The 72,089-nt window shown below is 39.4% G+C and overlaps 2 pseudogenes; both read left to right on the top strand.

Moving 5' to 3' along the window:
* Window positions 1-45,688: 45,688 nt before the first annotated feature.
* On the top strand, window positions 45,689-46,210 carry LOC132226745 (large ribosomal subunit protein uL22-like; annotated as a pseudogene).
* Window positions 46,211-69,404: 23,194 nt separating this feature from the next.
* On the top strand, window positions 69,405-69,673 carry LOC132226744 (small nuclear ribonucleoprotein F-like; annotated as a pseudogene).
* The last annotated feature ends 2,416 nt before the right edge of the window (window positions 69,674-72,089 follow it).

Below are 72,089 nucleotides of genomic sequence, written 5' to 3'. Positions count from 1 at the left end.
GTCAGGTGGGAACCGGGTGGAGGGGATCTATGGGGGGAAAAAAGAGGAACAATTGTAATAATCTAACCAATAAAGATTTAATTAAAAAAAAAATCTTCAGTGTCTCTCCATCACCAAGAGTTGCAGAACAACCCCATAGAATTCAGGGCCCCTCAAGATTGATTGGTATCTTCCTTTAGAGCAGTGGTTCTCAACCTTCCTAATGACGCGACCCTTTAATACAGTTCCTCATGTTGTGGTGACCCCCAATTTCATTGTTACAAATTGAACATAATTAAAGCATAGTGATTAATCATAAAACAATATGTAATTATATATGTGTTTTCGGGTGGTCTTAGGCGACCCCTGTGAAAGGGTCGTTTGACCCCCAAAGGGGTCGCGACCCACAGGTTGAGAACCACTGCTTTAGAACCTCATCTTCCATTGTTCCTCCATTAACTACATATTCCAGCTATAATGAGCTGCTACTCTTACCTCATCACTCTATACTACCTTTGTACATACCATTCCCTTCATTTTGACTACCTTCTCCCCACTCTGACTTTTCTAAATGGCAAAACCAGCATTAAAAATGTAGTTCAACTTATAATACCCCTTCTCATTGAGGAGCTTTCACTGAATAGGGATCTCTCTCTCTCTCTTCTCTGGGTTCCCATGAATCTTTGTACATATCTCAATTATTACATTTATTTAACTTAATGTTAACTGTTGACTTCTCTGTTCCCCTTCACTGTCATCACTACCACTAGAGGGTGATCTTCTGGCCCTTGAGATTTCTCCGTTCTCCTATCCACATTTTCATGGCCTGGTAGAGTGCCAGGCATAGACTACACCCCTGATTATTGTTTGTTGAATGAATTTAAGCTTCAAACATGAGTGGTTTCTTTTTTTCTAAAAGGAATTTTTTCTTACAAGCTGCTATTAGAACTCTGGACAATTTTAAAGATACTTTGAATTTCACTAACCATTGGGATACCTATGGTAATAGAAATGATGAAACAATAACAATACATTTATTTTACAAAACTTGAAAAATTATTTGTGTAATAACAGGCATGTTTAAAACAATTACTATTGCTCAAATGAAAATTAGTAAAACTTCTACATTGCTATAGTTTTGACGAGAGTCATAAAATTAAAAATATAAATTGACTGAATGACAGAATAATTGTATTTAAATAGTTGTACAGCCACAGCAACTATTTTTTTACTATTAATTTTAGCAATTACTTAGACTTTAAAGAACAAGCTTGATTTACTATTCTGTATATAGCATCAACTTGTAGTCTCCAAACATATTCTGAAAGTGTAAAATCAGAGCAAGTTTTTTAGAATTGATTCCCCCCCTCTTTTCAGAATAGTGAAATTCAGCAACTGTCTTTAAAAATGTACTCTCTGAAAGAATTTATGTAGAAAATGAAGTCAATTTTAACTGTTTTGCTAGTCATTTTTAAAGTTTCATGAAAGGATATATATTTGAAATAATAATTCCCTAAAATTTTCAGTATGTTGACTTGTTTAGTCACATTAAAATTTTGGGTGTATGATGCCTGGAACTTTTAAGTCCTATAACTGTACAAATGCTGACTAATAAAGAGTCCTTTGGGAAATAAGCTCTGGTATTTAAGTTATGTAAAGTGGGAATTTTCAAAATGTATTAACCACATGCAAGATGAGATAATGAGATTCTTGATCATCATGGATATCCAAAACCATAGGGAAGTATCCCACTATAAATGCAGTTATGTGGAAAGACATACAGAAGCTCTTTGCCTCCACATCCTGCCAGAAAATGAGTGTGCCCAGCCATGGCTGCAGTTAGAGAACAATTAACTTTCTCTTCTTCATGTTTGTGTGAGTGTTGGGCTCCTGGCGCCAGCAGCTCCCTTTGCCTTCCTTACATCTCAGGAAAAGTGGAGGAAGCGGATTCCTGACAGAATGGACCTCATCCTAACACTACTCCTCACACTTCCTCCACACCTGCAGTGCACATTGAATTGTGTAAAATGAGGCAATGGGGAATTGCAATTCACTAAAAGGAAATTGTATCTTCCAGTCAATCATAACAAACATATTCTGTTCTGTGTATTGAGAAATATTCGGTATACTAGTAGAGATGCTACAAAAACTATAGGGCAAATAGGAAACTGGAAATGAGTGTTCATACAAGTTCTGATTAATGCCTATTCCTTATCTGAGATATGCTGATTATATTGTACTTATGTTGACACTTCTGTTCTCTAGCCAATGACTTATCTATCGGTCTAAAATTAAGTTAATTTTAGCCAAGTTAAAAATGTTAGCTAAACACATATGCATACAGATATTACACTGGGAGAAAAAAAAGAGATAAATCTTTCATGTTAGTAAATGATGATGTTGACAGTAGAGAAAATGTCTTTTTTTTTTTTTTTCAGGCAAGGCTACTCATTTATTCTATTAACATTTTATGCATTGATTAAAATAGCTCCCTTAGCCCTATCTGTGTGGTTCAGTTGTTGGAGCATCACACCATACACCAAAAAGATTGAGGGTTCAATCAGGGCACATACCTGGGTTGTGGGTTCCATTCCCAGTTGGTGTATATACTGGAGGAAACCGATTTTTCTCTCCCTCTTATTGTCTCCCTTCTCTCTCTAGAATTAATAGAATATATTTTCAGGTAAGGATTTAAAATATAACTACCTTGAATCAAAGAAAATGTTTGAATTTCCCAAGTACATTTCAATTTCATAGCCTTGCATTTAACAACAGGTGTCAAGGACTCTATTCAAAGTTCTCTCTGAACAATCAAAATACAAATAGCAAACCTATAGTTACTTTGGTGTGGACAGAATTCTCTTTTCTTTTAATATTTTATGTAAGTGTTTGAGAAAATGTCTTTTTTTTTTTTTTTAATGGAAAGGCAACCCATGAGTACGGTCACACATAAACAACTGCCTTTGTACACAGTTTACAAAATGAAATCTATTCATAGTCCTCAGATAAACATGGTTTCTTCCGAAACAATTTTGTCAACATTTCTTGAAACTCGCAATCTGTCATCATCAAAATCCTCTATATGTTCAGCCTTTCTTCCAAACTTTTCCTGTCACCTTCCTGCTCTGGGGGAAACCTGGCTCTTCCTTAAGATTCTCTACCCTCACTGACCTCTCAAGTGGAGCTTTGCTCTCCCACGATCTTCTTGTCTGTGGATCTAGAGATGACTATGTGTACTTGCTCCTCCTCATTGCCACTTCCAGATGCTTGCCCTTCCTTTCTAAAAAAGCCTCATTTTTGAAGTTCTTGTCATCTTATTAGAAGATTTGTCACCGTGCTTTTGTTAAACATATTTACAAATCCCTCAATTCTTCCTGTCATCCCTGAAAAGTTTTTTTGTTTTGTTTTTAGTGTTATTTTTTTAGCAGAGCACTGTCACTATCTTATGTGATTATCATCATTCTTAGTGACTTCAATCCTATCTAATAAAAGAGAAACATGGTAATTGGCGTACGACCGCTACCCTTCCCATTGGCTAATCAGGGCGATATGCAAATTAACTGCCAGCCAAGATGGCAGCCGGCAGCCAGGCAGCTTTAAACTAACATGAGGCTTGCTTGCTTCAGTGACAGAGGACTCCAACGTTCCCTGCCTGCCGCTGCAGGCCTCTGAGCTGAAACTCTAAGCAACTATGTAACAAATATAGAAGCTAAACAAAACCCCAGAAACCTGCTTTAGTCCGCCGGGCTTCAGCCAACAGGATCTCAACATTGTAAGCAAAGGCCAGAAACCTACTTTCAGCAGTGGAGGCCTAAGAGCTGGAGCCAAGCCTCAAAGCTAAAGCTGGCCCAGAATAAAACAAAAAAAAAGAAAGAAAGAAAAAAAGGAGTGGTTGGGAGCTTCAGTCACCCCCAGCCTGAAAACAGCCCTCAGCCCCTCACCCAGACTGGCCAGGCACCCCAGTGAGGACCCCCACCCTGAAGGATGTGTGACCAGCTGCAAACAGCCATCATCCCCTCACCCAGGCTGGCCAGGCACCCCAGTGGGGACCCCCACCCTGATCCAGGACACCCTTCAGGGCAAACCAGCCGGCCCCCACCCATGCACCAGGCCTCTACCCTATATAGTAAAAGGGTAATACGCCTGCCAACACCGGGATCAGCGGAGCTGTGAGGCCTCCCGGCACCGGGATCAGCGCGACAGGGGGCAGCGCCCAAACCCCCTGATCGCCCTGCAGCTCTGTGTGTGACAGGGGGCGGGGCCACAACCTCCCTATCCACCCTGCTCTGTGTATGATAGGGTGCGGCGATCCAACCCCCTGATCGGCCCTGCTCTGTGTGTGACAGGGTGCGGCACCCCAAACCCCCCCTCCCCCACGGGCCCTGCTCTGTGTGTGACAGGGTAGAGCCATAACCTCCCCATCGGCCCTGCCCTGAGTGTGAGAGTGGCGGCGTCCCAACCCCCTGATTGGCCCTGCTCTGTGGGTGATAGAGGGCGGTGCCCCAACCCCCTGATGGGCCCTGCTCTGTGCTTGACAGGGGGCAGTGCCCCAACCCCCTGATTGGCCCTGCTCTGTGCGTGCCAGGCTACAGAGCCCCAACCCCCCTGATGGGCCCTGCTCTGTGAGTGACAGGGGGCAGTGCCCCAACCCCCTGATTGGCCCTGCTCTGTGTGTGACAGGGGGTGGCGCCGCAACCTCCCCATCGACCCTGCCTTGAATGTGACAGGGGAAGGTGCCCCAACCCCCCAATCGGCCCTACCCTGAGCCTGACTGAGGGTGGCATCACAACCTCCCAATCGCCCTGCTCTGTTCATGACAGGGAGCGGCGCCCCAACTCCCCAATCGGCCCTGCTCTGAGCCGGGCCAGGGGCTGCACCTAGGGATTGGGCCGGCCCTCTGCCACCCGGGAGCAGGCCTAAGCCAACAGGTCGTTATCTCCCGAGGGGTCCCAGACTGCGAGAGGGCACAGGCCGGGCTGAGGGCCCCCCCTCCCCCCGAGTGCACAAATTTTTGTGCACTGGGCCTCTAGTCCTATATAATAAAAGGCTAATATGCAAATAGACCAAATGTCGGAACAACCGAACAGAATAACCGGTCACTATGATGTGTGCTGACCACCAAGGGCGTGTGTGGAATACGGTGGGCATTGGCGGCTGTGGGATGGTGGAGCAGCTGAGCGGGGGCGCCAGACCAAGGCGGGGCACCAGTTGCTGTCATCTGGGTGAGCCTCTGGTGGTTACTGAAAATTCTTTGCTCCCATGTGCCATGGTCTTGCCTGGCACTTGCACCTGCTTCTGGTGCCAGCCCCGCTCACACCCACAGTCGGTGACAGAGCTGCCACTCACACTTGCTGCCAGTGCCAGGCACTGGTCCTGATCACTTGGTGCCATCAGCAGGTGCAAGCAGTGGCAGCCCGATCACCCCTGAGGGCTTTTTCGCCTCTCCCTTCTCCTGAGGGGCAATCAGGGCAGCAGTCACTGCTCGCACTTGCTGATGGTGCAGTCCCTGCTCACACCTGCTGCTGGCGCTGGCCCTAATAGCTCCATGCTGTCAGTGGGTGCAAGTGAGGCCGGCACCTCTATCATCATCAGCGCATGGGAGTGGCGGCAGGCAAGAGCGGGGCTGCAGGCAGACAGAGTATCAGGGACGTGGCAGGAGGGGCTGGGCAGGGACATGGAGGATGGGCTGAAACCTGCCCCTGTGCCTACTACAGTTCCTTTCAAGGCGCACAAATTCATGCACTGGGCCCCCAGTACTTACATGTTTACCTTGCCATACTCTGGCCAGGCAGCTCAGTAGGTTAGAGCATCCTCCCATATGTCAAGATTTCTGGTTGGATCTCCAGTCAGGGCAACCAATGAATGCATAAATAAGTGGCACAACAAATCAATGTTTATCTATCTATCTATCTATCTATCTATCTATCTATCTATCATCTTTCTCTCTCTCTTTCTCACTTCCTCTTTCTCTCTGAAAATCAATCAATAAATACATAAATTTAAGAGATTGCTAACATGTTTTCCAACATGGTTGTACTCCAATTCCTTTGCATCCTTGCAAATACTTGGTAGATCAGTCTTTTTTTGAAATATGTTTTATTTATTTTTTGAGAAAGAGGAAGAGAGAGAGAAAGAGAAATATCAAAGAGAGAAAAACATCATTTGACTGCCTCCTGCATGCCCTCTACTGGGGATCGAGCCTGAAACCCAGGTATGTGCCCTGACAGAGAATCCAACTGAAGACTTCTCAGTGCATGAGATGACTCTTGACCAACTGACCCACACTGACCAGGGCAGGTGAGTCTTTTTCAATTTTAGCCATTCTTATAGGTGTGTAATGTTATGTCATTGTGGTTTTCAGTTCAATTTACTTAATGATTGATGTTGAGCATCTACCTTTACATGTGTTTATCTAACATCTGCATATCTTCTTTGGTGAAGTGAGTACTCAAATATTTTGCTCATTCTTTAAAAATTGGTACTTTGTTCTTTTAAAATTCAATTTTAATGAGGTTTTTTTTACACTCTTTGTACATGTACATCATCAGACATGATTTGCAAATGTTTTCTCCCATTTTGTGACTTGTCTTTTCAAAGATTAGAAGTTTTTAATATTGATTAAATTCAATTTATTAATTTGTTCTTTTATGGATTGTGCTTTAAGGTGTTACAGCTAAGAAATTTGTTTAACCCAGGGTCACAAAAGTTTTTTCTTATGTTTTCTTCTAATAGTGTTATAAGGTTATGCTTTGTATTTAGTTTATTACTCATTTTGAGTTAAGTTTTATATATGGCCTTTGTAACTGTCAAAATTTATTTTTGTAATATGTATGGTTCTGTTTTTGGACTTCATGTCATGTTATTAATCTATTTTTCTATCTTGGTGCAATGTTATTCTGATTTGTGTAGACTTATAGTAAGTTTTGAAAGAAGGTAGTGTTAGTCCTCCAACTTTGTTCTTCTTTTTCAAAGTTATTTAAGCTATTCTAAATCCTTTACATTTCCATATTTCAAATCATTTTATAAGTTTCTACAAAATACTCTGTTAGGAATTCTATGTGAATTCTATTCAATCTAGATACCAGTTTAGGGAGAATTAACATCTTAACAATATTCTGTTTCTAATACATGAACATGATGTATCTCTATATTTATGTAGCAATTATGAATTGGCTAGGTTCAAATATTTAATTCTGCTAGGTGTTTGCTATTTGTCCCATTCTGTCATTTGTTCCCTTTTCTTTCTTTTTCTATCTCTTCTGTGGATATTTGAATATTTTTAATGATTTAATTTTATCTTCTCTTGGTTGGTTTTGTTATATCAGTGGTTTCTTTAGAGCTAGTAGTATATCCTATCTAATAAAAGAGAAACATGGTAATTAGCCATACCTCTGCTACCCTTCCCATTGGCTAATCAGGGCGATATGCAAATTAACTGCCAGCCAAGATGGCGCCCGCAGCCAGGCAGCTTGAAGCGAACATGAGGCTTGCTTGCTTCAGTGACAGAGGACTCCAACGTTCCCCACCTGCCGCTGCCAGCCTCTGAGCTGGCAGTTTGAAAAATTGTTAGAAATATAGAAGCTAAACAAAACCCCAGAAACCTGCTTTCAGCCAGCCCGGATCTCAGAGCTGGAGTTGAAACAGTGTTTTGATTATAGAACCCAAACAAACCAGATACCTGCTTTCATAGCGGAGGCTTAAGAGCTGGAGCCAAGCCTCAGAGCTAAAAGCTGGCCCAGAATAAAAAATAAAAAGAAATAAAGGAGTGGTTGGGAGCTTCAGTCACCCGCCAGCCTGAAAACAGCCTTCAGCCCCTCACCCAGACTGGCCAGGCACCCCAGTGGGGACCCCCACCCTGAAGGGTGTGTGACCAGCTGCAAACAGCCATCATCCCCTCATCCAGGCTGGCCAGGCACCCCAGTGGGGACCCCCACCCTGATCCAGGACACCCTTCAGGGCAAACCAGTCAGACCCCACCCATGCACCAGGCCTCTATTCTATATAGTAAAAGGGTAATATGCCTCCCAGCACCGGGATCAGTGGAGCCGTGACAGGAGGCAGTACCCAAACCCCCTGATCGCCCTGCGGCTCTGTGTGTGACAGGGGGCGGGGCCACAACCTCCCTTCCGCCCTGCTCTGTTTGTGACAGAGGAAGGCACCCTGACCCCCTGATCAGCCCTGCTCTGTGCCTGATAGGGGGGAGCTCCCCAACCCCATGATCGGCCCTGCTCTTTGCCTGATAGGGGAGAGCTCCTATCAGCCCTGCTCTGTGTGTGACCCGGTAGAGCCATAACCTCTCCATCGGCCCTGCCCTGAGTATGACAGGGTGCGGCGCCCCAACCCCCTGATCTGCCCTGCTCTGTGTGTGACAGGGGGAGCTCCCCAACCCCCTGATTGACCCTGCTCTGTGCGTGACAGGGTACGGAACCCCAACCCCCCTGATGGGCCCTGCTCTGTGTGTGACAGGGGGTGGTGCCGCAACCTCCCCATCGACCCTGCCTTGAGTGTGACAGGGGACGGTGCCCCAACCCCCCAATCGGCCCTACCCTGAGTGTGACTGAGGGTGGCATCGCAACCTCCCAATCCTCCCTGCTCTGTTCATGACAGGGGGCAGCGCCCCAACTCCCCAATAGGCCTTGCTCTGAGCCTGACCAGGGGCTGCACCTAGGGATTGGGCCTGCCCTCTGCCACCCGGGAGCAGGCCTAAGCCAGCAGGTTGTTATCTCCCGAGGGGTCCCAGACTGCGAGAGGGCACAGGCCGGGCTGAGAGACCCCCCTTCTCCCCGAGTGCACAAATTTTTGTGCACCGGGCCTCTTGTATATATATATTCATACATATAGTTTTAAGTCTCATAGTTTATCTGAAAGTGATATTATGCCATTGAACATACTAGTATAGTAGAATAAACATATATTAGTATAGTTAGTTTTCCCCTACAGACCTTTGTGCTTTTTACATATGATGTAAAGCCCACACTACATTATTATTATCTTTGTTTGATCTACCAATTATCTTTTAAAGAGATTTAAATAATGAGAAAATAGGTTATATGTTTAACTAGGCAGTTACCATTTTCTGGTGCTCTTCATGCTCTACAGATTATTATGGTATCATTTTCTTTTTGCCTTAAGGACTCTTTTTAATATGTCTTATAGTGATATTGTTAGCAATGAGTTCTCTCGGCTTTTTTATATCTAAAATGAATGTTTTTTTATGAATATTTTATCGATTTTTTTTAGAGAGAGAGGAAGGGAGAGGGATAGTGAGATAGAAACATTGATAAGAGAGAAGCATCAATCAGCTGCTTCCTGCAAGTGCATCACTGGGGATCAAACCCACAACCTGGGCATGTGCCCTGACCAGGAATTGAACTGGTGACCTCTTGGTTCATGAGTCGATGCTCAACCATTGAGGCACACGGGCCAGGCTAAAAAGTCTTTTCTTCATCTTCATTTTTAAAAAATATATATATTTTATTGATTTTTTACGGAGAGGAAGGGAGAGAGATAGAGAGTTAGAAACATCGATCAGCTGCCTCCTGCATACCCCCTACTGGGGATGTGCCCACAACCAAGGTACATGCCCTTGACCAGAATCGAACCCAGGACCCTTCAGTCCACAGTCCGATGCTCTATCCACTGAGCCAACCTGGTTAGGGCCATCTTCATTTTTAAAAGATATTTTTAATACATTAAGAGAACTCAGCCGGGAGAACCAAGATGGCGGCATAGGTTAACGCCGGAGTTTGCTGCCTTGAACAACTACTTCAAAAGTGAAACTAAAAGACGGAACGGACATCACCCAGAACCACAGGAACGCTGGCTGAGTGGAAGTCCTACAACTAGGAGGAAAGAGAAACGCATACGGACACTCAGAGGAGGCACAGTGCTGAAGTCAAATTCTGAGGTGCGGAGTGCACGGAGCGGGCTGGCGGCGGAGGGCGAGGTTGGCGTTTTCAATCGGGAGGGAGTCGCAGACTCTGAGCTCCAGATACAGGCGAGTCTTTAGGGACCCTGACTCAAACGGGAGAAGCGGGACTGTCTGGCTTTGGTCGGAGCGAGTGCAGCTTTCTCTCCAAGGTTTGCAGCAGTCGCTGGGACTCAGAGAGGCAGAGCCCCTGGGGCAGGACTGAGAGCCGCCATAACTGCTCTCTCCGGCCTGCCCTGTTGATCCCGTGAGACCCACCCGCCCCGCCCAAGCCCTGCACAAAGGCATTTGCCGGATAGCCTCAGGCAAACGCCAGATTAGCACCTCCCTAGAGGACAGAAGTTCTCTCACTGCAGACACAGCTAATTTTCACAGCCACTTGGCCTGGAGGTCAAACCCTCCCTGGTATTAGCTACAACAATCAAGGCTTAACTACAAGACTGTGCACAAAGACCACTAGGGGGTGCACCAAGAAAGCATAACAAAATGCGGAGACAAAGAAACAGGACAAAATTGTCAATGGAAGATATAGAGTTCAGAACCACACTTTTAAGGTCTCTCAAGAACTGTTTAGAAGCAGCCGATAAACTTAATGAGATCTACAAGAAAACTAATGAGACCCTCGATGTTATGTTGGGGAACCAACTAGAAATTAAGCATACACTGACTGAAATAACGAATATTATACAGACTCCCAACAGCAGACCAGAGGAGCGCAAGAATCAAGTCAATGATTTGAAATGCGAGGAAGCAAAAAACACCCAACCAGAGGGGCGGTATGAAAAACGAATCCAAAAATGCGAGGATAGTGTAAGGAGCCTCTGGGATAGCTTCAAGCGTACCAACATCAGAATTATAGGGGTTCCAGAAGATGAGAGAGAGCAAGATATTGAAAACCTATTTGAAGAAATAATGACAGAAAACTTCCCCCACCTGGTGAAAGAAATGGACTTACAGGTCCAAGAAGCGCGGAGAACCCCAAACAAAAGGAATCCAAGAGGACCACACCAAGACACATCATAATTAAAATGCCAAGAGCAAAAGACAAAGAGAGAATCTTAAAAGCAGCAAGAGAAAGAAACTCAGTTACCTACAAGGGAATACCCATACGACTGTCAGCGGATTTCTCAACAGAAACTTTACAGGCCAGAAGGGAGTGGCAAGAAATATTCAAAGTGATGAATACCAAGAACCTACAACCAAGATTACTTTATCCAGCAAAGCTTTCATTCAGAATTGAAGGCCAGATAAAGAGCTTCACAGATAAGGAAAAGCTAAAGGAGTTCATCACCACCAAACCAGGATTATATGAAATGCTGAAAGGTATCCTTTAAGAAGAGGAAGAGGAAGAAAAAGGTAAAGATACAAATTATGAACAACAAATATGCATCTATCAACAAGTGAATCTAAGAATCAAGTGAATAAATAATCTGATGAACAGAATGAACTGGTGATTATAAAAGAATCAGGGATATAGACAGGGAATGGACTGACTATTCTTGGGGGGGAAAGGGATGTGGGAGATGCGGGAAGAGACTGGACAAAAATAGTGCACCTATGGATGAGGACAGTGGGTGGGGAGTGAGGGCGGAGGGTGGGGCGGGAACTGGGAGGAGGGGAGTTATGGGGGGGAAAAAGAGGAACAAATGTAATAATCTGAACAATAAAGATTTAATTAAAAAATAATAAATAAATAAATAAAAATACATTAATAAATTAACTAAAAATATTAAAAAAAAAGATATTTTTGTTTGGCATAGAATTCTAGACTGACAGGTTTGGTTTTGTTTTGTTCTTATTTCAGTACTTTAAACATATTGTCTTCTCACTTGCATTGCTTGTGAATATAATCTGCTCACATGCTTATCTTTGCTCCCCAACATGTAATGTGATTTTTCTCTCTTTAACTTTTAAGATTTTTTCTTATGATAGATTTTGAGCAATTTTATTATGATGTACATTGATGTCGTTTTCTTTATATTTCCTATGCCTGGAATTCATTGAACTATTTGGATCTGTGAGTTTATAATTATCATCAAATTTGAAAAAGTTTTGGCCTTTATTTCTTTAAAGATTTGTTCTGTGTCCAACTCTATCTGCTTCTTAAACGACTTCAATTGTTTGTATATTCACTTGAAGTTGTCATGTAGCTCATTATTTTTTGTCTTTTTTTTTTCATTCTCCCTTCTTTCTGAGCTTTATTTTTGGTAATTTATATTGCTAAGTCTGGAAGTTTACTCATATTTTCTTTTGCAATGTCTTGTCATGAGCAATCCCATTCAATGTATTTTTTATTTAATGCATTTTAAGTTTCATCTCTAAAAGTTTGATTTAGTTCCTTTTATGTCTCTTTTTGAACATATAGAATACAGTTACAATTATTGCTTTAAAATTCTCATCTACTGATTCTAACAACTGTGTAACTTCTGGGTTGTTCTCTACTATTTGATTTATCTCCTCATTGTGAATGGAATTTCCCTGCTTCTTTGTATGCTGGATAAATTTTCATTTGATTCGAGGCACTTTGAATTTTGCTTTATTGAATGCTGGACATTTTGTATTTCTGAAAATATTCTTGAGCTCTATCCAGGAAGCAGTTAGGTTACTTGGAAACAGCTTGATCATTTTGGTCTCACTTTAAAGCAGTGGTTCTCAACCTTCCTAATGCCACGACCCTTTAATACAGTTCCTCATGTTGTGGTGACCCCCAACCATAAAATTATTTTCATTGCTACTTCATAACTGTAATTTTGCTACTATTATGAATTGTAATATAAATATCTGATATGCAGGATGTATTTTCATTGTTACAAATTGAACATAATTAAAGCATAGTGATTAATTACAAAAGCAATATGTAATTATATATGTGTTTTCCGATGGTCTTAGGCGACCCCTGTGAAAGGGTCATTCGACCCCCAAAGGGGTCGCGACCCACAGGTTGAGAACCGCTGCTTTAAAGATTGGTTGACTAGAACTGGAGCAGTGCTCAGTTTGGGCTATTTACTCCACACTACTGAGGCAACCCTTCCTTATACTTTATCAAATGTCTTGTGAAACTTAAGGTTTTTCCAATCTGCCTAGTGGAGCAGACACTGTTCTCGGTCCTGGATGAGCAGTGGGGGCACTATGACTTCAAATTCTTCTGGATGGTTTAACAGCTCCAACCTCCAACCTCCAGTAGCATGCATAGGCTGACCAGAACTCTGCTGAACACTCAAAGGGAACCATCTTCAGATCTCCAGTGTTCTGTGGCTGAGTAGCTCTCTCCTTTTAGGTAATCCATCGTACAATGTCTGTTTATCTTGATCTTCTAAGTTAGGCTATCAGTTCTATCTTCTCAACTGAGGGAGCCTGTTGAGTTTTTTTCTGAGTTTCCCCTTACATCAATATGGCTTGAAAACTCTCCCAAGACAGTAACCTCAGGAAATTATAAAACAAAACCAATTTGTTTCTTTTCTCATAACTATCACTATCCCTTGATATCTGATATCTAGGATCTTAAAAACCATTATTTCCTATATTTTGTTCATTTCTTAGTTGGTTCAGGTGGGAGGGTAAATATAGTTCCTGTATTCTATCTTGGCTGAAAGTGAAGACTTACTTTCTCAATAAGTTTTTAATTTCAGTTATAAACTGGAATATCTACTAATTTTCAAATATTGCTGAGTTTTTACCCTCCTTCAACTGTCCTAATTTCTTGATCAATTTAATATTTGCTTCTTAAACATTTTAAATGTTCTAATTTTGTATTCTAAATCCAATAAATTGTTTTATGTTACTGAAGTGTCAATTACCTTTTAGCTATTCCAATTGACTTTGCATTATGGTAGCTTCTTTTCTATGTGTTCTTTTTATTTATTAAGAAGTTTTAGACACAGAAAAAAAGGAGCAGCAAGTGCAGAGAGTTCCCATATACTTCCTCCCCTGACCCCCACTCCAACAGTTTCCCCTGTTATTAACTTGGTAAATTAGTGAGGTGCATTTGTTATAATTTATTAAAACAATGTTGAATCATTACTTACTAAAGTCCCTGAACCCTAGTTTACATCAGGGTTCATTCACTCTTTGTAATATGCAGTTCTATGGGTTTTGATAAATGTATAAGGTCATGTATCTACCATTACAGTTTTACCAAAAATAGTTCTACTGTTTCAGAAATCCTCTGTGCTCCACCTATTCACCTCTCCCTTTCTCTCTTCCCCTTGAATTTCAGACCATGACTAATCTTTCTACTGTCTCTATGCTTTTGTCTTTTCCAGAATGTTCTATAGTTGGAATCATACGGTATATAGCCTTTTCGGACTCCCTTCTTTCACTTACAGTATATTTTTAAGGTTTCCCCATGTCTTTTTATGGCTTGATAACTCATTTCTTTTTATTGCTGAGTAATCCTCCTTGTATGAATGTATCACAGTTTTTTTTTTTTACCCATCTTAGTTGCTTGCAAGTTGTGGCAATTATGAACAAAGCTGCAATGGAAATCCATGTGCACATTTCTGTGTACATATTAAGTTTTCAATTTATTGGGTAAATACCTAGACCTCCTGAGCTGAGGCTGACCCTGGTAAATAAATATCCCTGTCATTTCCCTGCTGCAGCAGATGAGCTTCTTGAGCCAGCTTTTCACTAAGGATGCAAACTCTTCAAGACCTTCAGCTTTATTCTGGGATATCAAGTCCAATGTTTCATCTTGCTCAGGCTCAAGGCCTTGTTTCCTGAGCCCACTGAGTTATTAAACCTAAACCTGTGAGTGAAGTAAGTCAGCGAGTTTTACTAGGACAACTACAGCCTCATGTTCTATTTGAGTTACCACTTTTACTTTCAAATCCCTCTTCGCTTTTTGTCTCTGAGGATTTCTCCAACTTCATCAGGAGCTCAGCTATGAAATTTAAAATCTAATTTTACTGTTTATCCTTAATTTCTAGATGTTTATTGAAATTTTTTGTCTAATTCATACATTGCCAAACACAGGTCAATTGGGTTTAACAGCATGCTTTCAACTTATTTTTCATAAAGCAAACAGCCTATCCAAGTATCTTCCGGTTGTTTCCAAAAAGGAATTGATTGGATTCCATTAGAAGCAATAATTTTTTCTTTTTAATCTCTCCTAAGGGTAGAATCTACGTCTGCTTTCTCTTGATATAACGCCACAATTCTGACACAGAGTAGGCATTTAATAAAGGTTGGTTGAGTAAATTTTTTTTAATTGGATGATAAAATCTATGAGTGATGTGGCTGATTCTTGATATAGCAAAGCCTAATCAACCATATAACAAAGTTCACTTCTAAGCCAAGAGGTTGGATTTTCACTAATAATTAAAAATCCAGCCTTCAAATACAGCTGGGCATTTCTATTTGGGGAAGAACTTGAGAGGTGCCAGAACAATGTTACATATTCATTCTCTGGGAAGGCTTGGTATGCAAGGACCATACAGGTGTTTCCTGTTGGGACTCTAAGTTCCCATACAAGAACTCAGAGGACAGCTGAGAAGAAAACTTAGCCCACTTAATTGCATTTGCCCACTGTGCTGCATAGAAAGTCATTGACCAAAAATAACATGTTTAAGTAATGTTCAAGTTGAGATACAAACCAGCAACAGTCAGGAAATTCAAAATTAAATCTGATCTCCACCCTTCACTTGCCTCATTGTGCCCAGGCAGAACCAAGGTCAGAAATTAACCGGGTGCACTACAAAACACAGCCTGCAAAATTTCAGCTCAGTGAGGTCATGAGGAAAACTTAGTTAAAGCCATATTAGAGCAGTTTACAGGAGCACATTACTGTGAATATGATATTAGAGTTTTGCCTTGATGGATGTGTCACCTACACAAGGTAATTTGTTGGGAATAATTTGAAAATGCAAGTGAACATAATTAAGCTTCTGTTTTATTGGAGTCTGGTCATTTGTCTCTAGGTGCACCTGTTTCTGTAGATCTGACATTGCAAATGCCCCTAGACTATAATGAGACACATTTCAGCCACTCAATTTTCAGTTAATATTGGGGTACCTGTGAATTAAAAGAGGATCTTAGAATTAATTTTAAAAGCTGCAGTTATTACTTTTGTCCATATTTTTTATTCTGCAAAACTGTAAGTGTAAAATAAAATCTTTAGGCTAATATCAGCATGGAAATCAGTTGCGTACTGCAGTACATCCCATACCACCGTACAGGCCTTGGACAATCCTCCTCAGAGTGAGAGATGCCAAACTCAGCTGGGATTGCTAAAAGTGCGGGGGAAAGTATTCTCTGCTTTAGACTGTCCTTTAGGTATATTTGTACTTTCCTTTTAGAAGTCTCTCTAATTCCAGAACAAATTATTAATTTCTTTCAATTTCATTAGAGACTATTGCATTGTATTAATGAAGCTATTTTCTTTAAATAAAGAAAACAATACATTTTTTTCAAGGAGTGAGGAAAAGGGTTAAAAAAACAGCTGTAGAAAATACCAGAAATGTAATTTTTTTCATTCAATGCTTAATCCTCTGTGATAGAATAATTAAAGAATATAATTTAATTTATGCTAAAGATTCCAATCACACTTACCAAGATTGGAACCAAAGATAAATACATCATTAACTCAGAATAGCTACTATTTCCTGAATTATAGTTTGTCATTTTTTATTTCATTATACAATTTAAACTAGAATAAATTACTTTGAATTTAAATTACATTTATTTATAGTTAGTTATTATACCTCCACATTGATCCAAGAGACTTTTAAACAGACATATTAATTAATAATCATATTTATAATATATCTTTCAAGGTGAGAGTAAACATTTCTAATACATTTGCTCTAATTTGCAACTATTTGTGGGTGTTACAACTGTCTATATTTCTTGGTATGGAAAATAAAGTTAACAAGAAAAAAAAGTATTAAATATTCCTTTAAAACCCACACTGATGCTATGTTAGTAAATGTTTTATTACTCTACAAGAGATTTTAAAATATAAATATAAATTTCTTTTGGCATCAAATATTTTTACATTTCATGTAAGGTTTTGACTTCCAGAGTCACTATGTTTATTCGTTTCTCAAGCAATCTGGGAGAAGGGCTCATTATGATCGCGCCATGTTGCTAGGCACAATGGTTCAGTATTCAGACATTCTGGTTCCTCTAGCGACCTTTCAGTTCTCTGGCTTCCCTATTAAATCTTGTCAGTTGCCTTCTGTGCTTCCAAACAGCTGACAAGCACAAAGTGATAAACTCCATTGAAATGACCGGCTCCCTCACTCCCAGGGAAAGGCCTGAGAACAATTCTGTATTCACCCTGTTCAAGCACAAAGGACGAACAAGTGCCCACCCCAAACGTGACCTGCTGCACAAAATGTCTTTTGTTATAACCTTAAGGACTCTTCTGAATCGTCAAACCATCCATTGATAGATTTTCTTTTCCCACATGCATAATTTATGTCATCTAATTAATTTTTCATAAGTTAAACAGCCGTCAATATTAGTTCCTAGCCTTCATAAAACAGCAAAAAAATCTTTCCCCAATTCCACTTGAAACACATTCTTTCTTTCTCCAAAACTATACAGAGCAGAGACTTGAATATGTGTAGCCTTAAGTTGAGGAGCAATCTTAAGAGTCCCTGACCAGACAAAAGCTTCCACACTATGAGCAAGTCTTAGCAGAAGATCCCTTAAGGGGAAATCCTATACCACATGATACATCGCTGACCTTTCTCCTCTGTCCTTGTTACACAGAGAACTGAAACCCTCCTCTGTCTCCATTTAGAAAGTATTCGACAATGACTGATAGTTTTATTTTTTATAGCTATTGCATTAAAATGGAGTTGCTGTTACATGGAGTATTGAAGCACACAGCGTGAGTCTGAAAGGAGCAGGAAAAAATTTGCACAAAACTTTCATCTGTCAGGCTGCCTTCAGATCCACCATCTCGAATTATGAGCAACTTTTAAGCTCCCAGTACATAACAAGAATAGAGAGCAGTCATGTACTACAACAAACAGAATTATTTGAAATACAAACTTGGACTGTTCCCCCTGGCTCCTGGATTGAAGGGGAAGATTAGATGTGGGACTGCAACAAGAGGCTTTGATTTGGCTTTTTGATTTACAGGTAGGTCAGAGATGGGATTAAAATCCTCAGCTTGGGATCAGATGAGGGGTGACCATAAAAATAAAAAGGGTCTCAAGAGTTTAGTAGAAACTCATTCAGTCTTAAAAGGTGTGGGGTTATAAAGTACAAAAGTACATTGGCCCCCAGCCCTTCTTTCTAAAGTCACTAAAACCAATTGTCACTTCTTAAATGTCTCTTATTTCAGTCCACTTCTATATCCACAGCCACTAACCTGTTGGACCATTGTCTCTTCCCTGAATTCCTTATACCGTGGTTAACCAGACAGCTCACCTCCCAGGAGTTGCTCCCATGGACATGCATTGCCACGATTGCTTGCTTTGGTGCAATCACTGAATAAACATTTCTTCATTATTATTTGCATATATTTCTTATGAAAATTATGTCTAAAGCCCTATATTGGCACTTCTAGAACTAAAAGACTTAAAATAGTGCTCTTGAGAACATGGCCACATATCCGGTGCGCCACTGTCAGTTAAGTGTCAGTAAGACCCAGACAGGTTTGTCTTCTCAGCCTGCTCATCTTTGTACATTGAGAAAAGAACACAAATTTCCTACGTGGATGTTAGTGTACTTGTTTGTGCTTATTGTAGATTTGGGGTATTATTTTTAAGTAATTATTCAGCACATGTTATTGTTCCTCATATAACATGCCAGCTTAAATGAATGTTTCTATACCAATACAGACAAGTTTATAAATGTTAAATGTCAGTTAGTCCTGTTGCTCCCACGTGTGTGCTATTTCAGTGCAGAAGAAGAGAAGAAGAAGGAATAGGGGTTCTGGCTGCTTGTTTGTACACCGAAGAGAAGAGCTGGTTGAGCTCTCAAGACAGAATCCATTTCCACCCCTTCTCTTCCCATAGATGAGTCACTGAACCACCTGAAGCAGGATTCATGCGGAGCTATCATTGCACACCTCATAGCCGCCTATTACAGTGCCTGGCATATTGTAGGCAGATTAGTTTTCTAATGCTGTAATAAATTACCACAAATTTAGCAACTTACCGCACTACCCATTCATTCTCTCTCAGTTATATAGGTCAGAAGGCCAGGTGGGCTCAACTGGATCTCTGCTTACAGACTCACACCACCAAAATCAAGGTGTCAGCCAGGTTGCCCTGTGATCTGAAGGCTCTGTAGAACACACTTTCAAGTTCATTCAGATTGTTGGTAAGTTTCAGTCCCTTGTGATTGTTGGACTGAGGTTCCCATTTCCTTGGTGGCTGGTATTCCTTGCCATGTGAACCCCTCCATCTTCAAGCAAGTAATCCCTTCTCAAATCCTGCTCACACTTAGACTCTCTCTGACTTCCACTTCTGCCACCAGGAGAAAAGTCTACTTTTAAAGGGCTCATGTGAATAAGTTAGGACCACTCAGGAGTCTTCCTCATTTAAGGTCAATAGATTCATAGCCTTAATTACATCTTCAAAATATCTGTTTCCACGTAATAGAATCACAGGAGTAACACCAAGCACAAAAGTCCTGGGAGCCATGTTAGAATTCTGCCTACCGCAGCAGGGATGGAGTTTATAACTCCTTTTGCTATAGTGTTTCCTAGTGTTATGGACAAATGACAAATTCTCCCTGATGGCCAAGGCTCAGATGTCTGTGACAAGGGCATGCTCTCTGCCTTTTGTTATTAGTACCACTTATTCCCAAGCAAGCATGGCTATGCTGGTGAACGGAAAGAGGCCTCTTGAGATAGGTTGGTCTTTCTGTTCAGTTCTCAACATGGTTCTACCTAGGGATCAATTGAACAGCATGGGTCCACTTTTATGTGACTTATCGCTATTCTTCAATAAATATACAATCACCCTCCCTGTTGCTGGATTTTTTTAGCCATGGATTCAAAAACAGAATTTTCAATCCACATTGTGAATCTGGGGGTGCAGGGGGCTGACTTTATGCATTGTTCCACGCCATTCTATGTAAGGCACATGAGCATCTGTAGATTTTGGTGTCTACAAGGGGTCCTGGAACCAAACCCCCATGGATACCGAGGGACAAGTTTCAGGGGAATCAAAAGTTACATGTGGATTTTCATCTACATGGTGGGTTGGCATCCCTAATCCCCACATTGTTAAGGGTTAACTATATATACTGTGATTATACTACACAGTTCTGATTCCATTTCTGGCTTCTTGAAATATACACTTGTATATTTATAAGGTTTATAATCCTTCACTCTTCATTATCCACACATCCCAAACCTCACAGCCTTCCCTAACTCAGTAATAGTCAATCCCACAACCTAATTTATAAAATATACAGGACATAAAGAAAAAATAACATGATGCCATTAAGATGTAATTAAGAAAAATCCAAATTGATGAACACTTTTAAGAAGGTGACCCAATTTTTTAAATATATAAATTACAAAAAAAAGAAAAATCAAACATTTAAAACTGAAATTATATCCTGTCTTTTTCACCGTATCTCCTTTCATATCCTTTCCTAAGCTTCTCATTCAGATGGACTAAAATCTAAACCCCACACCTACAAGGTCTTTGGTAACCTGGATCCTGATAATCTCTTCAAATGCACCCCATAGCACTCTTCCTGATGCTCATGGTCCTCCAGCCACTGTGTGGTTTTTCTGTCCTTCAAACATGCCGTGCATGTCCCTACCTCAGGGCCTTTGTCCCAGAAGTCCCCTCTGCCTGAGAGGCTCCTCCCTAGGTCTTCTGCCTTTTTCCTGTCATTCTGGTTTTAGGAGGCCTTTCTTGGAACCTTCAAACAAAAGCAGATATCCTGTCCATGCCTCTCACATGACCCTGTTTTATTGCTATCATTTATCACTGATTGTTAGGTAGCTGGCTTATTCATCTACTGTCATTTCATCCACTAAAATGTAAGCTTTATAGAAAGAGGGACTTTTCTATCTTTTCTCAATATTTTATCCTCTGTGCCTAGAACAGCCACTCAAAACTATTATTTGAATAAATCATTGAATTAATTTACATAGAATCTAAGATTCCGTTTCAGTTCCACATTGTATAAATCTTGCTTCAATGAGTATGTGACTAGGAAGACTGAGTATAAAAGAGTTAATCTCCCATGTTGTTGGCATGTGGCTTTGGGAATTAACCTCTCTGTCTATCCCTCTGCAAAATGAGGATCCCACTAGGCTGTGAGCACTGACTAAATGTTTATTCCTTATCTTTCTCATGACAGTCCAAGCAACTGGTTTCTTAACTAGTTTGGGCACTCATCCCAGCCCATTCTTCACACTGTAGCCAGGGTTACCTGAAAAAAAAGAAAATCAGATCATGTTATATCAGTTCTTAAAAACCTTCAACAGCTTCCTGTTTCTTCTTAAAATACTCTGCTAGGCCTCTCTCCACATCCCAGCCCTCTTGGGCTCTCAGGTCCTTCAAGAGCTGTCCTCTGTCTGGAGTGCTCATTCTCCTCTCTTCCTCAAGCTCTCTCCTGCTCATCCTTCACATTTCAGTGCTTTCTCAAAGTTCAGTGCTTCTAGTGTCCCTTTTTATTGTTACTAGCACATCACAGTTTTATATTTTTGTACTTGTTTAGGTTGGATACACTATATAATTAATGTCTTTGTCATCCTTGCTGTGTGAGCAAGGGCATGCTGTTTCACCCACCATTGTATCCTAACAACTATCACAATACGAGGCACATTTAGGCTCAAAACATATTTATAGAACAAAGGAAGGAATGAAGAAATGAATCCCTATGCTCTGTCCTGGCCCATAGTAAGCCCTCCAGGGAAACTTTTATTATGCTGATAGAAATGGTAGTAGTTCTCTCAGCATTAACCAGAAGGATCACGTGAAAGAGGCTATGCTACCAGACCTCTGAAATTATGTGTCTCAAATTTTCCTGTTGCAGGCAGAAAACCAGGTATGGGCTTCCCACACACCCTCTGTGACCTGCTGGAGCCAAAACCTCTGGTTTGACAGCCTGGTTCTCTTTTCCTCTGTCCTTGACCCCGCCATGGCAACCTAACTCAGCTTGCCTGTTTCTTACTGCTCTCACCTCCTGTTTGCTTACTTGGTATTATGCCACATCCTGATTTCTATTTTTCACCTCAGCCTGGTAACCTAAAATGACTTTTCTCTGATGACCTACCTCTTGGCTTTCTAGAGTTTAAAATCTTGCCCCAAAATGTGACTAAATAAGTGCACTATTATACCCCAGCAGGAATAATACAATAACAATGAAACAAAATATTCTCCTTTTGTAAAATAGAGCAGGAGGAATGCTTCTTGGTGTTTAACATAAGTGATAGATCACAGTATCACACTTCAATATTTTATAAAAGCATTTTATCCATACCTTTATTTAGTGCATTAACAACAACATTTCTTGGGTTATTTTCCTCCTACTATATTTGTGTTTAAACGTTTTTATCCCTATCTAGTGTATTTTGGCATTTGCTAAATAAAAATTTTTTTAGATTAACCAATTTTCTCATGGTCATCTTGTATTTTATTACTGGCTCTAAGACATTCAAATTGTCACTTAGTTTAATAATACCTCAATTAGATTGTCATTTTTTTCATTGCAATTACTATGAGTTAGATCAATATGTCTGCCTAAAGTTTGAAGGTCAATTATGTTAATATTTGTAGAATATTTCAATAATAGTAAAATGTTCTCTCTCTAGAAATTTATCTGAATTTGTATTTGATCAGAGACAAATGTAGACCAGAAAAACATAAGGAATGTCATTTAAGAAATATTCTTTTCACCTATAGGATTAAGTTAACTGGCATATTATATATGTGCTATTTTCTTATTTTGTGATTTTATGATTCTTTATTTACAGAATCTATAGGATTTTCAGTCTGAATGCAAATTATTTATTTGCATTCCACTTATTCTCCTCTTTAATACACAGCAGTTTTCACCCTAATGTAGCACGCTGATTTAACATTCTTCTTAAATATCATTTTAAAATCTCTAGTTGATAAAGAAAAATAAATGTAATATTTTAATGCTGCCTTATATACATATTTCACTTGAAATGTATATGGAAAACACAATAAAATAACCCCTTTCACTTCAGAATGGTTGCCATGCCTTTGATAAGAAAACAAGAAGCCAAACTGCCTGCTGGGATGTTGCATCTTGGAAACAGTCCATGTTTTCATCCAAAAAGTCATCTGGAGACACACAGACAGCTGCAGACCAGTCCCACAGCCAAGAAGAGCCTTCTAGAGAGTCCTGATGAGGCCACTGCCTACAGTCTGTGGGGTAATGGCTGACCTCTGACCCTGCCTGACAGCCAGCTCTCTTGTCATCCTGTGGTGCAACAAGTCAAATTAGGCTATAATTACTCTGCAGACAACGGGCTGCAATTATGCATTCAAGCCCCAGAGTCTGGAAGGAGCGAGATGATTGTGGCTGAAAGGGGCTGAGGAGAAGTCAAAAAGTCACAAGACAAACCGCTTTTTGATACTTCTCTGCAATGAAGCATGGTTGTGTGCTCCCTGAACAGGAGAATCAAGCCACACTGGAGAGCAACCGTTCTCTGATTCAAAATACCATGAAGACATTCCTTTCTTAGACTTTAGTAGATGGGTACACTTAGGGCTATGTGACTATCTGATAGTAAAAGGACGGGCAACTCTGGTTCCCAGAAGTTCCTGTGCAGATGCTGTTTACTGTTACTGCTTCATTTTAATCAGTCAATCAATCAATCAATCAATCAATCAAAATAAGGCACCACACAGGGACTGAGATATGACACACAGTCATAATTTTCAATATGTTTTAGCAGATCAACTAGTTAGTCTTCACTATTTAATTTATACGAAGTCTAGGATCCGTTCACTAGAGCAAGCCACAGTTATTCTGGACAAACATTTCTAAAGCCCTATTTTAAAATATGCAAAATATTTTGCACCAGCAAGTTAAGGGGGCTGAGCAATATAGAAATACCAGTAAAAACAGATCTTCCCTGGCTACCGTTGCCTGCAGAATTATTGGCATCTTCTACCCTCTCTATCTAAAGTTATAGATTTACCACACCATTTAGAGTTTTCCCAGGGATGAGTTAGTTTATATTTGTTTACCAAATTTGTAACACTTGCTTGTTTCATTTCTGCTTGAGTTCCTCTAGGGTTAAACATTATCTTCTAAAGAGGCAATAGAGGTCATCTAGAAATAGTGCAATTATAAACATCTTCTTTATGTTAAAACAAAATGCTTTAGTTATCTTTTTGTACCAGTCTCTGGCCACATTCCATTTGGAAAATCTTTAATATTTAAAGATAGTTATAGTGCTACTCTCTCCTGACCCAAACATTCTTTTTCTTTTTTTCTTTAGGACATGATTGGCAACCTCATATGGGCACATATCTATATGCATATGGCACCTAGAACATAAAACAAAATTCCAGAAGTGTTCTGGTAAATATAGAACAGTCTGGCACTGTCCCCATCATTATTCTATTGTTCTATTAATAAGCTTGTGATCACAAATGTTCTCTGAGCACTAAATCAGCATGTTTCCTCTCTTGGAACTTGCTATGAACTAAAACTTCAAAGTCTTGTTCACATACGCTCCAATGTGTGGTTTTTATCTCACACCACCAAGCAATTCAATTCCGATACTGTGTACCTGAAAATAGCACCTGATCCCGCAGAGTAAGGGCTCCGTTTCACTATGCTACCCCCACACCAGATGCCAACTGCATGTGCAGGTTCTACGCTTCTGACCACTGGCTACATACATCGAAAATTCCCGTGACTCCTCCCTGAAGTTTGATTATTTTGCTAGAGCAGCTCACAGAACTCAGAGAAACATTTATCTACATTTGCCAGTTTATTGTAAAGGGTATTATAAAGGATACAGATGAAGAGATATATAGGACGAGGTTTGTGGGAAGGGGCAAGGAGCTTCAGTGTTTTCTCAGGGTGCACCACTCTTCCTGCAGCTTTAAAAAAAAATTTTTTTTTTTCTTAATCCTCACCTGAGGAGTGAGGATATTTTTCCCATTGATTTCTAGAGAGAGTGGAAGGGAAGGGAAGGGGAGAGAGAGAGAAACATCAATGTGAGAGAGACACAGCGGTTGGGTGCCTCCCATTTGTACCTCGACAGGGGCCAGGGATTGAACCTGCAACCGAAGTACATGCCCTTGACCAGGAATCAAAGCAGAGATCCTTTAGTCAAAGGTCTGGCACTCTAACCACTGAGCAAAACCGGCCAGGGCACTCTTCCTGCACTTCACACGTTCAACAACATGAAAACTCTCTGAACACCATGTCCTTTTGGGGTTTTAAAGAGGCTCTATTACATAGGCATTATTGAGTAAATGATTGGACATGAGCAATTGATTCAACCTCCAGCCCTTCTCTGCCTGCCTCCCTGGAGGTCACAGGTTTGGTTTTCCTGCCAACCAGCCCCCATCCTTAGGTTACCTAGGAGCTTTCCAAAAGTTGTCTCATTAATATAACAAAAGATAACTTTCTCATTCTCATCACCTAGGAAATTCCAAGGGTTTTAGAACCTCTAAACTCAACAAATATTAAACATATATTTCTTACTATAAATCATAGTATAACACATGCTAACTCACACATATTGCTTCTCTCCTCAGGTGTTCTTACTTTGCTTTCTTGAACCCAAGGACCAGTTCTTGCATTTGTCTTTGTTAAATTTCATCTTGTTCATTTTAACCAGAAAAATACCAATTTTCAATATTCTAGATCCTGATTCTGACATTCAAAGTATACGTGATCAATAATATGTTATTAATGAAATAAATTAAGTAAAACTACCAACAATATACACAGATGATTTATAATTTCCTATCAATAGGTTTAAAGTTACATGATAATACAATTACATCATTGGAGCATGCCCTCCACATTTCATTTAAGGAAGATAATTCAACTTAACTAAATAGAGCCAAGCTCAGCACTAGCCTCTTCCACTAGGATTATATTAATCTAGTGGTAGGAAGTATGGTCTTGAAGTCAAACAACTTATATTGATATTGGAACCTTCCTTTGCTTGTTAAGAAACCTTGGAAAAGTTTACCTACTCTCTAACCTGCAGTTTTCTCATCTGGAATATATCTATTACAGCTTACATTAAGTATTAACTGACAGCAGTTATATGTAGTACAATGCCTACAGCCGTGGGCGAACTACGGCCCGCGGGCCGGATAAAACTAAAAAAAAAAAAAAAGACGGTACCCTTTTATGTAATGATGTTTACTTTGAATTTATATTAGTTCACACAAACACTCCATTCATGCTTTTGTTCCGGCCCTCTGGTCCAGTTTAAGAACGCATTGTGGCCCTCGAGTCAAGAAGTTTGCCCATCCCTGGCCTAGCATATAGCAAGTGCTCAGTAACTGATAGCTACTAGATTATTATTATATGCACAACTTTTGAATGAAATCGTTCAGCTCTTTTTTGAAACTTTATTGTGAACACTATTACAGGTGTCCCCATTTCCCTCCCCTTTTCCCATCTCCACCCAGCCCCTGGCCCCCCCTCCACTGGCCTTCACCACACTGTTGTATGTGACTTTGTGTCATGCATGTATGTTCTTTACTGATCCCACCTTCTTTCACCCAGTTTTTCCCTTCCTCCTCCCTCTGACAGCTGCCAGTCTGTTCCACATATCCATGCCTCTGTTTCTATTTTGCTCTTCAGTTGTTTTATTCTTGTCCATATTTTCAATCTCTTCCACTAACATCTCATAATAAAACTTATCAAATGCCTTGCAAATGTCCTTATACATTTCTCATATATCTGCTATATATATTCCTGATTATTCATTCAGATAAGCCCATGAAAGAGGAACATGAGTTTAGTCTGATATGATTGCTTCCAAATGTCTTGGAGTATCCATGTGATATCTTCATAACTATTTCTTAAATATTCATAGTCCTTTAAATATCTATTCCAAATATTATTTGGAATGAATGTCAAGTTCATATGTTAGAAATAAATATCCTTATAAGAAGTTGAAGTTTACATTTTTTTTCTAAATATTTAGCCTCATAGTTCTTTAACCAAATATCTTGAAAGTTCATTTTAATGACAGGAAGCAGTAAAAGAAGAGCTCATGTAGTATTTTCTATCATCTGGTATTCAATTTTCTTACATAACATTCTTTTACAACCAGATTTTTTTCTTTTAGAAACCAGAATAAATGTCCAACATGGAATATGTCAACTAGCAGAATTGATTTATGGATTGATTTAGAGCAATGAATTCATCCTTAATGAAATAAATTCTAAGACTCAAGGATATTTAATGTCACACAATCAGATAAATATAAAAATATCTGTATTTCTATCACTAATAAACTCCAAAAATTGAGAAAACATTGCCATGCACTGAGGAGGGCACTGATTCACAAGATCTGGGTTTAGCCACTAACTCAATTGGTTTTAACATTACATTACTCTGAAGACTTGTATTTCTTTCAATTGACTTTTTTTTATACTTATGGCTTTTTTTCTTCAGTTTTTTTATTTCAAGATAAACGATTTTAAATATAATAATGTTACATGCAATAAACATTAATATCTCAAGAGTAAAAGGATTTTAAGTATAATAATATTACCAAAACTATACTAAAATAGTATGGTATCACAAAAGTTGTAGGAAATATTAAAAATCTGCAAATAGCAGGATTACTTCTATTATATTCTAGTATATCGCCTCCCCTCCCCACCCTCTGCCCCTGGCTCTATTTTTGATGGTCAGTTTATATTGTTCATTATATTCCACAAATGAGTAGGATCACATGATATTTATCTTTCTCCAACTGGCTTATTTTACTTAGCATGATGCTTTCCAAGTCCATCCATGCTGTTGCAAATGGTAAGAATTCCTTCTTTTTTATAGCAGTGTAGTATTCCACTGTGTAGATGTACCACAGTTTTCTAATCCATTCATCTGCTGATGGGCACTTAGGCTGTTTTCAAGTCTTAGCTATGGTAAATTGTGCTTCTATGAACATAGGGGTGCATATATCTTTTCTAATTGGTGTTTCTGATTTCTTGGGACATATTCCTAAAAGGGATTGTTAGGTCAAATGGGAGTTCCAATTTTAAGTTTTTGAGGAAACTCCATACTTTTGTGAATGATCCATGTGCACTTGAGAAGAATGTATATTCTGCTGCATTAGGGTGAGATGTTCTATAAATGTCTATTAAATCCATCTGATCCAGTGTGTCCTTTAGAGTCTCTATTTCCTTGTTAAGTTTTTCTCTGGAAGATCTGTCCAGGGAAGTCAGAGGGGTGTTAAAGTCCCTTACTATGACTGTATTGTTGTCAATCTCTCCATTAAAGTCCTCTAGAAGTTTTTTTTTTTATCCTATAAAATAAAAGGCTAATAAGCAAATAGACCGAACGGTGGAACAACCGAACACTGTGATGTGTGCTGACCACCAGGGGGCGCATGCAGCAGGCAGCAGAGTATGGAACATGGAAGGCATCGGCCGCGGCAAGATGGTGGATCAGATGAGCAGGGCTCCAGACCAAGGCAGGGCACTGGTCACTGTCATCCGGATGAGCCTCTGGTGGTTACTGAAAATTCCTTGCTCCTCATGCCACGGTCCCACCTGGTGCTTGCACCTGCTGCCAGCGCCGGCCCTGCTTGCATCTGCTGCTGGTGCCATAGCTGCCACTCACATCCACTGCCAGTGCCCAGCACCACCCCCAGATTGCTTGGCACCATCAGCAGGTACGAGTGGCGGCTGCCAGCCCCAATTGCCCCTGAGGGCTTCTCCACCTCCCTCTGCTCCTGAGGGGTGATTGGGACAGCAGCCACCACTCACACTCATTGATGGTGCCGGCTCCACTTGCATCCGCTGGTGGCACCAGCCCCAATCGCTCCATGCCTTCAGCAGGTGAGAATGGGGCCAGCGCTGTCATCACATGGGAGCATGGGAGTGGCAGTGGTAGGAATGGGGCTGCTGGCAGACAGGGGACTGGGGCCGTGGTGGGAGGGGCCAGTCGGGGGCATGGAATATAGGCCAAGAACCCCCCTGTGCCCACCGCAGATGCATGGCCCACAGTTCCTTTCAAGGTGCATGAATTCATGCACTGAGTCCCTAGTAAGTATGTATGTATATATATGTATATACTTATTTTTTTTAGGTGAACCTCTATTAGGTGCATAAATCTTTACCGGGGTTATATCCTCTTGTTGGGTTGATCCCTTTAGTATTATGTAGTGACCTTTGTTATCTCTTGTGACGGCCTTCAATTTAAAGTCTATTTTGTTGGATATTAGTATTGCTACTCCAGCTTTTTTTCCTTTTCCATTTGCATGGAAAAATTTTTTCCATCCCTTTACTTTCATCCTGTGTGTGTCTTTTGTTTTGAGGTGGATTTCTTGTGGACAGCATATAGTTGGGTCATGTTTTTGTATCCATTCAGCGATCCTACACCTTTTGATTAGAGCATTTAATCCATTTACATTTAGGGTTATTATTGAGAGGTACTTATTTATAGCCTTTTTAATTCTGTATGGCTAGGTTTCTCTCTTCTCAGCAATCTCTTACAGCAATCCCTTTAGCATGTCTTATAATGCTGGCTTGGTGGTGATGAACTCCTTTAGCCTTTTTTTTTTTTTTTTTTTTTGGTCTGGGAAGCTTTTTATTTGACCATCTGTTTTGAATGATAGCCTTGCTGGATATAGTAATCTTCGTCTTGGATCCTTGCTTTCCATTACCTTGGGTACTTCATGCCATTCCCTTTTGGCCTATAGAGTTTCTGATGAGAAATCAAGTGTCAGCCTTATGAGAACTCCTTTGTAGGTAACAGTTTTCTTTTCTCTTGCTGCCTTTAAGATTCTCTCTTTGTCTTTAATTTTTGACATTTTAATTATGATGTGTCTGGACCTGGGTCTGTTTGGCTTCTTATTTGGGGTTCTCTGTGCCTCTTGAACTTGTGTGACTTTTCCCTTTACCGGGTTAGGGAAGTTTTCTACCATTATTTCTTCAAACACCTTCTCTATTCCTTTCTCCCTTTCAGGCTCTTCTGGCACACCTACTATTGTAATATTGTCACATTTCCCATTTTCCCACAGCTCCCTTAGGCTGTCCTCCTGTTTTTAAATTGTGTGTTTTTTTTCTTTTTGGTTCTCTAATTGAGTGATATTTTCAACTCTGTCTTCTAATTCACTGATTTGATCCTCAGCTTCCCCTAATCTGCTGTGTATTCTTTCCAATGTGTTATTTGTTTTATGTCATTATCTCAGACTGTTCTTTTTTCATAGTTACTATATCTTCTTTTTTAATGATGTTAAAAATGTTGAGCATTTTTAACATCATTACTCTGAACTCTTTTTCAGATAAATTTCTTATTTCTGCTTTATTTATCTCTTCTTCTGGAGAATTCTCTAGTTCTTTCATTTGGGGCTGTTTCTTTGTTTCCTCATTTTGGTTGTCTGTTTGGGTTGGTGACTATGTATTAGGTAGATTTTCTACACTCTCAGTCTCTAGTGCAGGACAGTGTTAAAGGCTATTTCTGACTATTTGGATCAGGCGAAGACTCAAAGCCTCTAGAGACGTCTCTGTCTACAGACTAATAGGATTCCAACTTGACTTGCCCCAGCTAATTGTCCTCCGGTGTGGCAAAAGTTTTTTCAACAGGGTGGGGCAGTTGCTTCTGCCTGGAGGCTAATGGTTACTTTTAGTCTCTTAAGTGGCCTCAGGGCAAGGTGTTTCCCAATAGGATGTGTTGACTGTCTTTCCCCCAGACAAGGCAGATGTCTATGAGGAAAAATGTTCTCTGCTGTGTGAGGAAATGACTCAGCCCAGGAAACTTGGGGTGTCTGCCTTCTGATCTCTATCCCCCGAGCCCCCAGTCCTGGGTTCTGGTCTCACAGCTCTAGTCCATTTCACCTTCCCTCTGCCAGGGCACAAGGTGAGTGGCTCCACAGGGAGTTTTTGTGCTTTGGCCCTTCAAGAGGGTGCCGAACTTTTAGTTGTCACTCCCTGGCAAACAGCACCCCACTTCTTTTCACAGCTATTTGTTATGTGGGTACCCTCCTCAGTTTTGGTGCTCTCTGCTGGGGAGCCCAGCTTCAGGATTAGATCCTAGAGTTCTTAGTGGAACGCCCCCACCACCGCCCCCACCCCAGCTGAGCTATCTCTCCAGGACTTCAGTTGCCATCTGTGGGTGCCGGGCTAGCCCTTTCACACCTCTGCCCCTCCTACCAGTCTCTATGCAGTCTCCACCTTTGGTCCTTGGGTATCAGAGTTTTCTCCTGTGAGTTTTCCGTTCATTATTCAGGAAGCCTTTCTGTATTTCAATTGTAATTCCAGCTGTTCCTCGGAGCATGCCTGTGCATCCTCCTCCTATTCTGCCGCCATTTTTAATCACCGATTGTTGAGTGTTTCCTTCCACGTCCTGCGTGGAGTAGGGTTCGGTATCTGAAAGAGGAGCGGCACACAAATGAGATAAAAATGACACGAGATAATTTTAAAATATTGGGGCACCAGGTGGGCAAGTCCAACTCAAGGAGAGGGACTTCCACCCATGCTCAGGCCTCTCCGATCTTTTATTGAGCTTGGAGTAGCCTTAGGTAAGGAGATTTCAATGACACACAGATCAGCAGACAATTTCCAGGAATAGACAGAGTATCTGACTAGCTCATCAGTAGATGATTTCCAGGAATAGGCAGAGTATCTGATCAACAATAATCAACAAGGATCTACACAAGTATCTAAGGAATTAAGTGAACTAAGGTGGGGATGATGCTTCAGATACCATTACCTAAATTAACTGGGTGGTTCCTAGATTAACTGGGTGGTGCACAATTCTGACCTTTGCTAGGACTTCAAAGGTTACTAGCTTTTGAGGGTCTCTGTCTAAACTCAGCTAGTGAAGACAATGAATGGACTCCGGCAACCGATCTCTTTCTATTGACTTCAACATTTCATTTTGAGGCCTCATATTTCTCATATACTAAATAAAATAAGTTGTTTGGATAAGATGAAATTGAGGCAAATATCAATATTAATGACAAGATTAAATAATTATTATATAATTACTAAAGTCTTCTCCAGCTCCAAAATTTTGTCTTTGATGTTATGACTTTCATGGACAAAACAACTCAAGCACAACTGATTAAGCACAAGTTAGCAGACATTTTTCATCATGTCCAACATTGATATATCAATGTTAATGCTTCCTTTCCTGACTACTTAGAAAAAACATATGCATGCATAAAGATAGGTGATCACAGTAACTGTTTGAGAGCAGAGAAAAAGTGGGGGTTGGGGGAAGATTTCTTAATTGCAAAGCTCCCTCTGTTAATCTCCATTACTCTTCTATAGTCATTCTTCACATTTTAAGAAGGAAAGTTCAATATTATCCTCTCCTCCCTTTACCTTCTCTACTTCCCTCTCCTTACCTATAGCCACTATTTCCATCCTTAACTGTAGGAAAATCAGTATTTGTGAAAAATGGTATAGCATGAGTCAGTAAAGATCTGGCTCAAAGTGAAAATGAATGGTCATGACTGTGATTTATTTAAAAAAAGGGGGGGGGAGCATTTAATGTTGCAGAACCTTCAATTCTTATTGTTATTGATTGATTTCTCTGTAGACAATAATGGCATCTCACTCTGGGAGAAAGAAAAGCTCATCCATTCAGTTAATTTGATTGATAGCAAAATACAAGTGAGGTGTCTATGAAAACCTGTAAGGTGGGGAAAGGCCATGAATACTACAGTAGCCTGTAGGTTTCTTTGACTTTCAGGACCCTTATAAATATATGGATTGGAAATTAAATGAGAACACAAGCTCTCCATTCTGTGTGATTTAACAACATTAGCACTTTATTATTAGGCTGGCACCAGTCAGTTTTATGGTCATTCTGGAAGTTCCCAGCATACAGTCAGTCACCTGAAAAAATGCAAACAGAAAAGACAAGAATGAAAGATAGAAAGAACAGTCAATAATCAGGTTTTCTTAGAGCATTAAAGATTGTTCAGCTGCTATTTGGCTGATGCCCTAGACAAAGTTCAAGCCAATACTTCATAATTGTCAGAGACATAGCCTTTCCTATAGTTCATGTGTTAGCATGCTTGATGTTTCTTCTTAATGCTGAGATTAAGTATTGTGAATCTAAAATCTAAAGAAAGAAGTAAAAAACGGTGACAGTGATTCATTGATACCAAAAATAATTGGGCAAATCACAAAATAGATGATGCAGATATATCAAATTCTCATTTAATCCTCCACATGAATTTAATTAAACAGATTTTATGGAACATTTACTCTATTATGCACTGTGCTATGAGCTATGAATAATTGGTAAGATAAGGGCCCTGTCTTTAAAAGTTAATCAAAAGCTCAATGTCTCCTATGGAATAATACTGGCAAAATTGGCGTTATCACTTTGTTATAAATTAGAAACAGACTATTAACTTAGATGAGGCTTTTTTGGTGGCAATAAACAGATTCACATAAGAAATTAATAAGAAAAATGAAAAATATTATAAAGATTCAGTTTAATATCTAAGACAAGAACATAGGGCTGATCAAAAATTCAAGCTAGATAGAACTGGGAAATGCCCAGGAACAAAGGTTCTCTAGAATAAAAAATTTAGCTATCTTTTGCCTACGTTCCTAGTCATCCTGCATCTTGATGAAGACCAGTTCTTTCTGCTCACATCTCAGTGCATGTTGTCCCAAAGTGGTTGCCCAAATGGCTGCCTAGTCTCAGCTTCAGTCCCCGCCCTAAGTTTACATGTTACTCAATGTCTGGTACCCTCAATTGACCTGAATTTCTGTGTTCCAATTCCAAAACCAGAGGATAAAGTATAATTGGCCCAGCTGAACATATGCTGATATATTCCAATCATCTGTAGTGAGGGATAGAGTCACATATTTCAAATGTAGCTACAGGGACTCACCCCTGTGTGGATGGTAATTCTCCTGGAAGGAATAAGAACTAAACCGGCAACAAAAATTGTTTGAGGATCATGTCCAATCTCCACAACTTCAAATATCTTCTTTGATAAATAACTTTTATTATATGTGTAGTAATATGCAGACTTGGTGTAGGCTACAAAGAAGGAGGATAAATCTGACCTGTTTTAACCAAAGTATTTTTAATTTCCTCATCGTATAGTTTTTCAGGCTACTGTTCAAATTTGAAACTGTTCAAAGATGAAACCTCATGCTTTTAAGCTATTAGTGAAAACACCTTTATTCTAAAAGATTAGATATTTAAAAATAAAATTAATGACTAACCAAGATGAAAAAATTTACAATTATTTCAAACTCAAAATATGATCATATGTTCTATAACAAAGATAATTTTTTCTTGTATGCCTTGATGATATATGCTGACATATTTTGTATCTCTGTAGCCACTATTTTAAATATATCTGAATAAAGTATTTATCGCAGATCATTATAATATTTCAAAGATTTATTTTTGGGCAATGTAGTCATATGAATTTCTGTTAGTGGTGTTTAGTTTTCCTGAGAATAGTTCCTATAACCTTTAAAATAAGTAATTATGCTAAATCAAATAGATTTATTTACTTTTTCAAAAATATGCATTATATTTAGTTATCTAGAGGAGAAAATACCCAGCAATCTCAACCATATATGGTAACCATGACCCTAAAAGTCAGGGAGAAAAAACACATCTGCCACTACAAGTAACACATAGAATTAATAAAGTACATAAAATTAATGTGCTTTGTTTCATTGGAGATGAGTAGAGGTATTTCTTGCCTCTTTGACTTATTACACCTTAGTGGAATGTTTAAAGTTATCACCCTTTTCAGATATTAACTATATGTAAACTTGTTCTGGATTATAGCCAAGCACTGAGTAGTTAAAAGTGTAGGCAACAGCAATAAAGACAGTGATTTGAGAATGCAGTTTAAAAAATTGATAACTTTTAAATTAAAATTTTTAAAGTCTTGATAATATTTTACTTTTTAAAATAATTAATAAGAAGCAAAAATAGCTATAGTTTTGATATTTTATCTCCCAATATAACATACCAACTATAAAATTTCAGAGATAAAGATGAACTATTTGAGAAATTGGTTTGTCACATAGGCATTTGAGTGAAAGACTTACCTGTAAGTCAGTTGAGTAATAAAAGGCTAATACCAGCTTTCAACAGCGGTAGCCTCTCCAAGGAGACCGGCAGGGTTTTAGTTTGTTTGTGTTGTGTGTTTTTTTAAATTCATTCATTCTAAATTTGGAAACTGGAAATAGAAAATAGAAAGAGGAATGCAAAGTTGAAGTAATCATTTAATATTTTAGTTTTCTACATGATGAATGATATTTATTTTGTATTTTAAATACTATTTATAATCCTGATTATGTAGAATTTAAAAAAAATGAAGAGTATAAATAACTAGAATGGAATTTTATTTTGTTCCACTTTTTTATATGTAAACCACAAATTCAATTGAGTGCACATCAGGATCATGTTAAGAAAAGAAGCCAAAGGAGAAGTACAAAAGTTCCCATAGACTATTTATTCTCTCTGTCAGCAGAGGACTATAAAGTGACAAATATTGTGCAAAGGACAAGGAAAATCCACAAGTGCCTTTTAAATAATCAAAAGGTATTAAATTAAAGTTAGTAGGGTTTTAGTCTCCAGTACACATTTACTTTTCCCAATATATGCGCCCATTATAAATATATGGGTGTAATAAAGAAAATGTGGGGGAAAAGGATTCAAGATGAAATGCAGTGGTGGAAGATACACTCACTGCCTCCCAAGACCAAACTGAACTTAAAACTAAAATATACAACAATTGACCTGAACTTGGAAAATTATAAGCACAGAAGAAAGAAATTGAGGAAGATACAAATAAGTGGAATCATTTACTGTGTTCTTCAATAGGAAGCATTAACATCATTAAAATGTCCATACTACCCAAAGCAATCTATAGATTCAATGCAATACCTATTCAGATATTAATGGTGTATTTCACAGAACTAGAACAAATATTCCAAAATTTTATATGGAACCACAAAAGACAATAAAAATTTTGAGAACAAAGAACAAAGCTGGAGAAAGTACATTACTTGATATCAAATTATGCTAAAAAAAAAAACAGAAACAGCATAATAATGGCATAAAACCAGACATATAGATCAATGGAATGGAATTGAGAACCCAGAAATAAACCCAAGACTTTATGGTCAATTAATATTTGACCAAGGAGGCAAGATGATACAAAGGGGGAAAGACAGTCTATTCAATAAATGGTGTTGGGAAAATTGGTCAGAGACATGCAAAAAAAAAAAAAATGAAACTAGACCACCTCCTTACACAACACACAAGGATAAACAAAAATTTAATTAAAGATGTAAATGTTAGACTCAAACCATAAAAAGCCTAGAAGGTACTATAGGTTGTAAAATCTCAAAAATTTCCCCTAGCAATATTTCTTTCTGATGGTATCTCCTCAGGCAAGGGAAACAAAAGAAAAAATAAACAAATGGGACTATATCAAACTAAAATGGTTTTGCACAGCAAAGGACGGGAGAATATATTTGCCAATGATACATCTGATAAGAGGTTAATATTCAAAATCTATAAATAACTTATAAAATTTAACACCAGAAAAACCCAAACAATCTAATTAAAAATTTTCTAAGTCTTGGCCACCATGAATAATGCCCTGCGATAGAGGACTGGATAAAGAAGATATGGTATATATACACAATGGAGTACTTACTCAACCATAAGACAGGATGAAATAGTGTCATTTACAACAGCATGGACCTTGAGAACATTATGCAAACTGAAATAAGTGAGACAGAAAAAGCTAAGAACCATCTGGTTTCACTCATAGGTGGGATAGAAAACTGAAACTTATGAACACAAACAGCAGTGTGGTGGTTGTCAGATGGAGCAGGGTGGAAGCACAGGGGGTCCTCATATGAGGTGACAGGAGAAGATTTGACTTTGGGTGGTGGGCACATGGTGCTATATACAGATTTTGTAACTTAGAAACCCACACATGAAACCTTTATGTTCATGTTGACCAATGTCACCCCAGTAAAACTTAATTTTAAAAAATGTGCTAAGGACCTGAGTAGACACTTCTCCAAAGAGAACATGCAGGTGGCCAATAGACATATAAAGAGATGCTAAATGTCACTAGTCATCAGATAAATGCAAATTAAAGCCACAATGAAATATTACTTCTCATCTGTCAGATGGCTATCATCAATAAATCAACAAACAGCAAGTGTTGGGGAGGATGTGGGTAAAAGGGAGCCCTCAAGCACCTTTGGTGGGAATGCAGGCTGGTGAAGCCACTGTGGCAAGCACTATGGAGTTTCCTCAAAAAATAAAAAATGTAACAGTGATTTCCACTTCTGGGAATATATTTAGAGAAACCTAAAACACTAATTTGAAAGAATATATGTACCCCTATGTTCATTGTAGAGTTACTTAAAATAGGCAAGATTTAGAAGCAGCATAAGTGCCCATCAGTAGATGAGTAGATAAAAAACTGTGGTACATTTACACAGTGGAATACTACTTGGCCATGAAAAAGAGGGAAACCTTGCCTTTTGTGACAACATAGATGCACCTAGAGAGTATTATGCTAAGTGAAATAAGCCAGTCAGAGAAAGACAAATATGATTTCACTTATATGTGGAATCTAATGAACAAAATAATCTCACAAGCAAAATAGGAACAGACTCATAGATACAGGGAACAGACTGACAACTTTCAGAGGTGAAGGAAGTTGCAGAGCTGGGTGAAAAGGGTTAAGGGATTAAGCAGAAAAAAAAAAAAAAAAACCTCACAGACACAGACAGAAGTACAGTATTACCAGAAGGAAAGCGGGTGGGGGAGGTAGAAGAGGGTATACTGATGTCAGCCCAATTAATTCAATAAAAAATTTTAAAATTGGGAAAAATAAATGTCCTTTAATCTTACTACTTATTAATAATTATGGTTAATTTTGGTGACACGTTTTAAAATTTATTTTTATTATTGAGGGTATTAGAGATGTCCCCCTACCTACCAACCCCCTCCCCCCAATCTGCTTTCTCTTTCTAGTCTTTAGAGGAAAGCAAACCTAATTTTTAGGGAATCTTACAAAAAACATTCTGTGTCCTGCTATCACTATGCTTCACTTTTTCCACTTAATATAATATCACATACTTTTCATGCTATTCAAAAGCATTATTTTTAATGTCTATATGTGTGTATGTTTTCAGTTCAAAGACAGCAACTTTCTTAACTTTGCCTCTGTATTTTGATTAATAATATATTTCCAATTATTTATTATGAATAATACTGTGATAAACATCTGTAGACACAATGTCTTCATTTTATTATTTCCTAATGATACATTCTGAAAAGTGGAATTACTCAATCACAGCGATGTTTTAAAAGTTTGTGTATTTAAAGTAATTTGGCACAGTAAAGTGATTGGACGTTTTAATTGAAATCTAGAGATGTGAATTTGAGTCTCAGTACGTTTTCCAAATTACTTTGTAACATTGGTCAAATGAGTTTTCTGTGCTTGTCTTCAGTTTCCTCATCTGTAGTATAATATGGCTAAACTAAATTATTTTAGATGCCAATTTTGCTTCTCTATGACTGCATAACAAACGACCTCAAAATCTAGTGGCCTAAAACAATAGTCATTCTGCTATATCTCATGATTCTGTGGTTTGACTGGAGCTTAGCTATATGGTTCTTCTGCTAGTCTTTCTTGTAGTTCCTTATGAAGCTTCAGCTGGATGTTGGCTGCACACTCAATGTCCACGATGGCCTCACTCATGTGCCTGGCACCGTGGCAGGGGCAGCTGGGCTTAGCTAGGAGCTTGGGATAGCTGGATTGCTCTCTCTCTCTCTCTCTCTCTCTCTCTCTCTTTCTCTCAAGTTTCAGGGAATCTTCTCTTCATATAAACCACTCTATGCCGTATCTCCATGTGGCCTGTCCTTCAGAACAATAGGACTTCTTACATGGCAGATCAGGCTCTCAGAAATGCAAACACATCATCACTGTTATCCCATTCTTTTGGGAAAGCAAGTCACATGATCAACGTGAGGTGGGCAGCACAAGAGCACAGATATTGGGAGCTGTGGTTCATTAGGAACGCTCTTTGGTGAATAGCTACCTCATAGTCCCTGACTGCAAACAGCGTCTTCAGAGCTCTAGGATTTTAATTATTTGAAAATTTTTAATCCACATATGACAAGTTCTATGATGGTCTATATGTCATATTAGGGACAGTGTGGTACTTCTCTATTGTCAAAGATGTTCATTCTGCTAGAACACTCTATTCTCAACTCTTTGGGGGGCGGGGAGTGCACTCTGTAATTTGCTCCAAATAATTACACAATTTTCTTTGTGCTAAAAGTATCCACATCTACATGTCAGCCAATTGCTGCACAGAAGATATAAATAGGTTGAACCTACCCCATGGCTATACCTGGTAGGAGAGTCACCATGGTCTGAGGGTAACTGAGTTTCCTCATGTGGCTTGTAGAGGATGGTAAATCTGACTGGATTTTACTGACACTATGCATGATTGGGGAAATCAAAAAGAGATTAACTAAAAATGAGTCCCCAGAGCAATGTGACATGAATCAGCTTTGCCTAGCCTCTTCTAATAAAAGATTATACTCCTTTCCATAGATTAATTTTATTACTTACAGCTGAATATATTCACTAAGCCCTAAAGAACTGAGACTGCTGGGCTGTGATAAAGCCAAGTAACTGTTGTTACAAACAGATAACAAAGCCAGATTAATAACATTATATTAATCCTCCATGCCAAATTACATATGCTGGATAAGAATATGTTTTTCTCTCACACTACAAAAAAAAAATGGCAGCTTTTTATTAAGTCTATCTCTTAAAACTTAAACATTTGCTCTTTCTCCCCACTGCCTAACAGTGAGAACTAAAGCTTCTGGAGGCTTTTATTTATTTATATGGCATTTGCCTTGACGTTTTCCAAGTAATAATACATAGTAACAGAGACAGATGAGAGTTCTGTATCATCTTTTCCCTCAGGGCAAACCAGGAGCAAATAGACCTCTAATGAAAGAATCCACAGAGCAGGACATAAATAACAGGACATGAAATGGGAAAAACAGTCTCCAAGTACAACCCTTAAAAAAATACAGAACAGAACAATATTCTACTCAAAATGGGAAAAACTGTCTCCAAGTATAATCCTTAAAAAAATACAGAATAGAACAATATCCTACTAAAAAAATGCAGAACAATATTCTACTCTTTAACTTTTACATCATACAGTAAATTTTACCTGCATTACTCTACATTCTTCCCCACTAACCAGATTACTTCTAAATCTGATATTGCTCTTTGAGCTCGAGAAATAGATATTTTCATTGCTATTTTTTTCTCTATTAATAAAACTAGAGGCCCAGTGCATGAAATTCATGCACAGGTAGGGTCCTTAAGCCTAGCTGGTGATCAAGGCCAATCAGGTTCCCCGCCTTCCTGCCTCCCCGCCTCCTCCTTCCCCTGCTCCCTCAGTGCCCTGCCGCCGCTGACATTGGTCGCCCACCATGTTCCGCGCCACCCCTGGGTGGTCAGCACATGTCATAGTGAGCGATAGAACTCCCGGTCAGTCAAACTCCTGAGGGGACACTTTGCATATTAGGCTTTTATATATATAGACTAGAGGCCTGGTGCACAAAAATTTGTGCACTCTTGGGGGGGGTGGTGGAGCTCCCTCAGCCCAGCCTGTGCCCTCTCGCAGTCTGGGACCCCTCAGGAGATAATGACCTGCTGGCTTAGGCCTGCTCCCGGGTAGCAGAGGGCAGGCCCAATCCCTAGGTGCAGCCCCTGGTCGGGCTCAGAGCAGGGCTGATTGGGGAGTTGGGGCGCCACCCCCTGTCATGCACAGAGCAGAGCGGATTGGGAGGTTGCGATGCCACCCTCAGTCATGCTCAGGGTAGGGCCGATTGGGGGGTTGGGGCATCGCCCCCTGTCACACTCAAGGCAGGGTCGATGGGGAGGTTGCAACACCACCCCCTGTCATGCACAGAGCAGGGCCGATCAAGGGGTTGGGGAGCTCCCCCCTGTCACTCACAGAGTAGGGCCGATAGGGAAGTTGGGGATCCGCCTCCTGTCACACACAGAGCAGGGCAGATCAGGGGGTTGGGGCACCACCACTCTCACACTCAGGGCAGGGCCAATGGGGAGGTTATGGCTCTACCCCGTCACACACAGAGCAGGGCCGATCAGGGGGTTGGGGCGCTGCCCCCTGTCACACACAGAGCAGGGCCGATCAGGGGGTTGGGGCACCACACCCTGTCACACACAGAGCCGCAGGGTGATCATGGGGTTGGGGAGCTCCTCCTATCAGGCACAGAGCAGGGATGATCAGGGGGTTGGGGCGCCTTCCCCTGTCACGAACAGAGCAGGGTGGATAGGGAGGTTGTGGCCCCACCCCCTGTCACACACAGAGCCGCAGGGCGATCAGGGGGTTTGGGTGCTGCCCCCTGTCACACTGATCCCAGTGCCGCTGCCCCCTGTCACACTGATCCCGGTGCCGGGAGGCCTCTCGGCTCCACTGATCCCAGTGCTGGGAGGCATATTACCCTTTTACAATATAGGGTAGAGGCCTGGTGCACAGGTGGGGGCCGGATGGTTTGCCCTGAAGGGTGTCCTGGATCAGGGTGGGGGTCCCCACTGGGGTTCCTGGCCAGCCTGGGTTAGGGGATGATGGCTGTTTGCAGCTGGTCACACACCCTTCAGGGTGGGGGTCCCCACTGGGGTGCCTGGCCAGTCTGGGTGAGGGGCTGAGGGCTGTTTTCAGGCTGGCGAGTGACTGAAGCTCCCAACTGCTCCTTTTTTTCTTTTTTTTATTATTCTGGGCCAGCTTTAGCTTTGAGGCTTGGCTCCAGCTCTTAGGCCTCTGCTGCTGAAAGCAGGTTTCTGGCCTTTGTTTACCTTCTGTATTTGAAACAATGTTGCGATTCTGCTGGCTGAAGCCCCATGGACTAAAACAGGTTTCTGGGGTTTTGTTTAGCTTCTATATTTGTAACATAGTTGCTTAGAGTTGCAGCTCAGAGGCCTGCAGGAGCAGGCAGGGAACTCTGGAGTCCTCCGTCACTGAAGCAAGCAAGCCTCATGTTCACTTTAAGCTGCCTGGCTGCCGGCCGCCATCTTGGATGGAAGTTAATTCGCATATCGCCCTGATTAGCCAATGGGAAGGGTAGCGGTCATACGCTAATTACCATTTTCCCTTTTATTAGATAGGATAGTATTTGTTCCTAAGTAGTAGCTGACATATCAAGAGATCTTTAAACAAAACACAAATATAATTACTCAAGCCATGCTTATTTCCTAGTCAGCAATTATGCATTTACTTAACAAATAACGTGATGGCTGACTCTGTGCCAGACATCATGCTAGGTCCTGGAAACACATGAGTGAAGAAGATATGGTTTCTATTTTGAGGAAACTTTAGTATAGAGGAGGCAATAAACCACTAGGCAGGATGGAGTACAAAGGAGTGATATCCAGTCAGTCTAAAGCTTCAGGGAGGGATACTTGGAGATGATGTTTAGCCTGAGATAAGAAAGATACAGAGGGATTAATCAAGGAAGTGGGGATGGTATTAGGATTCTATAGAGAAACAGAACCAAGAGTATACATATATATTCATGTATATATAAAGAGATTTATTATAAGAAATTGGCTCATATGACTGCAGACAAGTCCCAAGGTCTGCAGTCAAACAGCTGGAGACCAAGAAGGATGATGGTATAGTTCCAGTCCAAGTCTGAAGGCCTGAGAACCAGGAGAGCCAACAGTATAAATTCCAGTTAGAAAGCTAGCAGGCTCTCAACCCAAGAAGACCTGATATTTCACTTTGAGTCTGAAGGAAAAAAAAGGTCGATGTCCCAGATCAACCTGGGATAGGGTCAGCATTTTTGTTTCACTTGGACCTTCAACTGATTGAATGAGGCCCATCCATATTAAAAAAAAAGGCAATCTGCTTTACTCAGTCTACAAACTCAAAGATTAACCTAATCCAAAAATACCCTCCCAGATGCACTCAGAATAATAATTGACCAATCTGGGTATCCCATGGCCCAGTCAAGTTGACACATAAAATTAACTATAATCTATATAATAAAAGCTTAAGCGACCATTACAGCAGAATGACCAGAACTACCTGTCACTATGATGCACACTGACCACCAGGGGGCAGATGTTCAATGCAGGAGCTGCCCCCTGGTGGTCAGTGCACTCCCACTGAGGGCGTGCTGCTCAGTCAGAAGGCAGGCTCACAGCTGGCAAGTGCAGCGGTGGTGGCGGTAACTTCTCCCACCTCCATGACAGCGCTAAGAAACAATGAGCCAAGCAGTAAGGTGCCTGCGGCTAAGGAGCAGCAAGCCAAGCGATAAGGAGCGAGCAGGTGGGCAGTAAGGAGCAAGGGATCTTATATCGTGAGAGGGCACAGGCTGGGCTGAGGGACCCCCTGCACCCCAGGGCATGATTTTCATGTACCGGGCCTCTAGTAGGGAGCAAAATGATAGAACAAGGAGGGTGGTCTTAAGGCAGGAAGTTTTCAAGCAAAGAAACAGCAAGTATAAAGGCCTTATGGGCCAAAGATGGCACTATGAGGCCCCTAGACTTTTGAGATTCAGAAGATAACACCTACTGGTCTAAACTTCAGAATACTCAATTATATACTATATCAGGGGTGACTTTGCTCCCCCAGGACATTTGGATATATAGAAAATAAGACATTTTCAGTTTTTACACCTGGAGGGGGTGCTCCTAGCATCCATTGGGTAGAAACCAGGGATGCTGATCAATACTCTTCAATACATAGGATGCCCCATCACAAATAATTATCCAGTCCAACAGACAAGTGATGTCAGCTAGACAAGTCTAAATATGGGACCTCTTCTTATCTGACATTTCAACTATGGGATTTTTTTGGAGTTACTTCTCCAGACTCCAGGGCTAGAGGCATTCATCCCGGATAGTTTATGCCTTGTGGTCTTCTTGACCCGACTACCTCCAGTAGAGTCCACACCTTCTTCCTCCAGAGGAGTTGCTTCCCTGAGTACCTGCACTTCCCATCCGTAATGTCTCCATGTATACTTTGTAAAGATGTAAAATAATTAGCCCTTCAATGTCTGCTCTAAGTTTTATGGACCTTGTTACATTTATTCCTAGAGAAAAACAATATTTTACCTATTTCCCAAATAAAGTTATTAACACTAACAGAAATCAAGTAGCTTTCCATATTACTTCACTCATGTGGAATTTAAGGAACAAACTGAACTCCCAAGAAAAATAGAGACAGACTCATAGATACCATTCCCAACATGTACTGCTAATAAAATAAACCTGGGCCCAGCTGGTGTGGCTTAGTGGTTGAGCATTGGCCCATGTGTCAAGAGGTCACCTGTTCCATTCCAGGCCAGGGCACATGCCCAGGTTGTGGGCTTGATCGCCAGGAGGAGGCACGTGGTTTCTCTCTCACATTGATCTCTCTCTCTCTCTCTCTCTCTCTCTCTCTCTCTCTCTCTCTCTCTTTTTCTCTCTCTAAAAATCAATAAAAACATTTTTTAAGAAAACAAATAATGGTTTTAGGTTAGAACCAATTCTGACTCCTAAACTGTGCTCTCAATCAGTGAACTACACTGCATGAAACTTAGAAAGGTGACCTCCCTCCATGGTTCACCTTGGCTTTGCCCGTGTCCATGAGACCCTTCTCACATTCCCTATTCTGTCTTCATTCTGAAAGAGATCCAGCTTAACAAAACATGAGCAAGTAACATAAATTTGTGGGGAAATTTATCATTGTAATTTTTTTTTAAATTTCATTTAAACCACCTTTGTTCTTTCCTCAAGGCCCCTTTCCAATGCAAGTTTCTTAACATCCATCTGCCCAATACATACACAATCTCTATAATTTCTTCTGTTGTACTGAGCAATTCAGCTTTCACACTTAGCTTGCAGATCCTAATAAAAAGAAAGAAAGGAAGCAGGAGTTATATGTTCTTTCCACCTAAAAAGGCAAGAGGTAATCTTTTTTTATTTACAGTATTTATCTTTATTGTTGAAAGTTGTACAGATGCAGTCTTAAGAAACAATAGAAACTCTTGGGAGTTTCTGTCTCAGAACTTTATCAAAGTTCATTCGCAATAATCCTTTCATGGGACTGAGGGAATAGTGGTATGTATACATTTGTCAAAAATTCCTCAGATTTACACTTGAAATAAGTTAGTTTTATTCTGTATAAATTATTCCTCAATAAAACTGATTTTTAAATGTCTACTCAGAAGGATTGTCTCTATAACAACAAATACATCCTATGTGCCAGATAGCTAAATAAATGATGGTATATCTCTTAAACACTGGAATTTTATCAGCCCAAACTGAAATTTCTTTTAAGACTTTTAGTAGGAAAATGAAAAAAAAATGAACAAAGCAACTCTTAAAAAACATAATTTTTTAAAATAAAATGAAATATCTAGAAGAAAAAACAAAAGCAGCCTTCACAGTTGTTCCTCAATGTCATATTAGCAGTAATTATTTGTATTTGCTTTCCTATGTCTTTCCAATAATATATAATGTACTTATATTACTATTTTAAGCAGAATAAATGAACAAAAAATGTAAAGGCTTTTTAAGAACCTCTACTTACAGCATGAAAATAAAATGCCTTAGCTCTCCTCATAGGCACCCTGAGGTGACCTCTGAAAATGGTTCACAATTCACTTGACCCAGAAACCCCCACAAAATCATGCAAATCAAGAGGTTCAGATCTTCATGTTCACTTTAAGAAGACTTGTGAAACTGTCCAGGCCATCAAGGGTATGCATATCCGAAAAACCACCAGGTATCTGAAGGGAGTCACTTTACAGAAGCAACGTGTGCCATTCCATCGTTACATTGGTGGAGCTGGCCGGTGTGCCCAGGCCAAACAGTGGGCTGGACACAGGGTCGGTGGCCCACAAAGAGTGGGACATTTTTGCCGCACATGCTTAAAAATGCAGAGGGTAATACTGCACTTAAGGATTTAGATGTAGATTCTCTGCTCATTGAGCACATCCAGGCGAACAAAGCTCCCAAGATCCGGTGCAGAACTTACAGAGCTCATGGGCAGACTGACCCATATATGAGTTTTGCCTGCCACACTGAGACGATCCTCACTGAAAAAGCAGATTATTCCTAAACTGGAAGACAAAGTGCACAAAAGAAAAAGATATCCCAGAAGAAACTGAAGAAACACAAACTTAAAAGGCTCAAAGTAAATTCTGCATAAAGTACTAGTAAATGCTACTAAAAAGTAAAAAATGAATAAATAACTAAAATGCCTTAGAATGGCCCTGACCATTAGTCTCCACCTTTCTTCCTCAGAAATTGTGTATCTTCTCTGTCAAACGGACTCTCTCAGGCTTTGTAGCCTTTGCATGTGTTATTTGCTCTGTGGGGAAATGGTTGTTCTCACACCTCATCCATCTCGGGCCTTCTAGTCTCCCTTTAAGAACCAACTTAAGTATTCCCTCTGTTCTTCTTTCAAAGAGTTTTCTGCTTTCTACTACTCACATATGCTATCCCATTGTACCATAAAGGATCACATATTTCTTTTTCTCTATTAGTTATGAAGGATTAGGCTGTATATAGTAAGAACAAATAACTCCCAAATCTCAGTGGCTTAACACAACATTTTGCTTCTCAAACATGCCCAATATCCCACATGAATTCATAGGAGAGTCCACTCTCAGGAACTCAGACTGTTGGAAGTTCCACCATCTCAGCTGCATACAATGGCAGAGAGCAACAGCAAAGAACCACGCATCAGAATTTTATTACATCATCCCAGAAGAAACATGTGTCACTAACTGTCCACATTTTCGGCCAGCCCATATTCCTGTATCTGCCTACCTGTAAGGAGGTTGGCAAACTTTAAAAAGAATATGTGGTGAGCTTTATTGTCTCTAGCATACCCTCAACACTCAATGAGTTCTCAAAAGACTGGAACTGTTCTATACTCAATTTTATATCACCTGAACAGAATGCAAGGCGTGGATTTTAGTAGATTAATAGATACTTGATAATCCATTCAATATATGAATAAAGGAGTGTTGTGGGACTAAAAAGAAAAATGTTTAAGGCATGACCCTGCCTGAGAGAAGCCTAAATCCAGTAAGAAATATTAATCATAGATTTAATATTAATCTGTAGATTTAATTATATGCTCCAGAGAGAATCAGTAGAATTTGAACAGGGGAAAATTTTGTGGAAGGAGAAATTAAATGGGTAGTAAAGAAGGTAGCAGTGATCATAACAAACCTGTGGTGATTTCAGGTACCTGATTATGATATACCGAGTAATGATCTGGCCCCCACCAGATGTCCACATCTTAATCCCCATAACCTGTAAATGTTACCTTATATGACAAAAGGGCCTTTGCAGATGTGATTAAGGACCTCAAGATGAAGCAATTGTCCAGGGTTATCCAGATGGGCCCAAAGATGTAATCACCAGGTACTTAGGAGAGAAGGCCAGGATATCCACAGTATCAGTAGTAGATGTGATCACAGAAGCAAAAGTCTGGAGTGACGTGAGGAAGGGGCCAGGAATGCAAGCAGCTGCTAGATGCTGAGAAAGGCAAGGAAACAAGTTACTCCTCAGAGCCTCCAGAAAAAACAAGCACCTTGACTTTAGCCTAGTGAGACTGATTTTGACCCTGAGAACTGTTATGAAAATAACTGCATTGTTTTAAGTCACTGAGTTTGTGGTAATATTTTATGGCAGCCACAGAAAATTAATTCACTGATCAATCTGTCAAAAAATTAAATAAAATTATATGAATAAGATTAAGAAAGACTTGTATAGACAAAGAATAGAGTCAATGAGAACAGAAAGAAAAAGTAGCATTAAAGCACTTTTTCAGATTTTCATAAATCGTCACTGAGCACAGTCCTTGGTACCTTCCAAAATGTTTCTCCATTTAATCCTTACACTAAGCTGCAGGGAGGTTAACATCTTCACTTCATAAATGATGAAACTGTGTTTTTGAGAGATTAGGTAATTTACCTAATGACTAATGAGTGGAGAATTCAAGATTTGAACTCAAGTCTGTCTGACTTAGATATAAAAAGACTAAATATTCATATCAGCATAATATAAGTCAATAAGATATATAAAATTATTTCCCATGCACCAGTTCAACTCATCATTACAATAATCCTGTGAGGGAGGCAGAGCAGTATTACTGTTTATATTTTGCAGATGAATAAACCAAGATTAAAGTTAATGAACTTATGGAGATGACAAGGCTGTGAAACGGCTGATCCCACAGCCACTGAGGTGAAGTGATGAAGTCATGAGGTGAAAGGGGAGATCAGTGTGCAAGTGCTGCATGGAGCACCTTGGAGCTTTAAGATTCTTGTTTCTGGGAGAGCCAACCAGTGTATCTTCTGAGTATACAGTAATGGTCATTCTTTAGAGGAAGAATTGGTGGAACTTGATGACAAATCTTTGTACAAAATTATTAGGAAGAATAAAGAGGTTTGTCAGCAGGCACCGGGAGACTGTTCTATTTTAAATACATTTCCGGTATCGATCCTTACCTGATATGTAAGCGAAGCCTCACAAATATCTCTTGAACCAATTGAAATGTTCATTAAGAATTTACATAGCCATGCAGCTGTTAAAAATGGGGAGAGGGGTCTTTTACCCTTTGAGACATCATGGAAGGACCTGGAGAGTATTATGTTCAGCAAAATAAGCCAGTAGTCAGACAAAGATAAGTATCATATGATCTCACTTATATGTGAAATCTCCATAATGAACAGAATAGACTGATGAAGAAGTTACATAACCAAAACTTGGGAGAGAGGCAGCCTTGACCCGTGTTTTTAAGAAATGTAAGAAAAGAAATAGATGTTAATGTTGTAAGAATAATTGAGCTTTCTGAGGGAGAAAGTAGCTATAGGAAAGAGAGTTTGCCTCACAAAATGGCTTGATTCCCCTGGTTTTGGAAATTCTTGTGTGTTCCAGAGACCCCATTAAAACGCAGAGCAGCTGGTGAGCTAGCAGGTGGTTAGGCGGTGTCAGCCAACCCCTCAGAGACTTTGTTTCCTACTGAAATTGGCCACCTTACAATGCTGGGGACAAGAACAAAGCTTCCAGGAAGCCAGGGTATGAGTTGCAAAAGGAACCTGAATAGGAGATGGGAAGGTGACTATAATAGACCAAAGTAATTTCTCAGTTTTGTCTTGCACGGGTCCTCCTCTTAAGGACAGTGAACACCACATAGTCTTATCAGAATTTCTATGACAACTACCAGTCTAGCTCTGCTCAAAGTGTCAACTATGTCTTTAAAAAGAAATGACTTCTGTGGCTATTTAGGATGTATAGGAAAGTTGAGTTCCTTCCCTTTTGGGGTATGGGTACTGGTCCCAACCTCATTTAATGAAAATAAGAGGGGTTACCATTTGCTGGACATTTACCATGTGCCCCTGGTTGTACTTTGGATGAGTCACCACAACTTGGCATAACCGGCTGCATGTGAGTGGTGACCATGCTCATGTATAAATCTGAAGCTCTGTACATGAGCTGCTGCTGGAGTTAATATAAATCTTTTAGATTTTAAAGCTTCTAGAATATTTTCCTTGAGGGAGTGGGCACCCCTATGTTTGAAATAAGCTGAGGTCCAGCTATAGAGAGAAAATGGGAGAAATTAGAAACTGGAATAAATTTCTAAACTGCTATCCAGCCTAGCACATCACAGGTGCCTATTTATGTGTTGAATTCAATTCATAAGCTTCTGACTGACTTCAAGCCCCTCAAGATTTTGCTGTGATAAGGGACCCCTAAAAATGATTTGGTTAATTAAAGCTTTAGCATAACGTTATTCTGACAAAATCCACAAACGTATCCCTCTGGAATCTCTTTTTCAGTGATGAGGTGAAAGGAATAATAAAGAGATCTCTCAGCAGGCACAGAGAGACAGTGTTTTATTTGAAATACATTTCAGGTATTGATCCTTACCTGATACATAAATGCAATTTAGAGGAATACCTTATCCTGCAGGTACCTAGCAAGGAAGAGAGACAAGGCATCCTCAGTGGACTTTAAGGATATGGTTATTATTCTTACTTATTACCTGTAGAGTGCAGAAAATAAGTATGATTTTAGCAAGAACAAAGTGTTTACTCTTTGTGCTAAACAGTCACAGCCTGAACTAGGAAAACAAAACGTACCGGGCCCAAGATACAATGCTCAGGGGTGTGACTAATGCCAACGGTGCAGGCATACTTATTATTTATTTATTTTTCTGGCTCTGCTGTGGGAACCTTGGGTCTCCATCTCTGTGAGTTTCAGAAATCTCAATCTTCAGGAAGTGATTCCAGCCACACCTTTCATCCTAATCCCTAATTTAGTTCAGGAAACCAATAAGCTACAAATGGACACATCAGGATGTTTTCTTAACCCTCAGTGGGAACTCAAAGGCAAGAGTGTTTATTCATCCCTGTATTCCTCCTTGTTGGGATTAGTACATCTGACAGGGCGTCAGTGTACCCCCACAATAGGCCCAGTTTTATTCGCAACCAAATAGGTTCTTCATTTTAATATAAAAATCATAACACTCCATCCATGATCAAAACAGAGAACTTTGTTACTCCGAGATCCTGGAAAAGAGCCCAGAAGAGTATTGTAAACAAAAGGAAAGACACATTCTAAGGAGTCAACAGTTGAAAAAGTGTTTTGCTCTCAGGTAACATTGTGCAAGCAGAAGAAGAAAAGTTTAATTCCTATGCCTCTCAGAATTTCCAAAAGAACACTTAAAATCTTCCTAGCAAAGAGTCCATGTCCACCATAAAACAGACTCTGTGTTCGAGGCCCTAAGAAAAAAACAGAATCCATATTTCGATGTTAGTCATTTGAAAAAAATTATTTTTAAAAATAATGAACTACTGGCATTTAAGTGTTTGCCTAATGTCTTCAAAATGTACTATAAATATTTGAAAGGGAAAGATGGTTGGCAGGGCTACATTTTCTCCTTAATGCAAATCATGTGTTTTTAAATAACTTGAATTTTAACTTATTTATTTTAGTTGTTTTCAGGGGTTTTTTTTTTTATTCTTTATTGTTTAGAGTATTACATATGTCTCCCTCCTCCCCCCCCCCCATTGACCTCTCCCCGGCCATTCCCACCTCCCAGCACATGCCCTCACCCCGCTACTGTCTGTGTCCATGGATTCTGCTTATATGCATGCATACAAGTCCTTTTGTTGCTCTCTTAACCCCCCTCCCTCCCCTGCCTTCCCTCTGAGGTTGGATAGCTTGTCGATGCTTCTCTCTCGCTGGATCTATTTTTGTCTACTTTTCTAAATTTTTGTTTTAATGAGTCATTTCACTTCTACAATATTAGGATATGCTTTTTAAAACCAGGTGTTCAAATTTTAAAAAGTGCACCTGAGAATTTTAAGCTTTAAATCTTAAATCTATAAAATTCAGTGACTTTTTTGTAACTCCAAGGCTGTGGCCTTGAATGATATTCACCCTTCAAATTCTGGACTTTAGAAAAACATTATATATGTGTATATGTATCTATATATACTTATATAGAAATATGTTATATATATATGCATATGTGTATACACACACACACACACACACACACACATATGTCTCCATCTATTCTTACTTATAATCCAAATTTCCTTCCCGGAAAATCTCTTTAATAATATCTTAGAAATTATATCTGGTAAGAAGTTTATTGAACTGTGATAGAAGTATTTTAGGCAAAAGAAAATTATCCAAAGTTATTTCTTTTCATTTGAATTACTGACTATAAATTTGATATCTGTCCATACATGTAAAAGACATCGAATTTTGGTAAGCTGATGATCAACCTAGTATTAAATAAAAATTGCCTATTTTGGAAAGGGGAGACATGTTACAAATCATGTTCAAGAGCAATTATATGTGGGAAACCACCTATTGTCTTCTCTAGCAGAGAGGTGTAGACAAGGAGCCCAGAATGCTGGTGATCCTTGAAGCCCTGGCAAAGGTCAGGGCTATGCACCCACTGGTTAGTCCAGACAATGGTAGCTGAAGCAACTTCCCCACCAGATAGTTATGTAAATCCTTACTGATAAGATAGTCTGTCTGTTACTGGAAATTGTCTGCTTAAGGGCTATAGGTGTATCCCAAACTGAACAAAAGGATGGCAAGGCCTGAGCACAAGCAGAGTCTATCCTCTTGGGATGGGGTCTCACCTGGCCCCCCAATTTCCAACTTATTATTACTTGTCTCATCTCTTTCATTTGCATACAGCCCCTCTTCCAGAGCCTGAACCCTGAACCATGTGGGACATGGGACATTCACAATTATCATCCTCCTATATAATAAAAGAGAAACATGCAAATTAACTGTCCCTCCGCTATGCTCAAGCCACACCCACCAGCCACGTCCACCAGCCAATCAGGAGCGAGTATGCAAATTAACTCAGCTAAGATGATGGCAGCCTCAGAGCTGAAGCAAGCAGGAGGCTTGGGTTGCCCAGCCTGCCCTGGCCGGCCCTGGGCTCTGCTCAAGGTTACAAAGTTTCAATTATAAATGATAAATAATCCCAGATACCTGCTTCCAGCCAGACCTGGGCTCTGCTCAAGGCTACAAAGTTTCAATCATAGAAGATAAATAAGTCCCAGAAAAAGAAAAAAAGGAAAGGCTGGGAGCTTGGGTCGCCAGACTGTCCAGGCACCCCAGTGGGGACCCCCCACCCTAAAGGTGGTATGGCCAGCCTGAAAACAGCCATCAGCACCTCACCCAGGTTGGCCAGGCACCCAGTGGCACCCCAATGGGGACCCCCACCCTGAAGGGCAAACCAGACAGCCCCCACCCATTCACCAGGCCTCTAGCCTATATAATAAAAAGGTAATATGCAAACTGACCCTAACAGCAGAAAGACTGGGAATGACTGGTCACTATGACACACACTGACCAACAGGGGGCAGACACTCAATGCAGGAGCTGCCCCCTGGTGGTCAGGGCACTCTCACATGGGAGGAGCTCTGCTCAGCCATAAACCAGGCTGCCAGCTGCCAGTACAGCGGTGGTGGTGGGAGCTTCTCCTGCCTCCTCAGCAGCGCTGAGGATGTCTGACTGCAGCTTAGGTCTGCTCCCCACTGGCAAGTGGACAACCCATGAGGGCTCCAGGGTTTCCAGAGGGATGTCTGACTGCCAGTTTAGGCCTGATCCCCCAGGGAATGGGCCTAAGCCAGCAGGTGGACATCCCCCAAGGGGTCCCAGACTGTGAGAGGGCACAGGCCGGGCTGAGGGACCCCCCGAGTGCACAAATTTTTGTATACTGGGCCTCTAGTTATAATATAAATAAGCTTTATATATATATATAATCAGTTTATATATTGACCACGGTTTTGCTTAAGAGATTTTTTAAAACGTATTTTATATGCTATTAAAAAGAGAGAGAGAAATAAATTTTACCTTTTATAGAAGATCTCAGTGTAGAAAGAAGTCAGCTAATCAATTTCTTATAAAGAGAAATAGATGCAGCAAAGCAAACACAAAATTCCAATTTTTAGTCACTAGGAGCCATACCGGAAATGTAGACAGAAATAAACATCTCATTTAAACATACTGATGTTACAGTCACAAAACAAAATATTTCAGGAGGGCTTGGTTCATCTTGTAGTGTGTGTGATAATTTTTAGTAGAGGCCCAAATGCTGTTGTGTATTAAATGAAGAAAGAGAAACATATGTTAATATAATAACAATAGCTTTTTTTTTCCTCCTTGTGAGAGAAAAATCTCAAGTGACTTTTCTTGGTTACTTTGGGTGATGGACCAATCCTGGAATGTTGGAGGGAGAATATAGCACAGGGTGTTAAGGAAATGTGGATGGAACTGATGTTCCAACCAATGCGCTAAAAATATCTTCCTGCTAGGAATTCCTTTTTTATCAAACAACATGGGGGCCAGTTTCCCATCCTGGGAGTGCCTTGTGTTCTCTGGGAAGCAGTCTAGCCTTTTTGTATGTTAAACCTTTATTGTGCCTTATCTGGAAATCTAAATAAAAAGTGCTACTCAATTAAGAGATACTTGAAATCATCTATCTTTGAAATGGAGAATACAGCTGTGATATATATGGCCTAACATGTTTTGAAGAAAACCAAAGAGTCACACACAAAAAAAAAGCTTATTTATACTCTCCTGGAGGAAAGAGGAAATCATTTGAGAACAAATATTTTGCAGAGGAAGCCAGTCACAAATCTTACCTCATCAATTCTAAACCATAAGAAATGATCCTCAAGCTGTAGGTTATAAACTTAAACAAAAAGCATTTTGCATATGAGAAGAGAATTTCTTAGACCTAGTCTCAAGGCAGGTCTGTTGTCATTTATCTTTATTTAATGAAACTTCCAGAGACTAGAAATACAATTCTCTTCTTTGTAGGTTTGTATTTATTTTAAAAATACTGTGCTAGAAACTGAAGAATAACAATAATTTAATTTTATCAAATGCTATATTACAGGTTCTTAATTAGAGTACTTCTTAGTATTAACTTATTAAACCATCATAAACACCTAATAAAGTAGGCACACTTGGCATTAATATTTTTTAGATAAGGAAACTGAGGCAACCTGCCTGAGATTGCAAGAAGAGCTCAGTGGCAAAGGCAAGGTTTAAAACCATGCCATCTGCCTCTACTTCCATGTTTGTAACCACTGTGCTGGTTTACTTATAACTTTTTAAAAGATAATTAATTCCTCATTTTTCTACCTTTCTATATTTATTGTAAAGCAATGGTTGTCAATTTTCTTTTTCAAAATGTTTCAGTTGAGTGCATGTCCTGTGTTCCCCTTCTTTTGTTTATAACTCTGTGTGTTTTTTTAATCATACATGATAAAGAAAATAATAATTACAAATTTTTTTACCAAAGGAAAAAAGTTATGGAATGAGCTATTGGGATCAGAAATTAATATTTGCATTATTTTCAATTTCTTTTGTAATGCAGTTATCTTACTCTTATAGTAACATTTTAAAGGTTGTTAACTCAGGATTTTTGTTGAAGAATGAGAAGGAAAACTCAACTCCTTGCATTTCCAGTTCCCACAAGTTTGCTTCTTTCTCTTTATAGCACTCACTCCTGTGCTGATTAGAGTTTTAAGAGGTTTGTTGATTAATTCCAAGTGATTCATACAGGGGACCTTAGCATTTTTCTTTTTCCCTGAATAGATTAAGGGCTTCTGGGTGGGGACAAATAAGAAAAAATACTGTCTGTGGAACCTTGCCCAGGTTGGCTGGTGAGGAGGAGAAAAGGAGCTCTAACAGCTAAAACGAGTAACTGTGATTTATCCAAAAATGGAAGAACCTTCTGTCAGCAACAAAAATGGGCAAGTACCTAGTTAGACCACCATGGAAGAACTGCACTATTTCCTTTAATTAAATAAATATTAATACTTGACTTTATAGCATTTGGGTTACTTTCTAATCGCTAAATTGCACATAATTCAGTCATCCAAGTTAAAGCATAATCTAATAAAAATTATACATTTTATTGTGCCTTTCTGCTTCAAATTCAAGAGAGAGAAGGAGAGAATATGCTTGTGTTATAATGTTATGAATGTAAGAAAGTGTTGTAATTTTCAACAGATACACTATTATATTTTGGTGTTTTTACTACTTAAGTTCATCAGATAATAGCTTTAGTAAATAAATAGGTAATGGCATAGCAGAGGATTTTTTTCTCCAAAGCTAATCTTCAGCAACTGCAAAACACATTTTCCTGCATTCACTTCATTTGATAAATTTGTAAACATGTCATTCCTTTTTGTACCCTTATCTCTCCCAACTATTGATGCCAGATTTATATGCTACCACACGAAGCAGACTTTTGGAAAGAATAAATGGAAATACCCTTAAATGTACCTGTTTTGTCAGAGTGATGTGCCCCTGTTACTGTGATGCTCTGCTTGTGTTCTGCATTTCCCGAGAGTGCTGGGGGTTTGGAACATCTGGCCACAAGGACAGAAAAAATTATTGTCCACTGAGGCCCTGAACAGATCCAATCCTTTCCTGGTAGCAGAGCATTCTCATTCATGCCTGGGATAGACTGGGATCCAGTCCTGCCTTGGAAAAGGATGCAATACACAGATGTGGTTTGGGGAGGGAAGGTTCTGCTAATTTCTGTCTCTGGCATATCATGGGGATTTGGTGGCTTTAGGATATTCCAAAAATGCCACAATCACTGTTTCTAAGAGAAGGGGACTCTTTCTTAATCAACTAAGCAGGACTGTGATGAAAGGGTGAGAAATACGAGCATGGACTTATGGTACCTTCTGTGGGGCATCAAGAGACAAACCATAAACGTGAAGATAAGCCCTATGGTAATAACCAATGGGAACCTTACTTTGAGATGTTTCACATGCTTTTTGATGATTTCTAACTTTTACATTTATCCAGGCTGTCCTTCCCAAGCCTTGAAACTAACACTAGGATTTAGGGACAATTCTTCAGGAACTATGTACCAATCCTTCTTGTGACAGCCAGTGAAGTAGGGAAGATGGAAAGACGTCTGTCTAGGAAAGTACAGTCAAAAAATTGAATTGAATTAAGGAGAGCAAATTAAGTTTCTTATTTGACATCTGTGACAGTAATATAAAGATGAATTTAAAAATCAATAAAAAATATAATTTTAGATAATTTTTCAATCCCAGCAAACAGTATAATATCATCAACCCAATATTAAAATAAAGCCAAAGGCTTACTGCCACTAGTTTTTATTTTCTAATATTAATATTAGGAAATATTAATATTAGAAAATATAATAATACTAGAGGCCAAGTGCACAGATTTGTCCAGGGCCTGTCCAGCCTGTCTTGCCCGGTCCCAATCAGCCAGACCCCAGGAGCAAGCTAACCTACCGGTTAAAGCATCTGCCCCCTGGTGGTCAGTGTGCATCATAGCGATTAGTTGAACAATCAAATGAATGGTCGAACACTTAGCATATTAGGCTTTTATTATATAGAATTTTCTAATCATTTTATTTCTAATCAGGATTATAGCTTTCTGATGCTTTTAATATAAGCCTAAACATTAGATAAATGCTTTGCCTAGGTGTCAGTATTAGGCATGAACAAAATAATTTTTAAAGGAAAAAAAGAGATAAAAATACATATTCATGATAATCATATGCATATAAATTATGAATATGTATATGACATAAATACATATACATTCCTTAGAATTCCCAAGCAATTATAAAGATGGTGCTAGTGTTGCTGTCTGGAAGGAGCTAGTAGACTGATTCTTAGTTATTGTAACACTCAATTCTCAGTTCTGGAAAATATTGTAATTTTTAAAAAGTTTCTTTATGAATACGCAGTTTCTGATGTTTAATAACACAAACTTACTCTTAGTTAGTGCTTTGTTTTGTTTTTAACAGGTAAAGGTGTTTTACAATATGCAAGCTTATTCACTCAGGGTTAAAATTCTGCACACTGAGGAAATCCACAATCCCAGCTTCTGAAGTTGGTCAGTGTCTGGGAGGACCTCTGCTCCTTTTCTTTCACACCAGCTGCAGGGGCAGGTAGGGGGGAGAGCCAGGCTGCTCCAAGCACCGGCCACACATTCATTCTGGGTGCCCAGGCCTACGGGTTCCCTTTAGGACATTCAGATCAGTGGGGTAGGACTCCCTTGGCCACAGTCTGCTGGCTGCCTCTGCCTTTGCCATCACCTCCCACATGCCCTGGAAGCACCCCCAGAATGCTGTGAAAACCCTCTGGAAGTGGGCTGCGTGGGTCCCACCAAGCAACAGTGTCAGGAACTTGGTTGTTAGCTTGACTGGGATTTATGCAGAGTGGATCCAAACTTCTGAGGATCACCAGAAACCAAGGTCTGGCTGTGCCCTGCAGCACTCCAGAGACCCCAAGCCCTAGTAATGCTTCCCCACACCCCACTGCTTGTTGGCTTGCCAGCTGTCACGGTGTGGACTGTGTGGTCCCCGAGTGTCTTGTGGTCCAATTTGCCCACAGTCACATGGAGGCTGAAGGCGAATGAAACTGGAGAAATTAAAGGCCACACTGCAGAACCAGCGCAGGGCCGCACAGCGAGATGGCTGCCTGCACCCCTCAGATAAGAGATCTTGGGCCCTTTCCTCAAAGCATGGTTTCCATTCCTACCTGATGTGGTCACCTTTGTTTCACAATTAGTATTTTACATTTAAATTGCTCAGTTCCGCCCTAACCGGTTTGGCACAGTGGATGGAGCGTTGGCCTGCGGACTGAAAGGTCCCAGGTTAGATTCCGGTCAAGGGCATGTACCTTGGTTGCAGGCACATCCCCAGTAGGAGGTGTGCAGGAGGCAGCTGATCGATGTTTCTCTATCATGGATGTTTCTAACTCTCTATCCCTCTCCCTTCCTCTCTGTAAAAAACCAATAAAATATATTTTTAAAAAATTGCTCAGTTCCATATGAAGGATCCTCGGTTAACAGGAAGATCCAAACATTGGACTGAGAGCTGAGGAGAATGCACTGAGCCGCCGCTCCTGAGGCTGCGCTGCAGGAACTCACCCCGAGGACCCTTACCCAGGCCCCACGCACACCCCGGGCGGCCTCTGAGAACACAGGTCACTTCTGCTGACCCACCACAGTAACACCTCTCACCGGCTTAGCCCTTATGTTAGTGCTAAATTAAGAACAAAAATAATAAAAGTGAACGTGCATCTGGCCTACTCTAAGGTAAGTTGGTGTTAAGTAGTTTGTCCATATGTGATAAATGTACTCAGGATAGGTTCTCTTAACCATATGATTAGCTAATTCTTATTTACATTATAATCCTTAATGTATGTGCTCATCCACTTTATTCAGCCAATGCAGATTCGCTGGGGAACTAGAATATTAATGTGGGGAGACAGATGGAGGTAGGTTGGTAGAGACAAGATAGAGAAGTCATTTTCAAACAGATGAAGCAGAATAAAGAGAAATCCAGACCTGTGTCACCCTACAGGACAGCATACATGTTTGTTTTTTAAAATGACACTGTATTTTCAAGGTAAGTTTGTTTCAATTATCATTTAGAAATTTGTCTTAGATAAATTTCCATCCTAAGGGATAAAAGTGAAGAAGAAAAGATAACTACCTTAAATAGGTAGGAACAGTTCCTTCTCCTGAAAAAGAGATTACGCACTGTGTTTATAATCAGTGTCATTTTTATATGTAAATTTTTCTAATTGAATATGCTTCAGGGAGGAAAACAGCTTTCTTATTAATCATGAAGGCCTTTCACCTCTCTATTGCTAAACTAGGAATTAAACTCACCAACATTTTTTTTCACGTTTCTACTTGGTCCTGAGTGCTCCTTCTGCTTCTCCACTTCATGCCATTTAGCAACTCAGAATCTTGCCAACCTGGATAAACACAATTAGGAGAATTTATTTTCAAAATGTTGTATTTGGAGAAAACAGCTCTCATTGACTGCGCCAGTGTTGGAACGTTACCTCTTAAACTGCCCAAGCAGACACAGCATTTTTGTTAAGGTTATCTGTAGAGCTTTACTCACGAGGCAAAACATGCCACATCCTCTTACGTAACACCTCAAAGTTCACAACCTTTTCTCAAAGATCCCTTTTTCCATGTAACAGCTCTCATTATTGTCTCTAGGGTATATATTATTACAGCCTCGGCAAGAGATTGTACTCTGGCTCATTCTTCAATTCCCAAAGGAAAAGTATGACATCTTTTTTGTTCTGATGACATACAAAAGTGTACCTCTCTGCAGTGTCCCCAGGCCCTCTTTTCTCCTTTTGCTCACAGTTAAATTTAACCTTTTTATCGTTTCAGCCTCTATGACATTTTTTAATTGATGGATTTTAAAGAGAGAGAGGAAGTGGGAGAGAGAGAGAAAAAAAAACAACAACAACAACACATCAATTTGTTGTTCCACTTATTCATGCATTCATTGGTTGATTCTTTAATGTGCCCTGACTGGGGATCAAGCCTATAGCCTTGGCATATGGCGATGACACTAGGTACCTAGCCAGGATTATGACATTTTATTTAAAATTCTATTATAGTATTTTAATATTGAATAATAATTATTTTATTTTATAAATATTTATTAAGGCTTTATTCTGAACCAGGCACTTAGACATACTAGTATAATGAATATGAACTAAATAAGTAAACATTCATGCACTCAGAAAGATTTATGATTTAGCAGGGGACTCAGACAATGGACAAGGCAACATAGTGAGAAGTATGCTAGAATAGAATAAGGACAGTGACTGAGAGCAGCCATGGGGAGGACCTCAGGAAGGAAGTAATAAGAGAAGACTTAATTGAAGAGATTATTTATCAGTTGAAATTTATCAATGATGAGAACATTGTCAGGTAAAGAGCTAAGGTGTGGAAGCTGGAAGTGACTGCTGGGTGGAAAGAGAAGACATTTTAGACAAGGGGAACATCATGTTCAATGTCAGGGAGTAGAACAGAGAATGGTAAAGAAAGCAGCTCAATACAGCAGAAGGCAGTTTGAAGGAAAATTGCTGGGAGAAATGAAGCTGAACAGGAAAGCAGGGGCCAGATCACAAAGATGTTAGTGCCAGCAGTTCTCAACTTGTGGGTTGTGACCCCTTTGGGGGTCGAACGACCCTTTCACGGGGGTCGCCTAAGAAAACACATATATATTTACATATTGTTTTTGTGATTAATCACTATGCTTTAATTATGTTCAACTTGTAACAATGACATTGGGGGTCACACAACATGAGGAACTGAATTAAAGGGTCGCAGCATTAGGAAGGTTGAGAACCACTGTGTTAGACCATCTAAGGGAGTTTAGATTTTATCCTGGACAGTGTGGAATCACTGAAGGGTTTTAGACTGAGAATGACAGGATTTGGGTTGTATTTTAGAAAAATTACTGCTATAGATGGAATACGCCCCCCCCAACACACACACACACACACACACACACACACACACACACCAAATACATTTGTTAAAACCTATTCCTCAATATGACAGTATTGGGAGGTGGACCTTTGGGAGATGATTGGATCACAGGGGCAGAACCCTCATGCATGGGATTAGTACCTTTATAAAAGAGTCCCAGAGAGCCCTGGCTGGTGGGACTCAGTTGGTTGGACATTCTCCCATGCACCGAAAGGTTGCCAGTTTGATTTACCATCAGGGCACATGCCAAGGTTGTGGGTTCAGTCCCCTGTAGGGGGTATGCAGGAGGCAGCTTCTCACTATTTCAGCTCTCATATTGATGCTTTTCTCTCTCTCTCTCTCTCTCTCTCTCTCTCTCTCTCCTCCTTCCTCTCTCTAAAAATCAATTAATATAATCTTTTTTTAAAGAGAGATCCCAGAGAGCTTTCTTGCCTTTTCACCATGTGAGGACACAGTGAGAAGACAGCCATCTTTGAACCAGGAGTGGACTTCCATCAAATTTATTGGCCTTTATCTTGGACCATGAAGCCTCAGAACTGTGACAAATAAATTTCTATTGTTTATAAGACACCCATACTATGGTAATTTGCTATAACTGACCAAACAAACTAAGATAATTGCTTTATCTGCAATAGTGCAATCAAATTAAAGGTCTGAAGTCAGAGAAATCTTTTGGGAGGTTGCTGGAGTTGTTGAGGTGATCTTAATGGTAACTTGAGCTCAGGCTGTGAGAGTATGAATAGAAAAAAATGGATGCTCCACAGAATTATTTAAAAGATAGCACATTGAGAAAATGGCGATTGCCTCTACATTGGCCAACTGAGTTGGTCATTGGATGCCATTAACTAAAGTGGGATCACAAAAGGAGAAACCAGTTGGGAAAGAGACAATGAGTCAAGATTGGATATGTCAGGTTTTAAGAGTAGAATATTGACAATGTCCAGGAATAAGGAGAAGGAGGAGGAGGAGGAGGAGAAAAGGAATAAAAAGGAGGAAAAGGAGAGGAAGAGGAGAAGGAGGAGGAGGAGGAGGAGGAGGAGGAGGAGGAGGAGGAGGAGGAGGAGGAGGAGGAGGAGAAGGAGGAGAAGGAGGAGAAGGAGGAGGAGGAGGAGGAGGAGGAGGAGGAGGAGGAGGAGGAGGAGGAGAAAAATTCAAAAGAAATATCTAGGGTGGATTTATAGTTTGGAAATTAATAGCAGAAAAAAAAATTGAAGGCACAGGAGACAGTCAGATTGTTTAAGGAAAATGTAGTGTAGGAAAACTAAGATGTCCCAGGAGAGACATCCCCTTGAGTCATTACCTCCTATATGTTGATTTTATTTATGTCACATTTATTGGGTACAATTAGTTAATTGTGTGTAATTACCCAATAATAATAATTGTGTGAGTTGCTATGGAAGGAAAATATAATACATTCTATGAAGACCTATTTTCAATGAACTTATATTTAAGTTTTAAATAAATTATCAACAATGAGGCAATACTACAATAAAAAAAGAAATACAAATAAAATTTAGCATTAATACTAAAGTGTCAGATGAATAGGACTGACCAAAGTTATAATGTTTAGGTAAGAGATAAACTTTTGGGGAATGTAGCATCGTGAAAAAGCTGATGAAGCCTTAGCAGGCTCCTGAAATCTGGGTAATCATGTTAAAGTAACTGCATAAAGCTGAGAATGTGGAGGAGTGTTTTGAGAGAGCTTGAGATCATCATGGTTGCAACTGAGGATCCGGAGAGGAGTAAAAAGAGACGTGGCTGAAAAGATTGGGACCAGACTGTGAACTCTTGCTTATCTACCTTCATCACCCAAGGAATCTTTGGCCAAGGAAGGACAGCATTCTTTTCTACTGAGTATGAAAGACACTGCCTCAAAGTTCTTTTTAACCTTGTTTTTGGTCAGTGGTTCTCAAAGCAGGATCTGCAGATCACTGAGAGCCCTTGCTTCTCCTTCAAGGCGTCTACAAGGTCAAACTACTTTCACAATAGTAAAAAGATATCACTTCATTTTTCACTATATTGACCTTTTCACTGAAAGGAAAAGTGCTGGCACCTTAGCGCAAATCAAGGCAGTGCAACAAAACTGTTGTGATAATTGAATTCTTGAACTCAATGCACTCACAGAGAGGAAAATCTAAAGCTGGTTTCAATTAAGAGGCAGTAAAATAATTCATTTTACTAAATCTTAGAGTTCATGTCTTTAGGAAGTCATGGGGTCCAGCTGGCATCGTGCAGTGATTGAGCATGGACTAATGAACTAGGAGGTCATGGTTTGATTCTGGGTCAGGGCACATGCCAGGGTCACGGGCTCAATCCCCAGAGTGGGGCATGCAGCAGGCAGATGATCATTGATTCTCTCATCATTGGTGTTTCTATCTCTCTTTCCCTCTCTCTTCCTCTCTGAAATCAATATATATATATATATTAAAAGAAGTTCATGGGCTAGCATGGGAATTACAAATAAAGCATTTCTACAGCCTACAGAAGTATGATGGTCTCAGAGAAAATCACTAGTGTTAATAAGTTGAGAGTTAAACTAGCTGCTTTTTTCATGGAACACTATTTTTACTTGAAAAACACTTACAGACATGGATATTTAGCAGGCATTTTCTCAAAAGTGAACCAGGTAAGTTTGTCACATCAAAATACAACTGACAATATTTGTTGCCAGTGACTGAATTCAAGTGAAAGTTAGAATGTTGAAAAACTTATATCCATAACCTTGAGTTAAATAGCATTAGAATAGTTAAAGGTTTTCTGATGAGATAATAGTGATATTAAAAATCTGCGATTTCAAAAATATTGTATATGTTTAAATTGACTAATAAATGATGTTACTAAATAATGCATGGGTAAAAAAATCCATCTAAAGAGCAAAATGGCCTAACAAGCAAGAAAAGCTTATTGATTTGGGTTCAGATTTCATGTTGCACCTAACTGTTAAGAGGCTAGGCCATGAATCAAATAAGAATATCCACAATTATCCAAAAGTTAAAATACTCTTTCTTTTTATAATATATATCTGTATAAGGTCAGATATTTTTCTTTTTCAACCAAAACACCATATTTCAACAGACTGAATGCAGAAGCAGACATGAGAATTCAACAATCTTCATTAAGCCAGACATTATTTTACATATGTAAAAATGTAAAATAATGCCTGGCCAGTGTGGCTCAGTGTTTGAGTGTCAACCTGTGAACCAGAAGATCACAGTTCAATTCCTGGTCAGGGCACATGCTCAGATTGCAGGCTCGATCCCCAGTGTGGGGTGTACAGGAGGCAGCCAATCAATGATTCTCTCTCATCATTGATGTTTTTATCTCTCTCCTTCTCCCTTCCTCTCTGAAATCAATTTTTAAAAAAGTAAAGTAATGTCACACTTCTAACTAAATGTTGTTTTGTTTTGAAAGAAATTTCCTTTGGAAAATATAGTTATTTATGCGTTACTTATGCTCTCATGTAATGGGTTCTTTTTATTTTAAATAAATGACTACAGGGTGGGGCAAAAGTAAGTTTACAATGTTCATATGGAAAATAATATAATCATTAATAAATAAATAATAATACAAGAATAAACTCTGTGTTCCATGTACTTACAACTTAAGCCTAACATTTGTCCCACTCTGTATTTTAAAAAATTATTCTGTTTTATTTCCTGAAACAACATATCCCATAGTCAAAACTCGCACCAACTAAAGATCTTTGGGGACTTCAATATTTTAAGAGTGAAAAGAATTCCTGAGACCTAAAAGTTTGAGAACTGTTGCTCTAGGTCACTAAAGGTTGTTATATAAGTTTAGTGATACACTGAAAGTGTTAAACCACTATCTCTTACACTTATATAGTATCTTATCATTTAAAAGGGCCCTCACATCAAATAATTTGAGCTACATTGGTTAGGAATCTGAGAGTCAGAGTGGTTAAGTAGCTTACAAAGATAACACTGCTAGTAAAGTGTGAAAACTAAGACTAGTTCTGACTCCCAGTTCAATGCTTCTTCCACTATATCCATTTATCTCTACTTTAGATTAAACATACTTTTCCGTACTCTCCAGAGTTCAAATCCTTACTACTCAAACCTTTGTACTTGCACTGTCTTGATTTCATGGTTCTTGCATTTGCTTAGATGTCGACTTTGTCACTGTCATGGGCAACATAACTTCTCTTAAGTAATGTATGGTGTGGACACACATCCTAAATTAAAGTAGCCTTTACTCCTAATAGATTACTGCTCTCAGTTCCCACCCAGTGCTTCCAGATAAATTCTTCCTACTGACCTAAACAGGCCCCTTTTTCTGTGGCCCCACCCGGAGGAGGTCACTGGTTATCCTTAGGTTTATGGCTCCTACTCTTGTAACCCCCTAAATGGAGATCACACTGACCACATAGTACTCCCAGGCGCCAACATTCTTGCTTGAGTTTAATTTTGAGCCAATTTAGTGTGATAGGATTCTATGAGAAATTTCTATAGTTTCTTCCTTATGTGCTACAACTGAACGCTCAAATGTCCTTCAGTTTACTCAGGTGTTCTAGTTTGCACTTAATGTTGCACTGTGAAGTGATTGAGCTATTTCTGATACTATTTCTCAATATGGTTTTGGGGATTATTCTGATAATCTTTCAGTATCGTTCTTGGTTTCATAGTAGTTTCATCCCCTCAGTACTTCTACAATCCTTTGTAACTTCCTCTACTCTAGCCTGTCACCCTGTATTATTATTTGTTTAACCATATATTTTTAACCGCTTTAGAGAAAAGATTGCCTTATTTTTATGTCTTCGCATTGAGCACTGTGCCTAGTACACAAGAGGCAAGCAATAAATATTTAATAAATAAATGTGGGAAGGAATGAATGAAGACACTGCTTGATAATTAATGATTTGCCTAGGTTATCTATGGATCAATATTATTCAAAATTCTCAAAATATCATATGCAGAGGTACAGATGGAAATATCTTAATACCCTGTGTTTGAAAATGTAAAAGGCCATGAGCAGCCCTTGACAAAGAAGATTACTATAAGAAGTCAAGCCTTGTTATAAAGCTTTGAGACAGTGTGATGTTGGCTCATGGATAAACATATATGGCAGTGAAAAAGAAGAGCATGTCTAGAAACTGACCCCTAATTAAAACTGTCACCTGGTTTATAACAAAAATGACAATGCAGTGCAGTGGAGAAAGATAGCCTCTTTGGGTCAGTTGAATATCTATATAGAAAAAGGTTAATTATGATCCCATCTCCAACCTCATACAGCACACGTAGTTCTGGATGTTAAGAAGATCTAAATGTTACAGTAAAATAATAAAACAGTTAAAAGACAATATCAAAAATCTTCATGACCTTCAACTAGGCAAAGATTACTAAAATAAGATCTGAAAACCACTAGTCATAACAGAAAAAACAATTTAAGCTTCTCTATTAAAGTTAAGAGCTTATGTTGTCAAAACATAATGACAGAAAAAGCGATACAAAGAATAGAGAAGATATTTGTTAGACATATATTAAGCAAAAAACTGATTTCCAGGATATATAAGAACTATAAATCAATAAGGAAATGGCAGATAATGAAATTAGAAAATGGTCAAGTCTTTTAAACAGACATTTCACAAATAAGAACATCCAAGTTATTAACATATAAAAGAAATTCAACTTCAATAACCATCAAGGAAAGGCTAAACTTCCCAGTATACCATTTACATTCCCATCAAAATGACTGAAGTGAAGAAGACGATATGGTACTTCCTGAGATCGCGAAGCACTGTAACCCTAGTACACTGCTGTGGAGAGTGCGAATCAGCTCATCCAGCTGGAGAAACGATAGTGTCTGCTGAACCTTAATTTGCTCAAATCCAAGAACCCAGCCTTTACTTCTAAATATGTGACCCACCTAAACGCTATTATGGACTAACTTGTGTCCCCTCCACCCTGAATGCATATGCTGAAGTCCCAACCACCAAAATGACTGTATTTGGAGACAGTGCCTTTAAGGAAGTAATTTATGCTAAATGTCGCCATAAGGATGGGCCTAATCCAATTAGACTGGAGTCCTTATAAGAAGAGAAAGAGACCCCAGGAGTGTACATACAGAGGAAAGGTCACTTGAGGTCATAGCAAGGAGGCAGTTCCTGGCAAGCCCAGGAGGGAGGCCTAGAGAAACCAAACCTGCTGACACCTGGATCTTGGACTTCAACCTCCAGAATTGTGAGAAGATAAATTTCCGCTGTTTAGGCTACACACTCTGTGCTATTTTGTTATGGCGGCTCTAGCAGACTAATGCATTTGCATTCAGATATTCACACACACTCAAAAAATATAAGAATGTTCCTAGCAATACTCTTAAGAAAAATCAAAACCTAGAAACAGCCCAGATGTCCAAGTGCAGAAAGAGTGTACAAATTGTAGTAATGTATACAATAGGATATAATTAGGCAGTAAAGATCTATAAGTTACAGCTAGACACAGAAACATGAATCATATAAAACTGTGGTACATCTACACAGTGGAATACTATGCTGCAGTAAAAAAGAAGGAGTTTTTACCATTTGCAACAGCATGGATGGAACTGGAGAGCATTATTCTAAGTGAAATAAGCCAGTCAGAGAAAGATAAATATCACATGATCTCACTCATTTATGAAATATAATGAATAACATAAACTGATAAACAAAAACAGATCCAGAGACAGAGAAGCATGGATCAGACCATCAAACCTCAGAGGGAAGGTAGGGGAGGCTGGGGGTAAGGGGGAGAGATCAACCAAAGGACTTGTATGCAAGCATATAGGCCTAACCAATGGACACAGACAACAGGGGGATGAGGGCATGAATGGGGGGATGGGGGGTAATGTGGGGATAAGGACACATATGTAATAACTTAATGAATAAAGAAATTTAAAAAATAAAAATAAAATAAAAATCAAACATAAACATAATGTTGAGCATAAACATAAACATAAAAGAAACCAAGTATAAGAGAATATATATTGACTGGTTCTATTCATGTAAAGTTCTGGCGAATCAGTCCAAATGAATCTGTGGTGTTAGGAATCAGGAGAGTGTTTATTTAACCTCGGGGGCAGTAATAGGAAGTGAGTACCAGGGGCTTTTCTAAGATGCTTGTAATACTCTGATTCTCAATTTCAGTGAGTTCTAGTTACATGTTTTGTAAAAAATCACTATTATTTATACAGTGTTTTGTATGTATGTTATATTTCAATAACAATTAGCAAGCATTCTGGGATTCAAACCGTGGCTGCCTAGCTTCAAAACTCTTGATATTCCATTACACTTAAATAGTTTTATATTCCAATCATGTCAGGTAGTCTTAGATATCTGTGTACAGTCCTCCATAATCTATAGTGACAATTCATATCATTAAATATCTTCTAGAATTTTACTCAGACAAAATAGCTCCATGTAATAAAATTCTCTTTACTAAATCCCCCCTTAGTTTTTCTATCAGAACATTGTTGTTCTCACCAGTTCAGAGAGCAAATATCTGCCATAGGCATTGTTTCCTCCCATGAAGCTCAGGAGCAGGAAAGGCTTTTGCCTCTCACAAAAACCCTGCATGCTTACACTGACTTAAAGTTTCCCATGCTGAGTCATCCTGGGAATGTCACAGAGTGCAGGCTTTTAAAGGGACTGTTTTAAGAAGAAGAAATAGAAAGAGAGGAACATAGATCTAAAAAAGATTGCGATACATAATTACCTATCAGTAAGAACCTTAAGTGTAAATGGATTAAATGCTCCAATCAAAAGACTTAACAGAGCTGAATAAATAAAAAACATAACCCATATATATGCGTCTACAAGAGACTCAACTCCAAACAAAAGGTACACCCTGGCGACAGTGAAAGAATGGGAAAAATATGCTGTGCAAATGGAAACAAAACAAAACAAAAAAGCAAGCTGGGGTAGCAATATTTATATTGCACAGAATAGACTTCAAGATGAGATAAATGAAGTCACTACATAATACTAAAGAGATCAAACCAACAAGAGGATATAACCCTTGTAAACATATATGCACTACACATAGGAGTACCTAAATATATAAAGAAAATCTTGGTGGACTTTAAGGGAGACATCCATAGCAATATAATCATCATAGGGGATTTTAACACCACGCTGTTATCAATGATTAAATGCTTCCAGACAAAATATCAACAAGAAAACAGCTACCTTAAACAACACACAAGATCAGATGGATTTAATTGATATTTACAGTACATTTTGTCCCAAAGCAGCAGACTATACATTCTTCTCAAGTGCACATGAAATATTCTCAAAGATAGACCACATGTTAGGACACACAAATTCATATGTGTGTATAAATTTATGTATAAATTTATGTATAAATTCATAAATATTAAAATCACTCTCTTGAAGCACCTCGGTCTGGGTTGTGCAGTAGGCATTCCAGGCACAAGGATGGATGAGAGCTGGGTAGGTGATGAGTAACCTACAACATTTTTTTTGTCATCATGACGAGTTTACCCCTCAATCCCAAACCTTACTCAATGGATTAACAGGAAAGCCAGTAATGGTGAAACTTCAGTGGGAGGATGGCAGACAAAGACTACCTGGCATCTGTAAATAGCTATATGAACATGCAACTTGCAAGCACAGAAGAACACATAGATGGAGCCTTGTCTGGACACCTGGGTGAAGTTTTAATAAGGTATAAGAATGTTCTTTATATCAAGGGTGTTGAAGAAGAGCAAGAAGATGGAAAAATGAGAGAATAGCATCTTTTCTGAAGAATTTTTTAAATATATATTTTTAGACAATAAAAATTTCTTTTTTCAACTTGAAAAAAAAAGAAGATTGAAATCACATCAAGCATCTTCTCAGATTACAATGGCATGAAAATAGAAATCAACTACAATAAAAAAAATCTCAAAAACTTTATAAGGTCCGGCTGGCGTTGCTCAGTGGTTGAGTGTCGACCTATGAACAAGGAGGTCACTGTTAAATTCTCAGTCAGGGCACATGCCCAGGTTGTGGGTTGATTCCCAGTGGAGGGTATGCAGGAGGCAGCCGATCCATGATTCTGTCTCATCATTGATGTTTCTATCTCTCTTTGTCTCTCCATTCCTGTCTCTGAAATCAATAAAAACATTTTTAAAGAAAACATTCAAACACGTGGAGGCTAAATAGCATGTTATTAAATAATGAAGATGTTAACAATGAGATCAAGGAAGTAATAAAAAATTACCTGGAAACAAATAAAAATGAACACACAGCAAAAGCAGTACTGAGAGGGAAGTCCATGGTATTACAGTTCTACCTCAAGAAGCAAGAAAAATCTCAAGTAAACAATCTAATCCTGCACTTAAAAGAACTAGGAAAAGAAGAAAAAATAAAGCCCAAAAGAAGGAAGAAAATAATAAAGATCAGAAATAAATCACATAGAAACTACAAAATCAATACAAAAGATCAAGGAAACCAAGAGCTGGTTCTTTGAAAAGATAAAGAACCTTTAGCCAGATTCATCAAGCAACATAGAGAGTAAATAAAAAGCCCCGAGTAAATAAAATCAGAAATAAAAGAGAAGTAACAACTGACATCTCAGAAATACAAAATACTATGAACAACAATGTAGCAGGATACAAAATTAATATCTAGAATTCAGTGGCAGTGTATCAGAAAGAGAAACCAAGAAAACAATCCCATTTACTATTGCAACAACAAGAAAAAAATAAAGTACCTAAGAATAAACTTACCCAAGGAGATAAAAGACCTATACTCAGAAAACTATAGGGCATTGAAGAAAGAAACTGAGAAAGATACACACAAGTGGAAGCATATACCATGTCCATGGATTGGAATAATTGACATCATTAAAATGTCCATACTACCCAAAGCAATCTATAGATTTAATGCAATTCCTAATACCAATGACATATTTCACAGATGTAGAGAAAATATTCCAAAAATTTATATGGAACCAAAAAAGACCCTGAATAACCTTAGCAATCTTGAGAAAGAAAAATAAAGTTGGAGGAATCACAATACCCAATATCAAACTATACTACAAGGCCATTGTAAATCAAAACAGCCCGGTACTGGCATAAGAGCAGGCATGTAGATCAATGGAATAGAATGGAGAACCCAGAAATCAACCCATGCCTTTTTAGTCAATTAATTTTTGACCAAGGAGACAAGAGCATACATCAGAGTAAAGACGGTCTCTTCAATAAGTGATGTTGGGGAAATTGGACAGGTACATGTATTTTTGCTGATATATCTCCTAGGGCAAGGAGGAAAAAATAAACAAACGGTACTACATCAAAATAAAAAGCTTCTGCACAGCAAAGGAAACCATCAACAAAATGAAAAGTGAACCCACTGTATGGGAAAACATATTTGCTAATGATACATCTGATAAGGGATTAATTTCCAAAATACATAAAGAAGTTACACAACTCAACACCAGGAAGACAAACAATGCAATTAAAAAATGGACAAATGACCTGAATAGACACTTCTCCAAAGAGAACATACAGATGGACAATAGACATATGAAAAAATGCTCAGCATTACTAATCATCAGAGAAATGCAAATTAAAACCACAATGAGATATAACCTCACACCTGCCAGAATAGCTGCCATCAACAAATCAACAAACAACACATGCTAACAAGGATGTGCAGAAAAGGGAACCCTATGGACTATTGGTGGGGATGCAGACTGGTGCAGCCACTGTAGAAAACAGTATGAAGCTTCCTCAAAATATTAAAAATGGGGCTGCCTTATGATCCAGCGATTCCACTTCTGCAATATATCCTAAGAATCCTGAAACACCAATTTGAAAGAATATATGCACCCCTAAGTTCACAACAGTGTTATTTACAATAGCCACCCTATGAAAACAGCCCAGGTACCCATCAGTAGATGAGTGAATAAAAAAGCAGTGGCACATTTGCACAATGCAATATTTCACAGTTGTAAAGAAGAAGAACTTACCTTTTGTGACAGCATGGATGGGCCTGGAGATTATTATGCTAAGTGACATAGCCAGTCAGAGAAAGACAAATGCCACATGGATTCACTTATATGTGGATTCTAATGAACAAAATAAACTGACCAACAAAGTAGAAACACAGCCATGGATACATGGAACAGACTGATAGCTGTCAGAGGGGAGGTGGGAGGAGGGAACTGG

Source organism: Myotis daubentonii, chromosome 2, assembly GCF_963259705.1.
Source record: "Myotis daubentonii chromosome 2, mMyoDau2.1, whole genome shotgun sequence".
NCBI lineage: Eukaryota > Metazoa > Chordata > Mammalia > Chiroptera > Vespertilionidae > Myotis > Myotis daubentonii.
Note: the sequence above shows the minus strand (reverse complement) of the source record. Positions and strands in the feature narration are given on the sequence as shown.